Raw genomic sequence first — 62896 nt, 5'->3', positions numbered from 1 at the left:
AAATGTAAAGGAAAAGCAGGATATGTAACTCTACACAACACTCACCTCATACAATTCCCAGCATGCACACCAAACACTCTCAGCATGCAGAGAGAGTCGTCCAGACAGACTGTTTTAACACTGTTAATTTGACCACCAGAGAAGAGAAAGAAAACTGTAATGAGCTGAACAATATGCCAGTGAAAAGGAGGACAGTACCAGGTGACCCAGTTGGGGTTTGTGAATATTATGATTTCCCAATTCAGCCAATTCAGTTGCAGTAATTCGGTTACAGATTTCTTGGTAATTCCACTAGCATTTTGGTAACGGAATTACGAGTTTTAATCACTTAATAATTCACCCAAAAAACATACATCAGAAAAATCACTAGAACTAATTGTTAGCTCCACCATTACTTCTGTGACCTTTCATTATCCCCCCTCCTCACAAAGACAAATGTGAAAATATCTAGAAGTTATGTGGGGTTTAAGTAACGGAATTACAAGGCACAAGGTAATATTTCTGAAACTTAAAGAAGGTTAATGATTTCTCCAAACCCAAATGTAAGTGTTGATAATAGTAGTCAGGGGTCTTTATGTCTACATGATTCTGTTTTTATGTAGTTCTGATATTGGACATTTTAAGACTTTTTCTGGCAATGTTTTCTATGATCTCTTTTACATCTGTTGACCCAGAAATCAAAGCCTTCACTGGTTCAAAAACATATCTAGAATTACATTTACCAAAAATATACACTCTTAGATTTCATTTGACACCCAATTACACATGCTCCTATGAACGGTGCATTGGTGCTCAAATCAAATCAAATTTTACTCGTCACAACACATGGTTAGAAAATGTTATTGCGACTGTAGCGAAATGCTTGTGCTTCTAGTTCCGACAGTGCAGCAATATCTAACAAGTAATATCTAACAATTTCACAACCAATACATAATAGACAATCCTTTTACATGGAAATGCCCTACTGTACTCTAGAGATACTATCCATCCCCAACTAGAAATAAAGTGGTCGGGCTGGTTGCTACTGGCCTCTCCAGCTTCAGGCTGAATCACACCCATGATGAGAGGAGGTTTACTGGACACACAGGGAGAAACTACAGTCTGAATCACACCCATGATGAGAGGAGGTTTACTGGACACACAGGAGAAACTGATCTGAATCACACCCATGATGAGAGGTTTACTGGACACACAGGGAGAAACTACAGTCTGAATCACACCATGATGAGAGGAGGTTTACTGGACACACAGGGGGCTTACAGTCTGAATCCCACCTTGATGAGACTACCTTTTAAGGCCAAAGGTTTGGATTATCTTAGGGGTTAGAGTTGGGATGAGTTAGGGTTAGGTTGGGGTTAAGGTTAGGGTTAAGGTTAGGGTTAAGGTTAATGTTAGGGTTAAGGTTAGGGTTAAGGTTAGGGTTAATGTTAGGGTTAAGGTTAGGGTTAATGTTAGGGTTAATTAGGGTTAGGTTAGTTAAGGTTGTTAGGTTAGTTAATGTTAGGTTAATATTTAGGAGTTAAGGTTAGGGTTAGGTTGAGTTTTAGGGTTAATGTTGGGGTTAAGGTTAAGTTTTAGGGTCAGTTTTAGGTTTTTGGTCAGATGGGCTGTCAATGGGATGTTGGTCAGAAAGTCCATGTAGTCTTTCCCTTCTCAAACCTGTCCTCCCTAACAGCTCATATCATGTATTCCACCACCAACACACCTGATTCACTAATCAGAGGTTTTGGATGATTAGTTGACCAGTGGAACAAAGTGGACTGGCTCTAGGTGAACTATGTGGAGAGTCTTCCAGGGACAGTACAGTACAGACGGAGAAGCTAACAACAGTGTAGTTTACTCAACTCATTCAAACTATCATGAATATTGTTAGAGAAATCTGCACAAGGGCATAAAGTTTAAGATATAGCAGAAAGGACAATATGCAAGGTAGCCAAAGTGGAATCAAAAAGTCATGACTAATCATCAATCAAATATGAAATATAAAACCCAAATATAATCTACATATAAAGACAACATATACATCTACATATGTAATAGAATAGCTCTAATCCCAGGTCATGTTTGGACTGGAACATGGAGAACTCAACGTGCTGCGCATCTCCCCAATAACCTACAGACAACTTTCCTGAGTGCAATGTCATTAATGTGACCGATATGTACAGTATAATAAGCATAGTGAAGAAGGGAAGAGATCCCACCTCTGACGCACAGCAGAGACATCGCTGCTGAGATTTCCCCCTGGAGCAAAAGTCCCTGGGAATTTAAAAACAGTCATGCGTTTCAATGAATGTCCTCCCAAACGCTTGTTGCATCGTGAACTATCCTCCCCAGTCCCTTGGGAGTTCAGCGGATGGATGATGCGCCGCTACCATTTACTTGGATGGAAAGTTGGACGAACGCTCCTCCAGCTCACGATACGAAATGGTGGAGAACTGCAGTGTGGTGATGTCGTTCACGAACGAACGGCTCTTTCTGAACAAGATCTTTTTGATGAACCTCCGGAACCGAATTGCATCAGTGAAGAAGCCATTCCACTTGGCTCTATGATTTGCAAACTGCTACTACTGTTTGTTGAGCTCAGAACAACGTTTTTCTGTAGATAAATTACAACATCATTATCTAAAGGGGTGAATCCTCACTGCAGAAATTACAAATAGTGGGGAAAGAGTTGTGATTGTATGTTTGTTTGTACAGTTATGGCTGTAATGTTATTATTTTGTGTTCTCACTAAACACCCACATTTGTATTTGTGTGGGAAATGTGTGTAGGCTATGTTTGCTGTTTGTATTTCATTGAACTTTAGGCCCATACAAAGACAAATCAAACAACATAGAATTCCAAATAACCTTAGGCAAAAATACACGAAATAAAAGTCAAGTGAAAATAGTTATAAATGTCTTTATCAATTATGAGTAGCGAAACGATGACTTTTGGACACTGATGCGCAGGACAACCCTAGCTGTCAATCAAGCAGTCGCGGTGAACGGATTATGACCATCAAGCGTTCCAAATGACGCAACAATACAGTTCCAGAACAGAGAAAGTTAATGCGAAGATATTATTCGGTTCCACACTAAAACTGAGGTTTGACACGTGTGATTTGAGGTGAGTCAAATATTTACAGAAGTTTACAATACATTAACCATCCGCTTTTTATTTCTGTTGCTATCAATCACTCCATCTGTATTTCCTCTTCTGTCTGTCTGTCGGACTATCTGAATTGTCTGTGTACTGTCTAGCCAGCATATGCCAGAAAGGTTCTTTCACATAGGCTCATATTCACAAAGTCTCATAGAAGGAGTGCTGATCAATAATCAGTTTGGTCTTTTAAATTAAACTGAATACGTTTTGATGGACAGGAGGCGACCTGATCCTAGATCAGCACTCCTATCCTGAAACACTTTGTGAACACAATCCAGGTGTACTGTGATTATGAAGTTGTGATGAGGTATTATTATATTAGTTGTGCTGATGCATGATGGGTTGTAGGCTAGAGCTTGAGGACTCAACTCTGAAGTCTGTTTCTGAATTCACTGACCTGGTGAGTAAATGTTGTGTACAATGGCACCATCTAGTGACAGAAACATAGAAACACACATTGTTGCTGAACGAAGGCATCTCTTTATTTTCCAGAAATAAAACTTGTAGACCTTTCCTGCAGCCTCTGAGGAGATGGACAGCTCTTCTTCTTCTGGACGATCTCCGTCTCCTACTGGGACTGTCTTCTTACCCCCTCCTATCATGTGGAACAGTCTGTAAGTCATTCATCACATAACCTAGCTCTGGTCCAGGGCATTATGTGTGGCTTGCTGAAGGAAGGCTCAGTGTCTGCAAGCTGTACGTAACGCCCTGGACCAGAGTGACACATGACCCACCTCTGGCCATCATGGACAGTCAACTCATCACATTCACCTACTGTAAGTCACAGTTGTGTGATTTGTGTTATTAAAGACAGTTAAATTGAGCAGAAGTTGAATTATTATTGTAATATTGTAGTAAATTGTCTGAGTTCACTTCCTAAATAATGTGTTGACATTCCTTTGCTCCCAGCTACCAGCAGGCAGAGATGGAGGTTCACTTCCTGAGAGAAGAGAAGAAGACCTGTACAGAGAAGGAAGCCCACATGCTTGAGTTGAGGGGGAAGGATCGAACGATCCGAAACCAGAAAAAGGAGATGGACAGACTTCAAGTGTGCCTCTGGGAGGAGGAAAAGAAGAGGAATGGTGGAAAGGAGAAGGACATTGAACAATTACAGTCTGAGACAGACCATCTCCGAGCCCTTTTACAAGATGAAAGGAGGAGAAGAAGAGTAGAAAGGGGTATCATGAAAGAGTGGAAGGCTGAGATCCAGAGACTGAGGGAGGCAGAGAGCCAGAGGGAAGCAGAGAGCCAGAGAGAGGCAGAGAGCCAGAGGGAAGCAGAGAGACAGAGGGAGGCAGAGAGCCTGAGAGATGCAAAGAGACAGAGGGAAGCAGAGAGACAGAGGGAGGCAGAGAGACAGTGGGAGGGAGAGAGACAGAGGGAGGCAGAGAGACAGAGGGAGGCAGAGAGACAGAGGGAGGCAGAGAGACAGTGGGAGGGAGAGAGACAGAGGGAGGCAGAGAGAGCCACAGAAACGAAGGATAACCAAAGGAAAATGCAGGAGATCCACAGACTCAAACAACTGCTGGATCTACTGATGGTGGACCTACAACTGGCCCACGTAAGACATGTCATTGTTATTATTAAAAGGCAGTGTATATTCACCCAGCTGAAAATGAATAGTGGCAGACAGTGGTACGCTAACCCAATGTTAACTTGTATTCCTTTCCTTAACCCTTACCTTAACCTCACTGAAACTATACCTAACCTTTACCTTAACCCAACCCTGGGTCCTGAACCTAACCTTCATTTATCTCAACCCCTCTGCCTTTCTTCTGCCGGTTGAATATCCACTTCCTTATTAACGTCATTACTGTTGTTGTTGTTGATAACTGTATCTGTGCAGGTTGGAAATAGTTGCATTAGTGAAGCATCATCTGTAGGAGTCATTTCTACAAGCATAAACATCAGAGGCAACATTGTTGTAACATCACACAAATTGTAACAGGAATTTCTCAAACCCCAAACTGAATGGGCAAGAAGGTTGTGTGTTTGTATTTGTACACATTTTGGACATAATTGATTCCATAAAATGTCTCCATTTTTTCAAACCATGATAATACATTAATTGACAGTGAATTGTCCAGATGAATTGATCAAAATGACCCTGCTATTGATGTTGTCCAGTGTTTGATTCAATTACCTAGCTCTAGGTTGTATTTCTGTGTATCATTCTCTGCAAATCCATTGAAAGTATGTCTTGGTCATAGATTATCACTAATTTTACCTTTTAAAATGAAGCAAGAGATTGAGAGATTGAGGCTATGGCAGAAAGTCATGGAGGATCAGCGACCAAGACTGGCCTGGAACAACAAACCTATTGAGACAGGAAGAGAGAGGGAAAGAGAGAGGAAAGAGAGAGAAAAGCAGAATTGGAAAGTCAAGAAATGAAGAAGAAAGTGGAACAGGCAGGAAAAGCGATAAGCGTTAGAACGAGAGATTGAGAGATTGAAAGAGATTGAGAAGGAAATAACATTTTAAAAGAAAGAGACGTGCGTATTGCAGAGAATGAGAAAGACAAACTGGTTAACGGGGGTAAAAGAGTTGAGAGAGAGGTTGGAGAGACTGAAAGAAGAAATGACAACAAAAGAGATTCAATACAAAATCAAATTTGAAAGAGCGAAAGAAGCGTTAGAAGACAGAATGAGAGTGAAACAGGTTAGCCAAAATGTCTAGTGTTAGACAGAGAGGTTGGGAGAATGAAAGAAGAGATTAGATTGAAAGACGAGACTCAACCAGAGAGAACATTTGATAGAGACAGAGAGAGAAAAATGATTGGAGACGAAGTGAAGAGGAGATGAAAATAGAGTGGAGAGAGATGGAGATGGAGACAGACCTCATCAATGACAAAAAAAGACGTCTGAATTGGAGGAAGTCTTCAAGAAAATCAAGGAACAGCGGATAGAATTTAGAAAATATGGAAACAGACAAATATAAATGGAAATAGAACCAAATGGACACGGAGGATAAGATGGAGGTGAGGACAACAAACAGAAAGAGGTAGAAAGAAAGAGAATGGAGAAAACACTAAAACAGAGACAACAAGAAGATGAGAAGAAGAAGGAGATGGAGAGGAGAAGAAGAAGAGACGCAAACAGAAGCACATAGAGATGTAAGAGGAAGAGAGAGAGGGAGAAAGAGAGACAGAGACAAGGATTAGAGAAAGGAAGAGAGAATGGAGAAGAGACAGAAAATTATGGAAATAGAAGAAGAGAGACAGAGGCAGATTGAAAGAGAGAACGATGAAGAAAGATGTAAACAGAAGCAAATAGGAATGGAAGAGGAAAGAAAGAAGAGGGAGAAAGAGAGACAGGAGACAGACTGAAAGGAAGAGAATGGAGAGAAGAGACAGAAAATTATGGAAAGAGAAGAAGACAGAAGAGATTGAAAGAGAGATTGAAGAAGAAAGATGTAAACAGAAGCAAATAGAGATGGAAGAGGAAGAAAGAGAGAGGGAAAAAGAGAGACAGAGGCAGATTGAAAGAGAGAACGATGAAGAAAGATGTAAACAGAAGCACATAGAGATGGAAGAGGAAGAAAGAGAGAGGGAGAAAGAGAGACAGAGACAGATTGAAAGGAAGAGAATGGAGAAGAGACAGAAAATTGTGGAAATAGAAGAAGAGAGACAGAGAGAGATTGAAAGAGAGATTGAAGAAGAAAGATGTAAACAGAAGCAAATAGAGATGGAAGAGGAAGAACGAGAAAGGGAGAAAGAGAGACAGAGAGAGATCAAAAGGAAGAGAATGGAGAAGAGACAGAAAATTATGGAAATAGAAGAAGAGAGACAGAGAGAGATTGAAAGAGAGATTGAAGAAGAAAGATGTAAACAGAAGCAAATAGAGATGGAAGAGGAAGAAAGAGAGAGGGAGAAAGAGAGACAGAGACAGATTGAAAGGAAGAGAATGGAGAAGAGACAGAAAATTATGGAAATAGAAGAAGAGAGACAGAGAGAGATTGAAAGAGAGATTGAAGAAGAAAGATGTAAACAGAAGCAAATAGAGATGGAAGAGGAAGAACGAGAAAGGGAGAAAGAGAGACAGAGAGAGACCAAAAGGAAGAGAATGGAGAAGAGACAGAAAATTATGGAAATAGAAGGAGAGAGACAGAGAGAGATTGAAAGAGAGATTGAAAAAGAAAGATGTAAACAGAAGCAAATAGAGATGGAAGAGGAAGAAAGAGAAAGGGAGAAAGAGAGACAGAGAGAGATGGGTGAGAAAGAGAGACGACAACAACAAGAGGAGAGAAAGATAATGTTTGAGAGAGATCAAGAAGAAGATATATGGAAACAGAAGCAAATTGACATGGAGAAGGAGGGAAGAGAGAGGGTGAACAAGAGACAGAGAGAGATAGAAGAGATACAGAGACGACAACAACAAGAGGAGAGACAGAAACAAAAGAGAAGGAGAAAGAAAGGGAGAAAGGCAATGAGAATCAGAGAGAGATGGAATTAAAAGATCAGCAACAGAAAGAGATGGAGAGAGAAAATATGATTATGAGAGAAAGGGAGAAAGCAGGAAGAAGAAAGGAGGGGCAGAAAAATATTTTGGGGGAAGTTGAGGGACAGAATGAACTGGAGATAGAACAGGAGAGAGAGATGGAAGAAAAGCAGGAAGTGATTAAGGAAGCAGAGGAAGAGTACAGGGAAAGAGAAGAGAGAGGAAAGGAAGTAAGCATGAAGAAACATGTAGTAGTTAATGTTAAAGCAAAAGCACGGGAAGTCTTCAATAGGCGTAAAGAGAGGAGGTTAGAAGTGTTGAAGGGGGAACGAGAACACATAGAAAGAGGACAACAAATCAGGAGGGAGAAGGAGGAAAGACGGCTGGAGATGGAAAGAAAACAGGAGAGGGCAAGACAACAAGAGGAGCAGGATAAAAAACGAGAGATTGAAATTGCTAGACAGAAAGAAATGTTCAGAATTAGAGAGGAGGAGAGGCAGAGAGAGAAGAGAGAGAGGAGCAGAGAAAGAGAGCCATTGAAGGCCATTTATCTTTAATCAGAGAGAGAGAGAAGATTTTAGAGGTAAAGAAAAAAGAGGAGATGTCGGAAGAGGAAAGAAGGGAGATGCTTGAGAACAAGAGGGGTGACTTAGAGGGCACTGAAGAGGAGGAGGAGAAGGAAGATGACAAGGAGGACATTCTCCCACCTGATAAAAGTATCCGAAGGAGAGCCGTGGGCTGGATAAACAAGAAGTGGGAGAAGAGGAACCTCAGAAAGATAGAGAGAACCTGTCAGAGAGAAGCTGAGGAGGGCGATAAGATCGTCCACATAGGTAAGACCTGTTTTCCCTCTGCTTATGACATCATCCTCTGTAGTCTCCTCTACACACATACGTTCCACACCAGTCATCATGTTGCATCATTGTTTCAATATAAAACTACTGTCCAAAATGGTCAAGCTGATGGTATCAACTTAAATGTACTGTACACAGGGGAATTTAGAATGGAAAACTCAACTGGATCTCAATGACCCTGGTCTAAAGTAGTGCATCATAGCCTTTTGAGGCCCTAAGAAACATTTTGTTCAGGTTTTTGACTACATTTCCTCCCAATCTACACTTTGCAGGGCGTAGAGAACATATTGCATTTTTTAAACAAGTTTGCTGCAATTCTACACATTTTCCCATGGGGTGGAGAGAAGAATTTGCAGTTTTAAAGCTAATTTCTTCAATTCCACACATTTTGCCATGACTTATGGCATGTAGAGATAATATCTGAATGAAATTGTCTAACAAAATTAATGGGGAGCTCACTGTGGATTCAAGGCCCCTGGGTAATTTGACCAAAAAGGTTTTTGGGGGTCAGGGGGCCCCCTAGTTGCCATGGGGCCCCTAAGCAATCGCATATGCCTAGGGCTGGCCCTGGCGCTTTACAAAGAATAGGTGCCATTTGGGACTCATGTTAAACTTTTTGGGTCAGGTGAATTCGGATGGGAATTATTTTAATTTATTAACAAATTCCATGCCATGCTCAAATGAGAAGAGTAAAGAATCATTGAGATCCAACTGGGATTTCTATTCCTCATTCCCTGTGTCCATTACATTTAAGTTGACACAGATCCACAAAGTTGAATGAGAACTCTACTTCTTCTCCCCTTCAAGTCATCCCTGGACCTATAAGGCTAACCATGACCCGGGCAGAGAGAGAGAGGGAAGAAGAGGAAGGAGCTGCTGGAGGCTGAGGAGAGAGAAGGAAGAAGTTGGAGGACTTCAATAAGCAGTGGAGAGTGCAGTCGCTGCTTAAAAAACACACTCATCAACAACTGAAGGAGGAGAGGGAGAAGATGAAGGAAAAGTACCTGGAGCAGATTAATCTGGAGGCTGATGAGCAAATCCAGAAGTTCAGCACCCAGTACATCACCCGGTGTCCAACCACCCAACACAGCCACGACTACAACCAAGGTCAGGAATTGCCGGGGTGGGCGACAGGCCAACAAGTAAGCCAAGAGCCTGTTGCATATGGAGATGGCCAGCAGGAGGGCCAAGGAGGCAACAGGCATGGGCAGAGAACCAGGAGGGGAGTTCAGAGAACCAGCAGGAGGGGCCAGAGAACCAACAGGAGGCAGACAACCAGCAGCTAGAAGCTCAGAAGAGTTGAAACATCAGAGCCAACCTCCAAGAACAGAAAAAGCCAAGCATCTGGAAGAAAATTAGGATGGGGTAAAGAATGTTTAAACATCTATTCATGTTTTACTGTTAATATACATGTCATCACTTTAAAAAGTGACATTATCCAAATGTGAGGGTTTAGTGTACATACAACACACATGTAAATATATAGATACTTACCTGTCTCTGTGATGTCTTACAGCCTTCCTGATGTGCTGTCTGCCTAGAAGCTGGAACTCGATGAAGCCACAGTTCCCACTGAGGTTACGTTGGTAATTAAAAGTGTCGCCCAATAATTCCTCCTCCTCTTTAAGTCATCAAGCCACATTTCCTCCTCAAAACATTATAGTCTCCTCCAAGCCAGCAAGTATCCTCTTTATCAGGCAACAAACCATCTAAGGTCAGTGACCCTCCTCCCCAGAACAGAGACTCCCAGCTTTATCCAAGTTAAATTCATCTCTGATCACCACCTCTACAGTCCTAGAAAATATCCCCAAATGGAAATGGTTTAAACAGAAGTCCTCCCTCTGACCAGTGGCTCCACAGACCAGAGTTTCTCATCTTTATTCAAGTTGAATGCAACTCTAGTCATTTCCACCACCTCTCCTGTTAATTAAGGGGAGGTGCTGAAAAGGAGGTCTGGGAGGAGGTCTGCAGGTAGCCTGGACCGGACCGTAGCAGCTAAGTTGCTGGCTCCATCCCGGGCAGAGCTGCTCAAGTCAGGCCAGTGATGTTTGATGATGTCATTTTTGTTTGCAAAGTTTTACTCTTTAATAAAAGCATTTTTTTTTAAAGCAATATTGTTGTTACGGTGTGGATTGTTTTGTTATTTATTAGAATTGAAACATCCAGTAGTCATGGTAGATGTTAGACTTTCAATGAGACACCTGACATTCCATCAGTTTGATACAATGTGTGACATGTTATATTAGAGAGGAGTCCTCTATACACATCTATGTTATAGACCATAGGAGAAATATCAGATTGAAATAGCCTCTCTAAGAATCTGAGGAGAGAGCAACAGTAGACACATCGTTAGCTCTCCCACCTCCAGTTCAGTACTTGGGTCATTCCACCAATTGAGTACCTTTTAGGGGAGTGTAACTTTTATTTCACCTAATTCTAACATTCTGTCATAAAGAGCACATATTCAACTTAATATAAACATGTTTTCCCATCTCCAAAAGTAACAAATACAGACTATAGCAAGTGCCTGTTAAGTGCCAAATAAAGTGACAGGGTTGACTGTAACAGGAGTTGACTATTTCATCTAGAATCAACCATAGATCCCCATGTGACAGGGGAATGGAATGCAAACTTACCAAACACATGTAAATAGTTTAAACATTTCTAGACGGTCTCTCTATAAGGTAACAGGGTTGATACATTATTATTAAGATTAGCTCACCGTTTTTATTGGTGAATCAAAATTGAATGATTCAATCATACATTGTTTTACAGGTGAAGTTCGCTTTATATTAAAGATTCATACTTTGCTCTTCAATTCCTCATATAATATATATATATATATCAATGTAATATTCTAACTCGTCTGATGATAGTGAATAAGTTTCAACCCTTGTTTTTCCAATTCGGTGTCATATTCCCTTTTGAGGTAAAATGCAGCTACAAAATGTGCCATCCTCTGGTCAGGGGTTTAAGGGACCGTCTTAAAAATGCATCGCATACAATTGCCTGTAATTGAAAAGGTCCAATACCTTCTCAACTACATGACAGAGATCTCAAACAAATTTGACACTGTAAAGGGACCTTTCTCTCAAATGCAATTAGTTACATATTTTTTACTTCTGTAAAATCTACAAAAGGTAAAATAAATCACTTTACAATAAAAACATCAACATCTTCCACCCCCATATTTATTTCATGAATACAACCAACTGTTATTGGTTCAGGAACCTCATCCCCCCCAAACAACAAGAACAAGTTTTGTATTTTCTCACTAAGAATTTTCTATAAATATAAATTCACTTTACATAAAAACAAATCTTAATATCTTCCACCCTATATGACTTTCATGAGTAAAACAACTCTTATTGGTTCAGGGACCTCATGCCTCCAATCAATAGCAATAACTTTTGTATTTTGTATTTTTTGACTTGGTGATATTCTACCAACTTAAATTGACTTTATATTAAAAATACTTTCTTAAAGCATATGCTTCCACCCCATATTATTTTAATGAATACATTTTTTATTTATATTTATTTATCCGTTATTTTACCAGGTAAGTTGACTGAGAATCTCGTTCTCATTTTCAGCAATGACCTGGGAATAGTTACAGAGAGGAGGGGGATGAATGAGCCAATTGTAAACTGGGGATTATTAGGTGACTGAGATGGTTTGAGGCCAGATGGGAATTGAGCCAAGACATTAAGGGTAAAGCACCTTTACTCTTACGATCAGTGTCATGGGCTCTTTAATGACCTCAGAGAGTCAGGACACCCGTTTAACATCCCTGCCAAAAGACAACACCCTATCACAGGGCAGTGTCCCCAATCACTGCCCTGGGGTGATAAGGATACTTTTTAGACTAGATGAAGAGTGCCTCCTACTGGCCCTCCAACACCACTTCCAGCAGCATTTGGTCTCCCTTCCAGGGACTGACCAGGACCAACCTTGCTTAGCTTCAGAAGCAAGCCAGCGGTGGTATGCAGGGTGGTATGCTGCTGGCTTATGTTGATCTGCAATAGTATTGTGAAAGACAGGACAGGGAACATCAGTCTCAATACACCATCTGACAAGTTGTTCTACACAGGAGCATGAAGAAAGGTAAAACACATATCCTGTCTCCATCCCCAATACATTAACGAGTGCTTTCAGTGTTGACAGTCCCAAAAACACAACAACTCATGTACAAAAACACTGCAACACAAACAAGTTCGCCTCTATCCCATTCAGACCGTAGAGGACAAAACTACATCTCCCATAATGCAACGCCAGCACCAGTGGGCAGCTCAGCTAACCGTCTGCAGCACAGAAAGGCATGCTAGCTGGCAACAGCAAGCACAGCACTCTGTAAACTATATTAATAACAATAAAACACTGAAAGTTACATGTTTCAATAGTCTCACACTCCCCTTATCACAATATCTACCGCATTAACATCGGGATGTTTTATTTATATCACGTTATGGACTTAAGGAGTCATCTGCAACACATACCTTTCTCTCAGTGTTTTCTCAGACTGGGGAACGGGAGCTACGGGTTGTACCAGGGTGTTAGTAGGTGATGCAAGCACCCAGATGAAATAAAATACATTTAATGAAACAAAACCTCAAGATGTTAACATCTTTCAGCTACTGTAGCTGCCTACATAACATCAACAGTAGCGCAACAATTGAAAATAGACACCAAAGTAAATTTCCTGCGATCATCAGCGATCTGACTCCCCCCTGCTGTCTGAACTTGGAATATTCCTGTTCGCGGGCTTGAGGAACTGACTAAACGGGTTGTTGTGTTCTGCCTTGTGTACTATTCTATTCATTTGAAGTTTGATGGAATAACCTTTTCAACTCTACTACATTTATATGTAGATTATATTTTAGTTTTATATTTCATATTTGATTTATGATTAGGCCTATGACTTTTGATTCAGCTCACTGGTCACCATAGCATCTCCCACCTGTAGCACACGCTCCAGCAGTATATCTCTCTCGTCACCCCCAAAACCAATTCTTTCATTGCGCCTCTCCTTCCAGTTCTCTGCTGCCAATGACTGGAAGGAACTACAAAAAGCACTGAAACTGGAGAGCACATCTCCCTCACTAGCTTTAAGCACCAACTGTCCAGAACAACTCTGAATTACTGCACCTGTACATAGCCCACCTATATTTTGGCCAAACCTTTACCTCTTTCCCTGCATATTTAATTAATTTATTTATTTTGCTCCTTTGCACCCCATTATTTTTTATTTCTACTTTGCACATTCTTCCATTGCAAATCTACCATTCCAGTGTTTTACTTGCTATATTGTATTTACTTTGCCACCATGGCCTTTTTTTTTTGCCTTTACCTCCCTTATCTCACCTCATTTGCTCACATCGTATATAGACTTGTTTATACTGTATTATTGACTGTATGTTTGTTTTTACTCCATGTGTAACTCTGTGTCATTGTATGTGTCGAACTGCTTTGCTTTATCCTGGCCAGGTGCAATTGTAAATGAGAACTTGTTCTCAACTTGCCTACCTGGTTAAATAAAGGTGAAATAAAAAATTCCCACTTTGGCTACCTTGCACCATATTGTCCTCTCTTGCTATATCTTAAACTTTATGCCCTTGTGCAGATCTTCTCTCTAAACAAAACAATAGTCATGATAGTTTGAATGAGTTGAGTAAACTACACTGTTGTTAGTGTAACAGATGTTAATCGTTCTCTCCTTGCGTTGTGTTTTGTTCAAATAAATCACCCCAGCCAGTGGTCCCAGTTGAGCATTATTATCTGTTGTCAAATAGGAAACAGCACGTTAGTTGTGAAGGGCTTAACGTGTTGATGGCTGTCAATGGTAAAATCTGTAGCATGAAAGCAACTGTGTTAGCAGTGGGCTTATGTGACCATTACATCGGTGCATGCTAGCTAACCCACTTCTATACAGCAATCATATGCAAAGCACATCCCAGCCCCTCAATCCCTAACAAGTACCATATACACACACACATGTATAAATCAGTAACGTACAGCAAACTTGTACATTGTAAAATAGAAAATAGTATCCAGAACGTGACCTACCCCTTGCATCACATTTTCATACTGGGGAGACCTGACGTTCGTGATCTGCAAGCAGGCCAATCACATCCGCCTTATTGTCATCAGAGTTGAGCGAACAATAAAGGCTTGAACATGAAATACATTTCTTTAGAAATAAGTGGAAACATAACCAACCCTGTTACATTCTCCCTGCTGAATTACAGTTGCATACTATAAAAGAAACAAAATGAGGTTTGCAATACCTTGCAATACATATGTCACCAAACATTCCAGTGCAAAGACTATTCTCTAAAGAGAATGGGGAAATCAAAGTCCCCATAGGAAAACATGCCTGTTAATTCCAGCGGCTCAGACACAAGAGGTATGTGGGTCTACAGTCAATCACGGATTACAAAAAGAAAACCAGCCCGTCACGGACCAGGATGTTTGCTCCCAGGCAGACTAAATAACTTTTGCCCGCTTTGAGGACAATACAGTGCCACTGACAGGGCCTGCAACGAAAACATGCGGACTCTCCTTCACTGCAGCCGAAGTGAGTAAAACATTTAAACGTGTTAACCCTCGCAAGGCTGCAGGCCCAGGCAGCATCCCCAGCCGGCGCCCTCAGAGCATGCGCAGACCAGCTGGCTGTGTGTTTTACGGACATATTCAATCAATCCCTATGCCAGTCTGCTGTTCCCACATGCTTCAAGAGGGCCACCATTGTCCCTGTTCCCAAGAAAGCTAAGGTAACTGAGCTAAACGACTACCGCCCCGTAGCACTCCCACTTCTGTCATCATGAAGTGCTTTGAGAACTAGTCAAGGACCATATCACCTCCACCCTACTTGACACCCTAGACCCACTCCAATTTGCTTACCACCGCCCAAATAGGTCCACAGACGATGCAATCTCAACCACACTGCACACACTGCCTAACCCATCTGGACAAGAGGAATACCTATGTGAGAATGCTGTTCATCGACTACAGCTCGGCATTTAACACCATAGTACCCTCCAAGCTCGTCATCAAGCTCGAGACCCTGGGTCTCGGCCCGCCCTGTGCAACTGGGTCCTGGACTTCCTCGGGCCGCCCCCAGGTGGTGAGGGTGACAGCAAGCATCATCACCCCGCTGATCCTCAAAACTGGGGGCCCCACAAGGGGCGTTCTGGGCCCTCTCCTGTACTCCCTGTTCTTGACTGCATGGCCACACACACCACCAACTCAATCATCAAGTTTGCGGACGACACAACAGTGGTAGGCTTGATTACCAGCAACGACAGGAGACGGCCTACAGGGAGGTAGAGGCCTCGGAGTGTGGTGTCAGGAAAATAACCTCACACTCAACTTCAACAAAACTAAGGAGATGATTGTGGACATCAGGAAACAGCAGAAGAACAACCCCCTATCCACATCGATGGAACAGTAGTGGAGAGGTAGTAAGTTTAAGTTCCTCGGCATACACATCACAGACAAACTGAATTGGTCCACCCACACAGACAGCATCGTGAAGGCGCAACAGCGCCTCTTCAACCTCAGGAGCTGAAGAAATTCGGCTTGTCACCAAAAACACTCACAAACTTCTACAGATGCTGGCCGAGAGCATCCCGGCGGGCTGTATCACAGCCTGGTACGGCAACTTCTCCGCCCCTGGCCGTGGGCTCTCCAGAGGGTAGTGAGGTCTGCTGCTTGCATCACCGGGGGACAAACTACCTGCCCTCCAGGACACCTTCACCACCCGATGTTACAGGAAGGCCATAAAGATCATCAAGGACAGCAACCACCCGAGCCACTGCCTGTTCACCCCCGCTACCATCCAGAAGGCGAGGTCAGTACAGGTGCATCAAAGCTGGGACCGAGAGACTGAAAAACAGCTTCTATCTCAAGGCCATCAGACTGTTAAACAGCAACCACTAACATTGAGTGGCTGCTGCCAACACACTGACTCAACTCCAGCCACTTTAATAATGGGAATTGATGGGAAATGATGTCAAATATATCACTAGCCACTTTAAACAATGCTACCTAATATAATGTTTACATACCCTACATTATTCATCTCATATGTATACGTATATGCTGTACTCTATATCATCTACTGCATCTTTATGTAATACATGTATCACTAGCCACTTTAACTATGCCACTTTGTTTACATACTCATCTCATATGTATATACTGTACTCGAGACCATCTACTGTATCTTGCCTATGCTGCTCTGTACCATCACTCATTCATATATCTTTATGTACATATTCTTTATCCTTTACACTTGTGTGTATAATACAGTAGTTTTTGGAATTGTTAGTTAGATTACTTGTTGGTTATTACTGCATTGTCGGAACTAGAAGCACAAGCATTTTCTACCCTCGCATTAACATCTGCTAACCATGTGTATGTGACAAATAAAATTTGATTTTGATTTGATTTTATAATGTTAGGGTTAATGTTAGGGTTAAGGTTAGGGTTAAGGTTAGGGGTTAAGGTTAGGGTTAATCTTAGGGTTAATGTTAGGGTTAAGGTTAGGGTTAAGGTTAGGGTTAAGGTTAGGGTTAAGGTTAGGGTTAAGGTTAGGGTTAAGGTTAGGGTTAGGTTAGGGTTAAGGTTAGGTTAAGGTTAGGGTTAATGTTAGGGTTAAGGTTAGGGTTAAGGTTAGGGTCAGTTTTAGGTTTTGGTCAGATGGGCTGTCAATGTGATGTTGGTCAGAAAGTCCATGTAGTCTTTCCCTTCTCAAACCTGTCCTCCCCTAACCAGCTCATATCATGTATTCCACCACCAGCACACCTGATTCACTAATCAGAGGTTTGGGTGATTAGTTGACCAGTGGAACAAAGTGGACTGGCTCTAGGTGAACTATGTGGAGAGTCTTTGGGACAGTACAGTACAGACGGAGAAGCTAACAACAGTGTAGTTTACTCAACTCATTCAAACTATCATGAATATTGTTTAGAGAGAAGATCTGCACAAGGGCATAAAGTTTAAGATATAGCAAGAAAGGACAATATGCAAGGTAGCCAAAGTGGAATCAAAAGTCATAGGCCTAATCATCAATCAAATATGAATTATAAAACCCAAATATAATCTACATATAAAGACAACATGTCATCTACATGTGTTATAGAATAGCTCCTTCTCACATCCCAGGTCATGTTTGGACTGGAACGGGAGAACTCAACAGGCTATGCGCATCTCCCCAATAGCCTACAGACAACTTTCCTGAGTGCAATGTCATTAATGTGACCGATATGTACAGTATAATAAGCATAGTGAAGAAGGAAAAAGATCCCACCTCTGACGCACAGCAGAGACATCGCTGCTGAGATTTGCCCTGGAGCAAGAGTCCCTCAAGAATTTAAAAACAGTCATTGCGTTTCAATGAATGTCCTCCCCAAACGCTTGTTGCATCGTGAACTATCCTCCCAGTCCCTTGGGAGTTCAGCGGATGGATGATGCGCCGCTGCCATTTACTTGGATGAGAAGTTGGACGAACGCTCCTCCAGCTCACGATACGAAATGGTGGAGAACTGCAGTGTGGTGATGTGTCGTTCACGAACGAACGGCTCTTTCTGAACTGATCTTTTTGTTGAACCTCGGGAACCGAATTGCATCGGTGAAAGAGCCATTCACCCGGCTCTATGATTTGCAAACTGCTACTACTGTTTGTTGAGCTCAGAACAACGTTTTTCTGTAGATAAATTACAACATCATTATCTAAAGGGGTGAATCCTCACTGCAGAAATTACAAATAGTGGGGAAAGAGTTGTGATTGTATGTTTGTTTGTACAGTTATGGCTGTAATGTTATTATTTTGTGTTCTCACTAAACACCCACATTTGTATTTGTGTGGGAAATGTGTGTAGGCTGTTTGCTGTTTGTATTTCATTGAACTTTAGGCCCATACAAAGACAAATCACACAACATAGAATTCCAAATAACCTTAGGCAAAAATACACGAAATAAAAGTCAAGTGAAAATAGTTATAAATGTCTTTATCAACTATGAGTAGCGAAACGATATGACTTTTGGACACTGATGCGCAGGAGAACCCCTAGCTGTCAATCAAGCAGTCGCGGTGAACGGATTATGACCATCAAGCGTTCCAAATGACGCAAACAATACAGTTCCAGAACAGAAAGTTAATGCCGAAGATATTATTCGGTTCCACACTAAAACTGAGGTTTGACACATGTGATTTGAGGTGAGTCAAATATTTACAGAAGTTTACAATACATTAACCATCCGCTTTTTTATTTCTGTTGCTATCAATCACTCCATCTGTATTTCCTCTGCTGTCTGTCTGTCGGACTATCTGAATTGTCTGTGTACTGTCTAGCCAGCATATGCCAGAAAGGTTCTTTCACATAGGCTCATATTCACAAAGTCTCATAGAAGGAGTGCTGATCAATAATCAGTTTGGTCTTTTAAATGAAACTGAATACGTTTTGATGGACAGGGAGGCGACCTGATCCTAGATCAGCACTCCTATCCTGAAACACTTTGTGAACACAATCCAGGTGTACTGTGATTATGAAGTTGTGATGAGGTATTATTATATTAGTTGTGCTGATGCATGATGGGTTGTAGGCTAGAGCTTGAGGACTCAACTCTGAAGACTGTTTCACTGACCTGGTGAGTAAATGTTGTGTACAATGGCACCATCTAGTGACAGAAACATAGAAACACACATTGTTGCTGAATGAAGGCATCTCTTTATTTTCCAGAAAGAAAACTTGTAGACCTTTCCTGCAGTCTCTGAGGAGATGGACAGCTCTTCTTCTTCTGGACGATCTCCGTCTCCTACTGGGACTGTCTTCTTACCCCCTCCTATCATGTGGAACAGTCTGTAAGTCATTCATCACATAACCTAGCTCTGGTCCAGGGCATTATGTGCGGCTTGCTGAAGGAGGGCTCAGTGTCTGCAAGCTGTACGTAATGCCCTGGACCAGAGTGACACATGACCCACCTCTGGCCATCATGGACAGTCAACTCATCACATTCACCTACTGTAAGTCACAGTTGTGTATTTTGTGTTATTAAAGACAGTTAAATTGAGCAGAAGTTGAATTATTATTGTAATATTGTAGTAAATTGTCTGAGTTCACTTCCTAAATAATGTGTTGACATTCCTTTGCTCCCAGCTACCAGCAGGCAGAGATGGAGGTTCACTTCCTGAGAGAAGAGAAGAAGACCTGTACAGAGAAGGAAGCCCACATGCTTGAGTTGAGGGGGAAGGATCGAACGATCCGAAACCAGAAAAAGGAGATGGACAGACTTCAAGTGTGCCTCTGGGAGGAGGAAAAGAAGAAGAGGAATGGTGGAACGGAGAAGGACAAGATCATTGAACAATTACAGTCTGAGACAGACCATCTCCGAGCCCTTTTACAAGATGAAAGGAGGAGAAGAAGAGTAGAAAGGGGTATCATGAAAGAGTGGAAGGCTGAGATCCTGAGACTGAGGGAGGCAGAGAGCCAGAGGAGGCAGAGAGCCAGAGAGAGGCAGAGAGCCAGAGGGAAGCAGAGAGCCAGAGGGAAGCAGAGAGCCAGAGGGAAGCAGAGAGACAGAGGGAAGCAGAGAGACAGAGGGAGGCAGAGACAGAGAGAGGCAAAGAGACAGAGGGAAGCAGAGAGACAGAGGGAAGCAGAGAGACAGAGGGAAGCAGAGAGACAGAGGGAAGCAGAGAGACAGAGAGAAGCAGAGAGACAGTGGGAGGGAGAGAGACAGAGGGAGGCAGAGAGAGCCACAGAAACGAAGGATAACCAAAGGAAAATGCAGGAGATCCACAGACTCAAACAACTGCTGGATCTACTGATGGTGGACCAACAACTGGCCCACGTAAGACATGTCATTGTTATTATTAAAAGGCAGTGTATATTCACCCAGCTGAAAATGAATAGTGGCAGACAGTGGTACGCTAACCCAATGTTAACTTGTATTCCTTTCCTTAACCCTTACCTTAACCTCACTGAAACTATACCTAACCTTTACCTTAACCCCACCCTGGGTCCTGAACCTAACCTTCATTTATCTCAACCCCTCTGCCTTTCTTCTGCCGGTTGAATATCCACTTCCTTATTAACGTCATTACTGTTGTTGTTGTTGATAACTGTATCTGTGCAGGTTGGAAATAGTTGTATTAGTGAAGCATCATTTGTAGGAGTCATTTCTACAAGCATAAACATCAGAGGCAACATTGTTGTAACATCACACAAATTGTAACAGGAATTTCTCAAACCCCAAACTGAATGGGCAAGAAGGTTGTGTGTTTGTATTTGTACACATTTTGGACATAAATGATTCCATAAAATGTTTCCATTTTTTTCAAACCATGATAATACATTAATTGACAATGAATTGTCCAGATGAATTGATCAAAATGACCCTGCTATTGATGTTGTCCAGTGTTTGATTCAATTGCCAAGCTCTAGGTTGTATTTCTGTGTATCATTCTCTGCAAATCCCTTGAAAGTATGTCTTGGTCATAGATTATCACTAATTTTACCTTTTAAAATGAAGCAAGAGATTGAGAGATTGAGGCTATGGCAGAAAGTCATGGAGGATCAGCGACCAAGACTGGCCTGGAACAACAAACCTATTGAGACAGGAAGAGAGAGGGAAAGAGAGAGGGAAAGAGAGAGAAAAGCAGAATTGGAAAGTCAAGAAATGAAGAAGAAAGTGGAACAGGCAGAAGAAACGATAAAAGCGTTAGAACGAGAGATTGAGAGATTGAAAGAGATTGAGAAGGAAATCACATTTGAAAGAGAAAGAGACATGCGTATTGCAGAGAATGAGAAAGACAAACTGGTTAACGAAAAGGTAAAAGAGTTAGAGAGAGAGGTTGAGAGACTGAAAGAAGAAATGACAACAAAAGAGATTCAATACAAAATCAAATTTGAAAGAGCGAAAGAAGCATTTAGAAGACAGAATGAGAGAGTGAAACAGGTTAACCAAAATGTACTAGTGTTAGACAGAGAGGTTGTGAGAATGAAAGAAGAGATGAGATTGAAAGACGAGACTGAACCAGAGAGAACATTTGATATAGACAGAGAGAGAGAAAATGATTGGAGACGAAGTGAAGAGGAGATGAAAAATAGAGTGGAGAGAGAGATGGAGATGGAGACAGACCTCATCAATGACAAAAATACGTCTGAATTGGAGGAAGTCTTCAAGAAAATCAAGGAACAGCGGATAGAATTAGAAAATATGGAAACAGACAAATATAAATGGAAACAGAACCAAATGGACACGGAGGATAAGATGGAGGGTGAGGACAACAAACAGAAAGAGGTAGAAAGAAAGAGACTGGAGAAAACACTAAAACAGAGACAACAAGAAGATGAGAAGAAGAAGGAGATGGAGAGAGTAGAAGAAGAGAGACGCAAAACAGAAGCACATAGAGATGGAAGAGGAAGAAAGAGAGAGGGAGAAAGAGAGACAGAGACAGATTGAAAGGAAGAGAATGGAGAAGAGACAGAAAAGTATGGAAAGAGAAGAAGAGAGACAGAGAGAGATTGAAAGAGAGATTGAAGAAGAAAGATGTAAACAGAAGCAAATAGAGATGGAAGAGGAAGAACGAAAGGGAGAAAGAGAGACAGAGAGAGACCAAAAGGAAGAGAATGGAGAAGAGAGAAAATTATGGAAATAGAAGAAGAGAGACAGAGAGAGATTGAAAGAGAGATTGAAGAAGAAAGATGTAAACAGAAGCAAATAGAGATGGAAGAGGAAGAACGAAAAGGGAGAAAGAGACAGAGAGAGACCAAAAGGAAGAGAATGGAGAAGAGACAGAAAATTATGGAAATAGAAGAAGAGAGACAGAGAGAGATTGAAAGAGAGATTGAAGAAGAAAGATGTAAACAGAAGCAAATAGAGATGGAAGAGGAAGAAAGAGAGAGGGAAAAAGAGAGACAGAGGCAGATTGAAAGAGAGAACGATGAAGAAAGATGTAAACAGAAGCACATAGAGATGGAAGAGGAAGAAAGAGAGAGGGAGAAAGAGAGACAGAGACAGATTGAAAGGAAGAGAATGGAGAAGAGACAGAAAATTATGGAAAGAGAAGAAGAGAGACAGAGAGAGATTGAAAGAGAGATTGAAGAAGAAAGATGTAAACAGAAGCACATAGAGATGGAAGAGGAAGAAAGAGAGACGGAAAAAGAGAGACAGAGGCAGATTGAAAGAGAGAACGATGAAGAAAGATGTAAACAGAAGCACATAGAGATGGAAGAGGAAGAACGAGAGAGGGAGAAAGAGAAACAGAGAGAGATCAAAGGAAGAGAATGGAGAAGAGACAGAACATTATGGAAATAGAAGAAGAGAGACAGAGAGAGATTGAAAGAGAGATTGAAGAAGAAAGATGTAAACAGAAGCAAATAGAGATGGAAGAGGAAGAAAGAGAAAGGAGAAAGAGAGACAGAGAGAGATGGGTGAGAAAGAGAGACGACAACAACAAGAGGAGAGAAAGATAATGTTTGAGAGAGATCAAGAAGAAGATATATGGAAACAGAAGCAAATTGACATGGAGAAGGAGGGAAGAGAGAGGGTGAACAAGAGACAGAGAGAGATAGAAGAGATACAGAGACGACAACAACAAGAGGAGAGACAGAAACAAAAGAGAAGGAGAAAGAAAGGGAGAAAGGCAATGAGAATCAGAGAGAGATGGAATTAAAAGATCAGCAACAGAAAGAGATGGAGAGAGAAAATATGATTATGAGAGAAAGGAGAAAGCAGGAAGAAGAAAGGAGGGGCAGAAAAATATTTTGGGGGAAGTTGAGGGACAGAATGAACTGGAGATAGAACAGGAGAGAGATGGAAGAAAAGCAGGAAGTGATTAAGGAAGCAGAGGAAGAGTACAGGGAAAGAGAAGAGAGAGAAAGGAAGTAAGCATGAAGAAACATGTAGTAGTTAATGTTAAAGCAAAAGCACGGGAAGTCTTCAATAGGCGTAAAGAGAGGAGGTTAGAAGTGTTGAAGGGGGAACGAGAACACATAGAAAGAGGACAACAAATCAGGAGGGAGAAGGAGGAAAGACGGCTGGAGATGGAAAGAAAACAGGAGAGGGCAAGACAACAAGAGGAGCAGGATAAAAAACGAGAGATTGAAATTGCTAGACAGAAAGAAATGTTCAGAATTAGAGAGGAGGAGAAGCAGAGAGAGAAGAGAGAGGAGCAGAGAAAGAGAGCCATTGAAGGCCATTTATCTTTAATCAGAGAGAGAGAGAAGATTTTAGAGGTAAAGAAAAAAGAGGAGATGTCGGAAGAGGAAAGAAGGGAGATGCTTGAGAACAAGAGGGGTGACTTAGAGGACACTGAAGAGGAGGAGGAGAAGGAAGATGACAAGGAGGACATTCTCCCACCTGATAAAAGTATCCGAAGGAAAGCCGTGGGCTGGATAAACAAGAAGTGGGAGAAGAGGAACCTCAAAAAGATAGAGAGAACCTGTCAGAGAGAAGCTGAGGAGGGCGATAAGATCGTCCACATAGGTAAGACCTGTTTTCCCTTTGCTTATGACATCATCCTCTGTAGTCTCCTCTACACACATATGTTCCACACCAGTCATCATGTTGCATCATTGTTTCAATATAAAACTACTGTCCAAAATGGTCAAGCTGATCTGGTATCAACTTAAATGTACTGTACACAGGGAATTTAGAATGGAAAACTTAACTGGATCTCAATGACCCGGGTCTAAAGTAGTGCATCATAGCCTTTTGAGGCCCTAAGAAACATTTTGTTCAGGTTTTTGACTACATTTCCTCTCAATCTACACTTTGCAACGGGACGTCGAGAACATATTGCATTTTTTAAGCCAGTTTGCTGCAATTCTACACATTTTCCCATGGGGTGGAGAGAAGAACTAGCCGTTTTAAAGCTAATTTCCTTCAATTCTACACATTTTGCCATGACTTATGGCATGTTAAGATAATATCTGAATGAAATTGACTAACAAAATTAATGGGGGCTCACTGTAGTTCAAGGCCGCTGGGTAATTTGACCAAAAACGTTTTTTGGGGGTCAGGGGCCCCTAGTTGCCATGGGGCCCTAAGCAATCGCATATGCCTAGGGCCGGCCCTGGCACTTTACAAAGAATAGGTGCCATTTGGGACTCATGTTAAACTTTGGGTCAGGTCAATTCGGGATGGGAATTATTTTAATTTATTAACAAATTCCATGCCATGCTCAAATGAGAAGAGTTAAGAATCATTGAGATCCAACTGGGTTTTCTATTCCTCATTCCCTGTGTCCATTACATTTAAGTTGACACCAGATCCACCAAGTTGAATGAGAACTCTACTTCTTCTCCTTCCAGTCATCCCTGGACCCATAAGGCTAACCATGACCCGGGCAGAGAGAGAGAGGGAGAAGAGGAAGGAGCTGCTGGAGGCTGAGGAGAGAAGGAAGAAGTTGGAGGACTTCAATAAGCAGTGGAGAGTGCAGTCGCTGCTTAAAAAACACACTCATCAACAACTGAAGGAGGAGAGGGAGAAGATGAAGGAAAAGTACCTGGAGCAGATTAATCTGGAGGCTGATGAGCAAATCCAGAAGTTCAGCACCCAGTACATCACCCGGTGTCCAACCACCCAACACAGCCACGACTACAACCAAGGTCAGGAATTGCCGGGGTGGGCGACAGGCCAACAAGTAAGCCAAGAGCCTGTTGCATCTGGAGATGGCCAGCAGGAGGGGCCAAGGAGGCAACAGGCATGGGCAGAGAACCAGGAGGGGAGTTCAGAGAACCAGCAGGAGGGCCAGAGAACCAACAGGAGGGGCCAGACAGCCAGAGGCGAGACAGCTCCAGAAGAGGTTGAAACATCAGAGCCAACCTCCAAGAACAAGAAAAAGCCAAGCATCTGGAAGAAAATTAGGATGGGGTAAAGAATGTTTAAACATCTATTCATGTTTTACACTGTTAATTTACATGTCATCACTTTAAAAAGTGACATTATCCAAATGTGAGGGTTTAATGTACATGCAACACACATGTAAATATATAGATACTTACCTGTCTCTGTGATGTCTTACAGCCTTCCTGATGTGCTGTCTGCCTAGAGCTGGAACTCAATGAAGCCACAGTTCCACTGAGGTTACGTTGGTAATTAAAAGTGTCGCCCAATTATTCCTCCTCCTCTTTAAGTCATCAAGCCACATTTCCTCCTCAAAACATTATAGTCTCCTCAAGCCAGCAATTATCCTCTTTATCAGGCAACAAACCATCTAAGGTCAGTGACCCTCCTCCCCAGAACAGAGACTCCCAGCTTTATCCAAGTTAAATTCATCTCTGATCACCACCTCTACAGTCCTAGAAAATATCCCCAAATGGAAATGGTTTAAACAGAAGTCCTCCCCTCTGACCAGTGGCTCCACAGACCAGAGTTTCTCACCTTTATTCAAGTTGAATGCAACTCTGATCATTTCCACCACCTCTCCTGTTAATTAAGGGGAGGTGCTGAAAAGGAGGTCTGGGAGGAGGTCTGCAGGTAGCCTGGACCGGACCGGTAGCAGCTAAGTTGCTGGCTCCATCCCCGGGCAGAGCTGCTCAAGTCAGGCCAGTGATGTTTGATGATGTCATTTTTGTTTGCAAAGTTTTACTCTTTAATAAAAGCATTTATTAAAAAGCAATATTGTTGTTACGGTGTGGATTGTTTTGTTATTTATTAGAATTGAAACATCCAGTAGTCATGGTAGATGTTAGACTTTCAATGAGACACCTAACATTCCATCAGTTTGATACAATGTGTGACATGTTATATTAGAGAGGAGTCCTCTATACACATCTATGTTATAGACCATAGGAGAAATATCAGATTGAAATAGCTTCTCTAAGAATCTGAGGAGAGAGCAACAGTAGACACATCGTTAGCTCTCACACCTCCAGTTCAGTACTTGGGTCATTCCACCAATTGAGTACCTTTTGGGGAGTGTAACTTTTATTTCACCTAATTCTAACATTCTGTCATAAAGAGCACATGTTCAACTTAATATAAAACATGTTTCCCCATCTCAAGAGTAACAAATACAGACTATAGCAAGTGCCTGTTAAGTGCCAAATAAAGTAACAGAGTTGACTATTTCATCTAGAATCAACCATAGATCCCCATGTGACAGGGGAATGGAATGCAAGCTTACCAAACACATGTAAATAGTTTAAACATTTCTAGACGGTCTCTCTATAGGTAACAGGGTTGATACATTATTATTAAAAGATTAGCTCACCGTTTTTATTGGTGAATCAAAATTGAATGATTCAATCATACATTGTTTTACAGTGGTGAAGTTCGCTTTATTTAAAGATTCATACTTTGCTCTTCAATTCCTCATAATATATATATATATATATATATATCAATGTAATATTCTAACTCGTCTGATGATAGTGAATAAGTTTCAAACCTTGTTTTTCCAATTCGGTGTCATATTTCCTTTGTTGGAGGTGAAATGTAGCTACAAAATGTGCCATCCTCTGGTCAGAGGGTTAAGGGACCGCCTTAAAACTGCATCGCATACAATTGCCTGTAATTGAAAAAGGTCAATACCTTCTCAACAACATGACAGAGATCTCAAACAAATTTGACACTGTAAAGAGACCTTTTCTCTCGAATGCAATTAGTTACATATTTTTTACTTCTGTAAAATCTACAAAAGGTAAAATAAATCACTTTACAATAAAAACATCAACATCTTCCACCCCATATTTATTTCATGAATACAACCAACTGTTATTGGTTCAGGAACCTCATCCCTCCAATCAACAACAACAAGTTTTGTATTTTCTCACTAAAATTTTCTATAAATATAAATTCACTTTACATAAAAAAAATCTTAATATCTTCCACCCCATATGACTTTCATGAGTAAAACTAACTCTTATTGGTTCAGGGACCTCATGCCTCCAATCAATAGCAATAACTTTTGTATTTTTGTATTTTTTGACTTTGGTGATATTCTACCAACTTAAATTGACTTTATATTAAAAATACTTTCTTAAAACGTCAATAGCTTCCACCCCATATTATTTTAATGAATACATTTTTTATTTATATTTATTTATCCGTTATTTTACCAGGTAAGTTGACTGAGAACACGTTCTCATTTTCAGCAATGACCTGGGGAATAGTTACAGGGGAGAGGAGGGGGATGAATGAGCCAATTGTAAACTGGGGATTATTAGGTGACTGAGATGGTTTGAGGGCCAGATTGGGAATTGAGCCAGGACCTTAAGGGTAAACACCTTTACTCTTACGATCAGTGTCATGGGATCTTTAATGACCTCAGAGAGTCAGGACACCCGTTTAACATCCCTGCCAAAAGACAACACCCTACACAGGGTAGTGTCCCCAATCACTGCTCTGGGGTATTGGGATATTTTTTTGACCAGATGAAAGAGTGCCTCCTACTGGCCCTCCAACACCACTTCCAGCAGCATTTGGTCTCCCTTCCAGGGACTGACCAGGACCAACCCTGCTTCGCTTCAGAAGCAAGCCAGCGGTGGTATGCAGAGTGGTATGCTGCTGGCTTATGTTGATCTGCAATAGTATTGTGAAAAGACAGGACAGGAACACATCAGTCTCCAATGCACCATCTGACAAGTTGTTCTACACAGGAGCATGAAGAAAGGTAAAACCCATATCTTGTCTCACATCCCCAATACATTGCTAGGTGCTTTCAGTGTTGACAGTCCCAAAATACAACAACTCATGTACAAACACACTGCAACACAAACAAGTTAAAACGTGAAATCGCCTCTATCCCATTCAGACCATAGAGCACAAAACTACATCTCCCATAATGCAGCACCAGTGGGCAGCTCAGCTAACCGTCTGCATCACAGAAAGGCATGCTAGCTAGCAACAGCAGCACTTTTAGCACTCTGTAAACTATATTAATAACAATAAAACACTGAAAGTTACATGTTTCAATAGTCTCACACTCCTTATCACAATATCTACAGCATTAACATCGGGATCATCACCTATTGTTCCGGCGCCGACAGAGATGGCCGCCTCGCCGCGTTCTAGGAAACTATGCAGTTTTTTGTTTTTTACGCGTTATTTCTTACATTAGTACCCCAGGTCATCTTAGGTTTCATTACATACAGTCGAGAAGAACTACTGAATATAAGATCAGCGTCAACTCACCATCAGTACGACCAAGAATATGACTTTCGCGAGCGAATCCTGTGTTCTGCCTTTCACCCAGGACAACGGAATGGATCCCAGCCGGCGACCCAAAACAACAACATTGTAAAAGAGGGAAACGAGGCGGTCTTCTGGTCAGACTCCGGAGACGGGCACATCGTGCACCACTCCCTAGCATTCTTCTCGCCAATGTCCAGTCTCTTGACAACAAGGTTGATGAAATCCGAGCAAGGGTAGCATTCCAGAGGGATATCAGAGACTGTAACGTTCTTTGCTTTACGGAAACATGGCTCACTGGAGAGACGCTATCGGAGTCGGTGCAGTCAGCGGGTTTCTCCACGCATCGCGCCGACAGAAACAAACATCTTTCTGGTAAGAAGAGGGGAGGGGGCGTATGCCTTATGGCTAATGAGACGTGGTGTGATCACAGAAACATACAGGAACTCAAATCCTTCTGTTCACCTGATTTAGAATTCCAAATGTAGACCGCATTATCTACCAAGAGAATTCTCTTCGATTATAATCACAGCCGTATATATTCCCCCCCAAGCAGACACATCGATGGCTCTGAACGAACTTTATTTGACTCTTTGCAAACTGGAATCCATACATCCCGAGGCTGCATTCATTGTAGCTGGGGATTTTAACAAGGCTAATCTGAAAACAAGACTCCCTAAATTGTATCAGCATATCGATTGCGCAACCAGGGCTGGCAAAACCTTGGATCATTGTTATTCTAACTTCCGCAACGCATATAAGGCACTGCCCCGCCCTCATTTCGGAAAAGCTGACCACGACTCCATTTTGCTGATCCCTGCATACAGACAGAAACTAAAACAAGAAGCTCCCATGCTGAGGTCTGTCCAACGCTGGTCCGACCAAGCTGATTCCACACTCCAAGACTGCTTCCATCACGTGGACTGGGATGTTTCGTATTGCGTCAGACAACAAAATTGATGAATACGCTGATTCGGTGTGCGAGTTCATTAGAACGTGCGTTGAAGATGTCGTTCCCATAGCAACGATTAAAACATTCCCAAACCAGAAACCGTGGATTGATGGCAGCATTCAAACTGAACGTGCGAACCACTGCTTTTAATCAGGGCAAGGTGACTGGTAACATGACCGAATACAAACAGTGCAGCTATTCCTCCGCAAGGCTATCAAACAAGCTAAGCGTCAGTATAAAGACAAAGTAGAATCTCAATTCAACGGCTCAGACACAAGAGGTTTGTGGCAGGGTCTACAGTCAATCACGGACTACAAAAAGAAAACCAGCCCAGTCACGGACCAGGATGTCTTGCTCCCAGCCAGAGCTGCCAGTCTGCATGGAACAGCCAGAGCTGCCAGTCTGCATGGAGCAGCCAGAGCTGCCAGTCTGCAAGGAGCTGCCAGTCTGCAAGGAGCTGCGAGTCTGCAAGGAGCTGACAGAGCTGCCAGTCTGCATGGAACAGCCAGAGCTGCCAGTCTGCAAGAAGCCACCAGAGCTGCCAGTCTGCATGGAGCAGCCAGAGCAGCCAGTCTGCATGGAGCAGTCAGAGCCGCCAGTCAGCATGGAGCAGCCAGATCCGTCAGTCAGCATGGAGCAGCCAGATCCGTCAGTCAGCATGGAGCAGCCAGAGCTGCCAGTCAGCATGGAGCAGCCAGAGCCGTCAGTCTGCGAGGATCCGCCAGTCAGCCAGACTCTTCCAGATCTGCCAGTCAGCCAGACTCTTCCAGATCTGCCAGTCAACCAGACTCTTCCAGATCCGCCAGTCTGCCAGACTCTTCCAGATCCGCCTGTCCGCCAGGATCTGCCAGAACCGTCAGTCAGCCAGACTCTTCCAAATCCGCCAGTCTGCCAGACTCTTCCAGATCCGCCAGTCAGCCAGACTCTTCCAGATCCGCCAGTCAGCCAGACTCTTCCAGATCCGCCAGACTCTTCCAGATCCGCCAGTCTGCCAGACACTTCCAGATCCACCAGTCTGCCAGGACAGGCGGGAGACTCCGGCAGCACAGGAGAGGAGGAAGGCTCTGGCAGATCCTGGCTGACTGGCGGATCTGGAAGAGTCTGGCAGACTGGTGGATCTGGAAGAGTCTGGCAGACTGGCGGATCTGGAAGAGTCTGGCAGACTGGCGGATCTGGAAGAGTCTGGCTGACTGGCGGGCTGCCCCTCAGTCCAGTGTAATTAAGGGTTGCCGTGGCTAGGAGGTCGCGGAAGCGGACAAGGTGGGGGACTAAGACTACCACGCTGCTGCCGGAGTCTCCCGCCTGTCCGGCGCTGCTGCCGGAGTCCGAAGAGCCCCTCTGTCCCGATTTGCCCCTCTGTCCCGAGCTGCCCCTCTGTCCAGAGCTGCCTCTCTGTCCAGAGCTGCCCCTCTGTCCAGTGTTATTAAGGGTTGCCGTGGCTAGGAGGTCGCGGAAGCGGACAAGGTGGGGACTAAGACCACGGTGAAGTGGGGGCCTCGTCCAGCACCAGAGCCGACACCGCGGACAGATGCACACCCAGACCCTCCCCGATAGGTTCAGGTTTTGCGGCCGGAGTCCGCACCTTGGGGGGGGGGGGGGTACTGTCACACCCTGACCATAGTTTACTTAGTATGTTTCTATGTTTTGGTTGGTCAGGGTGTGATCTGAGTGGGCATTCTATGTTGGATGTCTTGTTTATCTATTTCTATGTCTGGCCTGATATGGTTCTCAATCAGAGGCAGGTGTTAGTAATTGTCTCTGATTGGGAACCATATTTAGGTAGCCGGGGTTTCACTGTGTGTTTGTGGGTGATTGTTCCTGTCTCTGTGTCTACACCAGACAGGACTGTTTAGGTTTTCGTTCATTCATTATTTTGTTAGTTATTTCATGTCTAGTTCCGTTTTATTAAAGAACATGAATAACCACCACGCTGCATTTTGGTCCGCTTCTCCTTCACCAGACGAGAACCGTTACACATATGTATACGTACAGTGCCTTGCGAAAGTATTCGGCCCCCTTGAACTTTGCGACCTTTTGCCACATTTCAGTTTTCAAACATAAAGATATAAAACTGTATTTTTTTTGTGAAGAATCAACAACAAGTGGGACACAATCATGAAGTGGAACGGCATTTATTGGATAGTTCAAACTTTTTTAACAAATCAAAAACTGAAAAATTGGGCATGCAAAATTATTCAGCCCCCTTAAGTTAATACTTTGTAGCGCCACCTTTTGCTGCGATTACAGCTGTAAGTCGCTTGGGGTATGTCTCTATCAGTTTTGCACATCGAGAGATTGACATTTTTCCCATTCCTCCTTGCAAAACAGCTCGAGCTCAGTGAGGTTGGATGGAGAGCATTTGTGAACAGCAGTTTTCAGTTCTTTCCACAGATTCTCGATTGGATTCAGGTCTGGACTTTGACTTGGCCATTCTAACACCTGGATATGTTTATTTTTGAACCATTCCATTGTAGATTTTGCTTTATGTTTTGGATCATTGTCTTGTTGGAAGACAAATCTCTGTCCCAGTCTCAAGTCTTTTGCAGACTCCATCAGGTTTTCTTCCAGAATGGTCCTGTATTTGGCTCCATCCATCTTCCCATCAATTTTAACCATCTTCCCTGTCCCTGCTGAAGAAAAGCAGACCCAAACCATGATGCTGCCACCACCATGTTTGACAGTGGGGATGGTGTGGTCAGGGTGATAATATAAATAATAATAATATATCCCATTTAGCAGACGCTTTTGTCCAAGGCGACTTACAAGTCGGCTGGGGCCACTACTTTACATATGGGTGGTCCCAGCGGGAATCGACCCACGACGCTTGGCGTTGCAAGCGCCATGCTCTACCGACTGAGCCACACAGGACCCCACAGTGTGATGAGCTGTGTTGCTTTTCCGCCAAACATAACGTTTTGCATTGTTGCCAAGAAGTTGAATTTTGGTTTCATCTGACCAGAGCACCTTCTTCCACATGTTTGGTGTGTCTCCCAGGTGGCTTGTGGCAAACTTTAAACGACATTTTTTATGGATATCTTTAAGAAATGGCTTTCTTCTTGCCACTCTTCCATAAAGGCCAGATTTGTGCAATATACGACTGATTGTTGTCCTATGGACAGAGTCTCCCACCTCAGCTGTAGATCTCTGCAGTTCATCCAGAGTGATCATGGGCCTCTTGGCTGCATCTCTGATCAGTCTTCTCCTTGTATGAGCTGAAAGTTTAGAGGGACGGCCAGGTCTTGGTAGATTTGCAGTGGTCTGATACTCCTTCCATTTCAATATTATCGCTTGCACAGTGCTCCTTGGGATGTTTAAAGCTTGGGAAATCTTTTTGTATCCAAATCCGGCTTTAAACTTCTTCACAACAGTATCTCGGACCTGCCTGGTGTGTTCCTTGTTCTTCATGATGCTCTCTGCGCTTTTAACGGACCTCTGAGACTATCATAGTGCAGGTGCATTTATACGGAGACTTGATTACGCACAGGTGGATTGTATTTATCATCATTAGTCATTTGGGTCAACATTGGATCATTCAGAGATCCTCACTGAACTTCTGGAGAGAGTTTGCTGCACTGAAAGTAAAGGGGCTGAATAATTTTGCACGCCCAATTTTTCAGTTTTTGATTTGTTAAAAAAGTTTGAAATATCCAATAAATGTCGTTCCACTTCATGATTGTGTCCCACTTGTTGTTGATTCTTCACAAAAAAATACAGTTTTATATCTTTATGTTTGAAGCCTGAAATGTGGCAAAAGGTCGCAAAGTTCAAGGGGGCCGAATACTTTCGCAAGGCACTGTATATACTGTACTCTATATCATCTACTGCATCCTTATGTAATACATGTATCACTAGCCACTTTAACTATGCCACTTTGTTTACATACTCATCTCATATGTATATACTGTACTCGATACCATCTACTGTATCTTGCCTATGCTGCTCTGTACCATCACTCATTCATATATCTTTATGTACATATTCTTTATCCCCTTACACTTGTGTATAAGACAGTAGTTTTGGAATTGTTAGTTAGATTACTTGTTGGTTATTACTGCATTGTCGGAACTAGAAGCACAAGCATTTCGCTACACTCGCATTAACATCTGCTAACCATGTGAATGTGACAAATAAAATTTGATTTGATTTGATCTTCTTTAAGAAATACACCATGCTCAACCATACGATCTACAAGACAGTCTTCTTTAAAAGTACACCATGCTCAACCATACGATCTACAAGACACTCTTCATTAAAAGTACACCATGCTCAACCATACGATCTACAAGACACTCTTCTTTAAGAAGTACACCATGCTCAACCATACGATCTACAAGACACTCTTCTTTAAGAAATACACCATGCTCAACCATACGATCTACAAGACACTCTTCTTTAAGAAATACACCATGCTAAACCATACGATCTACAAGACCCTCTTCTTTAAGAAGTACACCATGCTAAACCATACGATCTACAAGACACTCTTCTTTAAGAAATACACCATGCTAAACCATACGATCTATCTACAAGACACTCTTCTTTAAGAAATACACCATTCTAAACCATACGATCTACAAGACGCTCTTCTTTAAGAAATACACCATGCTAAACCATACGATCTACAAGACACTCTTCTTTAAGAAATACACCATGCTCAACCATACGATCTACAAGACACTCTTCTTTAAGAAATACACCATGCTCAACCATACGATCTACAAGACACTCTTCTTTAAGAAATACACCATGCTCAACCATACGATCTACAAGACACTCTTCTTTAAGAAATACACCATGCTCAACCATACGATCTACAAGACCCTCTTCTTTAAGAAATACACCATGCTAAACCATACGATCTACAAGACCCTCTTCTTTAAGAAATACACCATGCTCAACCATACGATCTACAAGACCCTCTTCTTTAAGAAATACACCATGCTCAACCATACGATCTACAAGACCAAGAAAAATAAATGTAAAGGAAAAAGCAGGATCTTAACTCTACACAACACTCACTCATACAATTCCCAGCATGCACCAAACACTCTCAGCATGCAGAGAGAGATTGTCCAGACAGACTGTTTTAACACTGTTAATTTGACCACCAGAGAAGAGAAAGAAAAGTGTTATGAGCTGAACAATATGCCAGTGAAAAGGAGGACAGTACCAGGTGACCCAGTTGGGGTTTGTGAATATTATGATTTCCCAATTCAGCCAATTCAGTTGCAGTAATTCGGTTACAGATTTCTTGGTAATTCCACTAGCATTTTGGTAACGGAATTACGAGTTTTAATCACTTAATAATTCACCCAAAAAACATACATCAGAAAAATCACTAGAACTAATTGTTAGCTCCACCATTACTTCTGTGACCTTTCATTATCCCCCCTCCTCACAAAGACAAATGTGAAAATATCTAGAAGTTATGTGGGGTTTAAGTAACGGAATTACAAGGCACAAGGTAATATTTCTGAAACTTAAAGAAGGTTAATGATTTCTCCAAACCCAAATGTAAGTGTTGATAATAGTAGTCAGGGGTCTTTATGTCTACATGATTCTGTTTTTATGTAGTTCTGATATTGGACATTTTAAGACTTTTTCTGGCAATGTTTTCTATGATCTCTTTTATATCTGTTGACCCAGAAATCAAAGCCTTCACTGGTTCAAAAACATATCTAGAATTACATTTACCAAAAATATACACTCTTAGATTTCATTTGACACCCAATTACACATGCTCCTATGAACGATGCATTGGTGCTCAAATCAAATCAAATTTTACTCGTCACAACACATGGTTAGAAAATGTTATTGCGACTGTAGCGAAATGCTTGTGCTTCTAGTTCCGACAGTGCAGCAATATCTAACAAGTAATATCTAACAATTTCACAACCAATACATAATAGACAATCCTTTTACATGGAAATGCCCTACTGTACCTCTAGAGATACTATCCATCCCCGACTAGAAATAAAGTGGTCGGGCTGGTTGCTACTGGCCTCTCCAGCTTCAGGCTGAATCACACCCATGATGAGAGGAGGTTTACTGGACACACAGGGAGAAACTACAGTCTGAATCCCACCCATGATGAGACTACCTTTAAGGCATAAGGGTTTGGTTAATGTTAGGGTTAAGGTTAGGGTTAGGGTTAAGTTTAGGGTTAAGGTTAGGGTTAAGGTTAGGGTTAAGGTTAGGGTTAAGGTTAGGGTTAAGGTTAGGGTTAAGGTTAGGGTTAAGGTTAGGGTTAAGGTTAGGGTTAAGGTTAGGGTTAAGGTTAGGGTTAAGGTTAGGGTTAAGGTTAGGGTTAGGGTTAAGGTTAGGGTTATGGTTAGGGTCAGTTTTAGGTTTTGGTCAGACGGGCTGTCAATGGGATGTTGGTCAGAAAAGTCCATGTAGTCTTTCCCTTCTCAAACCTGTCCTCCCCTGACCAGCTCATATCATGTATTCCACCACCAGCACACCTGATTCACTAATCAGAGGTTTGGATGATTAGTTGACCAGTGGAACAAAGTGGACTGGATCTAGGTGAACTATGTGGAGAGTCTTCCAGGGACAGTACAGTACAGACGGAGAAGCTAACAACAGTGTAGTTTACTCAACTCATTCAAACTATCATGAATATTGTTTAGAGAGAAGATCTGCACAAGGGCATAAAGTTTAAGATATAGCAAGAAAGGACAATATGCAAGGTAGCCAAAGTGGAATCAAAAGTCATAGGCCTAATCATCAATCAAATATGAAATATAAAACCCAAATATAATCTACATATAAAGACAACATGTCATCTACATGTGTTATAGAATAGCTCCCTTCTCACATCCCAGGTCATGTTTGGACTGGAACGAGAGAACTCAACGGGCTATGCGCATCTCCCCAATAGCCTACAGACAACTTTCCTGAGTGCAATGTCATTAATGTGACCGATATGTACAGTATAATAACATAGTGAAGAAGGAAGAGATCCCACCTCTGACGCACAGCAGAGACATCGCTGCTGAGATTTCCCTGGAGCAAGAGTCCCTCAAGAATTTAAAAACAGTCATTGCGTTTCAATGAATGTCCTCCCCAAACGCTTGTTGCATCGTGAACTATCCTCCCAGTCCCTTGGGAGTTCAGCGGATGGATGATGCGCCGCTGCCATTTACTTGGATGAGAAGTTGGACGAACGCTCCTCCAGCTCACGATACGAAATGGTGGAGAACTGCAGTGTGGTGATGTGTCGTTCACGAACGAACGGCTCTTTCTGAACGGATCTTTTTGTTGAACCTCGGGAACCGAATTGCATCGGTGAAAGAGCCATTCACCCGGCTCTATGATTTGCAAACTGCTACTACTGTTTGTTGAGCTCAGAACAACGTTTTTCTGTAGATAAATTACAACATCATTATCTAAAGGGGTGAATCCTCACTGCAGAAATTACAAATAGTGGGGAAAGAGTTGTGATTGTATGTTTGTTTGTACAGTTATGGCTGTAATGTTATTATTTTGTGTTCTCACTAAACACCCACATTTGTATTTGTGTGGGAAATGTGTGTAGGCTATGTTTGCTGTTTGTATTTCATTGAACTTTAGGCCCATACAAAGACAAATCACACATCATAGAATTCCAAATAACCTTAGGCAAAAATACACGAAATAAAAGTCAAGTGAAAATAGTTATAAATGTCTTTATCAATTATGAGTAGCGAAACGATATGACTTTTGGACACTGATGCGCAGGAGAACCCCTAGCTGTCAATCAAGCAGGCGCGGTGAACGGATTATGACCATCAAGCGTTCCAAATGACGCAACAATACAGTTCTAGAACAGAGAAAGTTAATGCGAAGATAGTATTCGGTTCCACACTAAAACTGCGCTTTGACACGTGTGATTTGAGGTGAGTCAAATATTTACAGAAGTTTACAATACATTAACCATCCGCTAGCCTACTTAGCCAATAATTCTGTCATGGTAAGATAACACACGTGAAGGTGAACGTTAATGTATTTTAAATATTTTTTATTTCTGACATTATATAGCTAGCCTTATAAAATGCAATGATTTATTATAGCTTTGTTATTTCTGTTGCTATCAATCACTCCATCTGTATCTACTCTTCTGTCTGTCGGACTATCTGAATTGTCTGTGTACTGTCGAGCCAGAAAGGTTCTTTCACATAGGTTCATATTCACAAAGTCTCATAGAAGGAGTGCTGATCAATAATCAGTTTGGTCTTTTAAATTAAACTGAATACGTTTTGATGGACAGGAGGCGACCTGATCCTAGATCAGCACTCCTATCCTGAAACACTTTGTGAACACAATCCAGGTGTACTGTGATTATGAAGTTGTGATGAGGTATTATTATATTAGTTGTGCTGATGCATGATGGGTTGTAGGCTAGAGCTTGAGGACTCAACTCTGAAGACTGTTTCACTGACCTGGTGAGTAAATGTTGTGTACAATGGCACCATCTAGTGACAGAAATATAGAAACACACATTGTTGCTGAACGAAGGCATCTCTTTATTTTCCAGAAATAAAACTTGTAGACCTTTCCTGCAGCCTCTGAGGAGATGGACAGCTCTTCTTCTTCTGGACGATCTCCGTCTCCTACTGGGACTGTCTTCTTACCCCCTCCTATCATGTGGAACAGTCTGTAAGTCATTCATCACATAACCTAGCTGTGGTCCAGGGCATTATGTGTGGCTTGCTGAAGGAAGGCTCAGTGTCTGCAAGCTGTACGTAACGCCCTGGACCAGAGTGACACATGACCCACCTCTGGCCATCATGGACAGTCAACTCATCACATTCACCTACTGTAAGTCACAGTTGTGTGATTTGTGTTATTAAAGACAGTTAAATTGAGCAGAAGTTGAATTATTATTGTAATATTGTAGTAAATTGTCTGAGTTCACTTCCTAAATAATGTGTTGACATTCCTTTGCTCCCAGCTACCAGCAGGCAGAGATGGAGGTTCACTTCCAGAGAGAAGAGAAGAAGACCTGTACAGAGAAGGAAGCCCACATGCTTGAGTTGAGGGGAAGGATCGAACGATCCGAAACCAGAAAAAGGAGATGGACAGACTTCAAGTGTGCCTCTGGGAGGAGGAAAAGAAGAGGAATGGTGGAAAGGAGAAGGACATTGAACAATTACAGTCTGAGACAGACCATCTCCGAGCCCTTTTACAAGATGAAAGGAGGAGAAGAAGAGTAGAAAGGGGTATCATGAAAGAGTGGAAGGCTGAGATCCTGAGACTGAGGGAGGCAGAGAGCCAGAGGGAGGCAGAGAGCCAGAGGGAAGCAGAGAGACAGAGGAGGCAGAGAGCCTGAGAGATGCAAAGAGACAGAGGGAAGCAGAGAGACAGAGGGAGGCAGAGAGACAGTGGGAGGGAGAGAGACAGAGGGAGGCAGAGAGACAGAGGGAGGCAGAGAGACAGAGGGAGGCAGAGAGACAGTGGGAGGGAGAGAGACAGAGGGAGGCAGAGAGCCACAGAAACGAAGGATAACCAAAGGAAAATGCAGGAGATCCACAGACTCAAACAACTGCTGGATCTACTGATGGTGGACCTACAACTGGCCCACGTAAGACATGTCATTGTTATTATTAAAAGGCAGTGTATATTCACCCAGCTGAAAATGAATAGTGGCAGACAGCGGTACGCTAACCCAATGTTAACTTGTATTCCTTTCCTTAACCCTTACCTTAACCTCACTGAAACTATACCTAACCTTTACCTTAACCCAACCCTGAGTCCTGAACCTAACCTTCATTTATCTCAACCCCTCTGCCTTTCTTCTGCCGGTTGAATATCCACTTCCTTATTAACGTCATTACTGTTGTTGTTGTTGATAACTGTATCTGTGCAGGTTGGAAATAGTTGCATTAGTGAAGCATCATTTGTAGGAGTCATTTCTACAAGCATAAACATCAGAGGCAACATTGTTGTAACATCACACAAATTGTAACAGGAATTTCTCAAACACCTAACTGAATGGGCAAGAAGGTTGTGTGTTTGTATTTGTACACATTTTGGACATAATTAATTCCATAAAATGTCTCCATTTTTTCAAACCATGATAATACATTAATTGACAATGAATTGTCCAGATGAATTGATCAAAATGACCCTGCTATTGATGTTGTCCAGTGTTTGATTCAATTACCAAGCTCTAGGTTGTATTTCTGTGTATCATTCTCTGCAAATCCATTGAAAGTATGTCTTGGTAATAGATTATCACTAATTTTACCTTTTAAAATGAAGCAAGAGATTGAGAGATTGAGGCTATGGCAGAAAGTCATGGAGGATCAGCGACCAAGACTGGCCTGGAACAACAAACCTATTGAGACAGGAAGAGAGGGGAAAGAGAGAGGAAAGAGAGAGAAAAGCAGAATTGGAAAGTCAAGAAATGAAGAAGAAAGTGGAACAGGCAGAAGAAACGATAAAAGCGTTAGAACGAGAGATTGAGAGATTGAAAGAGATTGAGAAGGAAATAACATTTGAAAGAGAAAGAGACGTGCGTATTGCAGAGAATGAGAAAGACAAACTGGTTAACGAAAAGGTAAAAGAGTTAGAGAGAGAGGTTGAGAGACTGAAAGAAGAAATGACAACAAAAGAGATTCAATACAAAATCAAATTTGAAAGAGCGAAAGAAGCGTTTAGAAGACAGAATGAGAGAGTGAAACAGGTTAACCAAAATGTCCTAGTGTTAGACAGAGAGGTTGTGAGAATGAAAGAAGAGATTAGATTGAAAGACGAGACTCAACCAGAGAGAACATTTGATAGAGACAGAGAGAGAAAAATGATTGGAGACGAAGTGAAGAGGAGATGAAAAATAGAGTGGAGAGAGAGATGGAGATGGAGACAGACCTCATCAATGACAAAAAGACGTCTGAATTGGAGGAAGTCTTCAAGAAAATCAAGGAACAGCGGATAGAATTAGAAAATATGAAAACAGACAAATATAAATGGAAACAGAACCAAATGGACACGGAGGATAAGATGGAGGGTGAGGACAACAAACAGAAAGAGGTAGAAAGAAAGAGAATGGAGAAAACACTAAAACAGAGACAACAAGAAGATGAGAAGAAGAAGGAGATAGAGAGAGAAGAAGAGAGACGCAAACAGAAGCACATAGAGATGGAAGAGGAAGAAAGAGAGAGGGAAAAAGAGAGACAGAGGCAGATTGAAAGAGAGAACGATGAAGAAAGATGTATACAGAAGCAAATAGAGATGGAAGAGGAAGAAAGAGAGAGGGAAAAAGAGAGACAGAGGCAGATTGAAAGAGAGAACGATGAAGAAAGATGTAAACAGAAACAAATAGAGATGGAAGAGGAAGAAAGAGAGAGGGAGAAAGAGAGACAGAGACAGATTGAAAGGAAGAGAATGGAGAAGAGACAGAAAATTATGGAAAGAGAAGAAGAGAGACAGAGAGAGATTGAAAGAGAGATTGAAGAAGAAAGATGTAAACAGAAGCAAATAGAGATGGAAGAGGAAGAACGAGAAAGGGAGAAAGAGAGACAGAGAGAGACCAAAAGGAAGAGAATGGAGAAGAGACAGAAAATTATGGAAATAGAAGGAGAGAGACAGAGAGAGATTGAAAGAGAGATTGAAGAAGAAAGATGTAAACAGAAGCAAATAGAGATGGAAGAGGAAGAAACGAAAAAGGGAGAAAGAGAGACAGAGAGAGATCAAAAGGAAGAGAATGGAGAAGAGACAGAAAATTATGGAAATAGAAGAAGAGAGACAGAGAGAGATTGAAAGAGAGATTGAAGAAGAAAGATGTAAACAGAAGCAAATAGAGATGGAAGAGGAAGAACAAGAGAGGGAAAAAGAGAGACAGAGGCAGATTGAAAGAGAGAACGATGAAGAAAGATGTAAACAGAAGCAAATAGAGATGGAAGAGGAAGAAAGAGAGAGGGAGAAAGAGAGACAGAGACAGATTGAAAGGAAGAGAATGGAGAAGAGACAGAAAATTATGGAAAGAGAAGAAGAGAGACAGAGAGAGATTGAAAGAGAGATTGAAGAAGAAAGATGTAAACAGAAGCAAATAGAGATGGAAGAGGAAGAACGAGAAAGGGAGAAAGAGAGACAGAGAGAGACCAAAAGGAAGAGAATGGAGAAGAGACAGAAAATTATGGAAATAGAAGGAGAGAGACAGAGAGAGATTGAAAGAGAGATTGAAGAAGAAAGATGTAAACAGAAGCAAATAGAGATGGAAGAGGAAGAAAGAGAAAGGGAGAAAGAGAGACAGAGAGAGATGGATGAGAAAGAGAGACGACAACAACAAGAGGAGAGAAAGATAATGTTTGAGAGAGATCAAGAAGAAGATATATGGAAACAGAAGCAAATTGACATGGAGGAGGGAAGAGAGAGGGTGAACAAGAGACAGAGAGAGATAGAAGAGATACAGAGACGACAACAACAAGAGGAGAGACAGAAACAAAAAGAGAAGGAGAAAGAAAGGGAGAAAGGCAATGAGAATCAGAGAGATGGAATTAAAAGATCAGCAACAGAAAGAGATGGAGAGAGAAAATATGATTATGAGAGAAAGGAGAAAGCAGGAAGAAGAAAGGAGGGGCAGAAAAATATTTTGGGGGAAGTTGAGGGACAGAATGAACTGGAGATAGAACAGGAGAGAGATGGAAGAAAAGCAGGAAGTGATTAAGGAAGCAGAGGAAGAGTACAGGGAAAGAGAAGAGAGAGGAAAGGAAGTAAGCATGAAGAAACATGTAGTAGTTAATGTTAAAGCAAAAGCACGGGAAGTCTTCAATAGGCGTAAAGAGAGGAGGTTAGAAGTGTTGAAGGGGGAACGAGAACACATAGAAAGAGGACAACAAATCAGGAGGGAGAAGGAGGAAAGACGGCTGGAGATGGAAAGAAAACAGGAGAGGGCAAGACAACAAGAGGAGCAGGATAAAAAACGAGAGATTGAAATTGCTAGACAGAAAGAAATGTTCAGAATTAGAGAGGAGGAGAAGCAGAGAGAGAAGAGAGAGAGAGCAGAGAAAGAGAGCCATTGAAGGCCATTTATCTTTAATCAGAGAGAGAGAAGATTTTAGAGGTAAAGAAAAAGAGGAGATGTCGGAAGAGGAAAGAAGGGAGATGCTTGAGAACAAGAGGGGTGACTTAGAGGACACTGAAGAGGAGGAGGAGAAGGAAGATGACAAGGAGGACATTCTCCCACCTGATAAAAGTATCCGAAAGGAGAGCCGTGGGCTGGATAAACAAGAAGGGGAGAAGAGGAACCTCAAAAAGATAGAGAGAACCTGTCAGAGAGAAGCTGAGGAGGGCGATAAGATCGTCCACATAGGTAAGACCTGTTTTCCCTCTGCTTATGACATCATACTCTGTAGTCTCCTCTACACACATACGTTCCACACCAGTCATCATGTTGCATCATTGTTTCAATATAAAACTACTGTCCAAAATGGTCAAGCTGATCTGGTATCAACTTAAATGTACTGTACACAGGGAATTTAGAATGGAAAACTCAACTGGATCTCAATGACCCTGGTCTAAAGTAGTGCATCATAGCCTTTTGAGGCCCTAAGAAACATTTTGTTCAGGTTTTTGACTACATTTCCTCCCAATCTACACTTTGCAACGGGACGTCGAGAACATATTGCATTTTTTAAAGTTTGCTGCAATTCTACACATTTTGCCATGACTTATGGCATGTTAAGATAATATCTGAATGAAATTGACTAACAAAATTAATGGGGGCTCACTGTAGTTCAAGGCCCCTGGGTAATTTGACCAAAAAAGGTTTTTGGGGGGTCAGGGGGCCCCTAGTTGCCATGGGGCCCTAAGCAATCGCATATGCCTAGGGCTGGCCCTGGCACTTTACAAAGAATAGGTGCCATTTGGGACTCATATTAAACTTTGGGTCAGGTGAATTCGGGATGGGAATTATTTTAATTTATTAACAAATTCCATGCCATGCTCAAATGAGAAGAGTAAAGAATCATTGAGATCCAACTGGGTTTTCTATTCCTCATTCCCTGTGTCCATTACATTTAAGTTGACACCAGATCCACGAAGTTGAATGAGAACTCTACTTCTTCTCCCCTTCAAGTCATCCCTGGACCTATAAGGCTAACCATGACCCGGGCAGAGAGAGAGAGGAAAGAGGAAGGAGCTGCTGGAGGCTGAGGAGAGAAGGAAGAAGTTGGAGGACTTCAATAAGCAGTGGAGAGTGCAGTCGCTGCTTAAAAAACACACTCATCAACAACTGAAGGAGGAGAGGGAGAAGATGAAGGAAAAGTACCTGGAGCAGATTAATCTGGAGGCTGATGAGCAAATCCAGAAGTTCAGCACCCAGTACATCACCCGGTGTCCAACCACCCAACACAGCCACGACTACAACCAAGGTCAGGAATTGCCGGGGTGGGCGACAGGCCAACAAGTAAGCCAAGAGCCTGTTGCATCTGGAGATGGCCAGCAGGAGGGGCCAAGGAGGCAACAGGCATGGGCAGAGAACCAGGAGGGAGTTCAGAGAACCAGCAGGAGGGGCCAGAGAACCAACAGGAGGCGCCAGACAGCCAGCAGCGAAGCTCAGAAGAGGTTGAAACATCAGAGCCAACCTCCAAGAACAAGAAAAAGCCAAGCATCTGGAAGAAAATTAGGATGGGGTAAAGAATGTTTAAACATCTATTCATGTTTTACACTGTTAATATACATGTCATCACTTTAAAAAGTGACATTATCCAAATGTGAGGGTTTAGTGTACATGCAACACACATGTAAATATATAGATACTTACCTGTCTCTGTGATGTCTTACAGCCTTCCTGATGTGCTGTCTGCCTAGAGCTGGAACTCAATGAAGCCACAGTTCCACTGAGGTTACGTTGGTAATTAAAAGTGTCGCCCAATAATTCCTCCTCCTCTTTAAGTCATCAAGCCACATTTCCTCCTCAAAACATTATAGTCTCCTCAAGCCAGCAAGTATCCTCTTTATCAGGCAACAAACCATCTAAGGTCAGTGACCCTCCTCCCCAGAACAGAGACTCCCAGCTTTATCCAAGTTAAATTCATCTCTGATCACCACCTCTACAGTCCTAGAAAATATCCCCAAATGGAAATGGTTTAAACAGAAGTCCTCCCCTCAGACCAGTGGCTCCACAGACCAGAGTTTCTCATCTTTATTCAAGTTGAATGCAACTCTGATCATTTCCACCACCTCTCCTGTTAATTAAGGGAGGTGCTGAAAAGGAGGTCTGGGAGGAGGTCTGCAGGTAGCCTGGACCGGACCGGTAGCAGCTAAGTTGCTGGCTCCATCCCGGGCAGAGCTGCTCAAGTCAGGCCAGTGATGTTTGATGATGTCATTTTTGTTTGCAAAGTTTTACTCTTTAATAAAAGCATTTTTTTAAAGCAATATTGTTGTTACGGTGTGGATTGTTTTGTTATTTATTAGAATTGAAACATCCAGTAGTCATGGTAGATGTTAGACTTTCAATGAGACACCTGACATTCCATCAGTTTGATACAATGTGTGACATGTTATATTAGAGAGGAGTCCTCTATACACATCTATGTTAGACCATAGGAGAAATATCAGATTGAAATAGCTTCTCTAAGAATCTGAGGAGAAAGCAACAGTAGACACATCGTTAGCTCTCCACCTCCAGTTCAGTACTTGGGTCATTCCACCAATTGAGTACCTTTTTGGGGTGTGTAACTTTTATTTCACCTAATTCTAACATTCTGTCATAAAGAGCACATGTTCAACTTAATATAAAACATGTTTCCCCATCTCTTTGTATTTTTGTATTGTTTGACTTTGGTGATATTCTACCAACTTAAATTGACTTTATATTAAAAATACTTTCTTAAAACGTCAATAGCTTCCACCCCATATTATTTTAATGAATACATTTTTTATTTATATTTATTTATCCGTTATTTTACCAGGTAAGTTGACTGAGAATATGTTCTCATTTTCAGCAATGACCTGGGGAATAGTTACAGGGGAGAGGAGGGGGATGAATGAGCCAATGGTAAACTGGGGATTAGCCAGGACCTTAAGGGTAAACACCTTTACTCTTACGATCAGTGTCATGGGATCTTTAATGACCTCAGAGAGTCAGGACACCCGTTTAACATCCCAGCCAAAAGACAACACCCTATACAGGGTAGTGTCCCCAATCACTGCCTTGGGGTATTGGGATATTTTTTAGACCAGATGAAAGAGTGCCTCCTACTGGCCCTCCAACACCACTTCCAGCAGCATTTGGTCTCCCTTCCAGGGACTGACCAGGACCAACCCTGCTTCGCTTCAGAAGCAAGCCAGCGGTGGTATGCAGGGTGGTATGCTGCTGGCTTATGTTGATCTGCAATAGTATTGTGAAAAGACAGGACAGGAACACATCAGTCTCCAATGCACCATCTGACAAGTTGTTCTACACAGGAGCATGAAGAAAGGTAAAACACATATCCTGTCTCACATCCCCAATACATTGTGAGGTGCTTTCAGTGTTGACCGTCCCAAAATACAACAACTCATGTACAAAAACACTGCAACACAAACAAGTTCGTCTCTTTCCCATTCAGACCGTAGAGGACAAAACTACATCTCCCATAATGCAACGCCAGCACCAGTGGGCAGCTCAGCTAACCGTCTGCAGCATAGAAAGGCATGCTAGCTGGCAACAGCAGCACTTTTAGCACTCTGTAAACTATATTAATAACAATAAAACACTGAAAGTTACATGTTTCAATAGTCTCACACTCCCCTATCACAATATCTACAGCATTAACATCGGGATGTTTTATTTATATCACGTTATGGACTTAAGGAGTAATCTGCAACACATACCTTTCTCTCAGTGTTTTCTCAGACTGAGGAGAACGGGAGCTACGGGTTGTACCAGGGTGTTAGTGTGACAGGTTAAAGGAAATATTCATAGCCTGTTATACTTTAAAAAGTATTAGTAAATTCATAGTATGTGAGGATCTTAAAACATCTAAGGTTAAAAAGATGCATTCAGTATTAGTTGATAGAGATTGATAACATTCATATAATTGTGTTAAAGTTAAAATCTGTCAAAGGGTACAAATTGTGAGAGTAATGTGTAAACGTTATATTGATTACTTTATTTTGTAGTGCCTAAAAGTGTTAATCTGTGATCTACGAAATGCTCTTAATCTATGAGCCGGAGATCGATTGCTCTGGTCTCCACCCATATTCCTTGTGGAAAATCTGGGGTTTTTCTCATTACACTCAACGTTGAATTGAGAATACAACACCGTATCACTCTCGTGATTATTTCTCCCCTGTTTTCAGGTACTTTATTGATGATAAAAATAGTAATTTAAATGTTATAACTCGCTAACATGTCAAGAGTGTTTAAGGTGTGTCTTAGTAACGTCTTGAGGAAGTTAGAGTTAAGTTTGAAGAGAGTAATATTAGCCCTGCTCGGTTGAAATGAAGAATAGCATCGTACTGAGAGTAGCTGTCATCTTATGTCGATTGTGAATGAACATGTGCGTTGTTAATAAGATATTTTGCTGTGTTATTTGTATAATGGGTTTTCTGTTGTTTTGTAATGTGTTACTTTTGTGAAATTATGACACTAAACGTTGAATTGAGAATACAACACCGTATCACTCTCGTGATTATTTCTCCCCTGTTTTCAGGGGCGTAACATTAGTAGGTGACGCAAGCACCCAGATGAAATAAAATACATTTAATGAAACAAAACCTTAAGATGTTAACATCATTCAGCTACTGTAGCTGCCTACCTAACATCAACAGTAGAGCAACAATTGAAAATAGACACCAAAAGTACATTTCCTGGCGATCATAGCGATCCTGACTCCCCCCCCCCCCCCTGCTGTTTCCAAAACTAAAATCTGTAACAGAGTGTGTTATGGGTGTAAAATGGCACAGTGATGCCATCTGTTGGTAAATGTTCATTACTGCAACTGTGTTTTACCGGGGTGCTTGAGATACCCGGATGTGTTGTGATGTACCGAGCAAGACTGGTTACTCGCATCAATGCCTCTGTCTCGTCATTTAACATTCAAACAGAGTGCACAACATTTGGTAGACTTACCTAATTGTTTATGGATATGACTTTATTTAGGACGTGTGCACTAGATAGTGTGTGTTTTCCTAATGAACGTGATTCAGTAAGGCACAAATGTTCTTCATCCTCTTTTTGACGGTAGCCAGCTTGTCCCAAGTATATATCTAACTAGCTGGCTAATTCACAACTCACCCCCCCCCCAAATGTACTTAGTTTTAATAGCTACAAATCGATGTCTTTGCAAGTTCTCCCACTACCAGTACTCCTTCTGTGAATCAACTTATTTTACGATAAGAAACATATGTCATCAATACCTTGTTTACTGTAAAATGTTCTGTTTTTTTGTTTACGGGAAGAAGCAACACGAATCATCATTCAAATCGAATTTCCCGTTTTATTATGAAATTGTTGAGCTGGAATCTCTTTTTTTCCACCTTTATTTAACCAGGTAGGCTAGTTGAGAACAAGTTCTCATTTGCAACTGCGACCTGGCCAAGATAAAGCATAGCAGTGTGAACAGACAACACAGAGTTACACATGGAGTAAACAATTAACAAGTCAATAACACAGTAGAAAAAAAGGGGAGTCTATATACATTGTGTGCAAAAGGCATGAGGAGGTTGGCGAATAATTACAATTTTGCAGATTAACACTGGAGTGATAAATGATCAGATGGTCATGTACAGGTAGAGATACTGGTGTGCAAAAGAGCAGAAAAGTAAATAAAAACAGTATGGGGATGAGGTAGGTGAGAATGGGTGGGCTATTTACCAATAGACTATGTACAGCTGCAGCGATCGGTTAGCTGCTCAGATAGCACATGTTTGAAGTTGGTGAGGGAGATAAAAGTCTCCAACTTCAGGGATTTTTGTAATTCGTTCCAGTAACAGGCAGCAGAGTACTGGAACGAAAGGCGGCCAAATGAGGTGTTGGCTTTAGGGATGATCAGTGAGATACACCTGCTGGAGCGTGTGCTACGGATGGGTGTTGCCATCGTGACCAGTGAACTGAGATAAGGCGGAGCTTTACCTAGCATGGACTTGTAGATGACCTGGAGCCAGTGGGTCTAGCGACGAATATGTAGCGAGGGCCAGCCGACTAGAGCATACAAGTCGCAGTGGTGGGTGGTATAAGGTGCTTTAGTGACAAAACGGATGGCACTGTGATAAACTGCATCCAGTTTGCTGAGTAGAGTATTGGAAGCAATTTTGTAGATGACATCGCCGAAGTCGAGGATCAGTAGGATAGTCAGTTTTACTAGGGTATGTTTGGCGGCGTGAGTGAAAGAGGCTTTGTTGCGGGATAGAAAGCCGACTCTTGATTTGATTTTCGATTGGAGATGTTTGATATGAGTCTGGAAGGAGAGTTTACAGTCTAGCCAGACACCTAGGTACTTATAGATGTCCACATATTCAAGGTCGGAACCATCCAGGGTGGTGATGCTCGTCGGGCATGCGGGTGCAGGCAGCGATCGGTTGAAAAGCATGCATTTGGTTTTACTAGCGTTTAAGAGCAGTTGGAGGCCACGGAAGGAGTGTTGTATGGCATTGAAGCTCGTTTGGAGGTTAGATAGCACAGTGTCCAGGACGGGCAGGAAGTATATAGAATGGTGTCGTCTGCGTAGAGGTGGATCAGGGAATCGCCCGCAGCAATAGCAACATCATTGATATATGCAGAGAAAAGAGTCGGCCCGAGAATTGAACCCTGTGGCACCCCCATAGAGACTGCCAGAGGACCGGACAGCATACCCTCCGATTTGGCACACTGAACTCTGTCTGCAAAGTAATTGGTGAACCAGGCAAGGCAGTCATCCGAAAACCGAGGCTACTGAGTCTGCCGATAAGAATATGGTGATTGACAGAGTCGAAAGCCTTGGCAAGGTCGATGAAGACGGCTGCACAGTACTGTCTTTTATCGATGGCGGTTATGATATCGTTTAGTACCTTGAGTGTGGCTGAGGTGCACCCGTGACCGGCGCGGAAACCAGATTGCACAGCGGAGAAGGTACGGTGGGATTCGAGATGGTCAGTGACCTGTTTGTTGACTTGGCTTTTGAAGACCTTAGATAGGCAGGGCAGGATGGATATAGGTCTGTAACAGTTTGGGTCCAGGGTGTCTCCCCTTGAAGAGGGGGATGACTGCGGCAGCTTTCAATCCTTGGGGATCTCAGACGATATGAAAGAGAGGTTGAACAGGCTGGTAATAGGGGTTGCGACAATGGCGGCGGATAGTTTCAGAAATAGAAGGTCCAGATTGTCAAGCCCAGCTGATTTGTACGGGTCCAGGTTTTGCAGCTATTTCAGAACATCTGCTATCTGGATTTGGGTAAATTAGAACCTGGAAGGGTTTGGGCGAGGAGCTGCGGGGGACGGAGCTGTTGGCCGAGGTTGGAGTAGCCAGGCGGAAGGCATGGCCAGCCGTTGAGAAATGCTTGTTGAAGTTTTCGATAATCATGGATTTATCGGTGGTGACCGTGTTACCTAGCCTCAGTGCAGTGGGCAGCTGGGAGGAGGTGCTCTTGTTCTCCATGGACTTCACAGTATCCCAGAACTTTTTGGAGTTGGAGCTACAGGATGCAAACTTCTGCCTGAAGAAGCTGGCCTTAGCTTTCCTGACTGACTGCGTGTATTGGTTCCTGACTTCCCTGAACAGTTGCATATCGCAGGGACTATTCGATGCTATTGCAGTCCGCCACAGGATGTTTTTGTGCTGGTCGAGGGCAGTCAGGTCTGGAGTGAACCAAGGGCTGAGAGTAGCAAGGAGATAGCAAGGGCTTGAGAGTTAGCCTTTGGGGGACGTCACGATGGGGTGAGTCTGTTTATTCCTCTTCATGCGGTGACATCGATAGACCGGTCGTGGGTCCGGGTATTGTAGCCCAGGAGTATGCTACGGTGGTAGCACAGGGGCTCTGGCCGGTCTAGCTTCAAGCTAAGTGCGTGTAAACGCTAGCCAGCAGTAATCATCCGGGGGTTGCGGTTTAGCTAGATAGCTAGTTGTGAAGATCCAGCTGAAAGATGTTCCGTTTGCGGTGGGAATCCGGGGATAAAAAATAGGTCCGTTATGCTCTGGTTAGAGTCGCGTTGTTCGAACTGGCGAGAGCTTTCCGAGCTAAAGGTTAGCTGATGACCGGTTAGCTGAAGACCGCTAGCATAGCTGGTAGTTAGCTGTCTAGCTTCAGTTGAGGGGTTCCGGTTCCGAAGTAAATATAAATACTTTAGGAAAAAATAGCTACATTGGGTGAGGCGGGTTGCAGGAGAGTATTTGGAAGCTGAGGTTTAGCAAAATGTTTTAAAATGTTTTAAAAGATATGAGAAGAAAAAAAATATGTAAAAACAAAAAAGACGATATATACAAGGGACACGACACGTCTTACTGCTACGCCATCTTGGACGCCATCAGTTTGTTGTCAAAGATACAGATAACGACTGCAATTATTACAAAGTTGAGGCTATGTGCTGCAATACTGTCCAGAGGAAGGGAGTAAAAATCAATTTTCCAGTTTCCAACAGAAAGGTATGTAGTTACATAATGAGAAGATGCATTTGGAGTAATTAAGGCATGGCGAAGCACACATCGTTGGCTGTGAAATCAGTAATGGGCTGGATCCATGACTACCCATGCAATCAATCACCAAATCAATGACCACTGACGTATTACACATACCAGCAATGAAAACTAAACTACAGCTGGGCTTAACACAACTAGCATGAAGCAGCTAGTTAAGGTTAGTTTACCAATGTGTCCAGCTGTATTACATCCAAGGCTATGCTGCACAATCAATAGAAGACAATCATTTGTGACGCTGGGTCATTTCAAGGTAATTTATCAAGCTGTAACTCTTAAATTATGGTAGATGTCTGTAAAACATGTTATATTAAATCGGCATGGCGGATTTCAAGTTATAACAATCGATAATCTGCATTTTTATACGGCGATTATAATGCAATCCACGAGGAGACTGCGTGGCAGGCAGACCACCTGTTACGCAAGTGCAGCATCAAAATGACCTTGTGGCTGCTAGGAGCAAAGGTACATTTCTAGCTATAAAAAACCCGACATGGCTGCTGTTTAAATGAACCGTAGAGTACTATTAAAAACAAATCAAAAATCAAATTTTATTGGTCACATACACATGGTTTGCTGTTACAAGAGGATTCCTTTATTGTTTCAGAAATTATCTAAAAGATGATATTAATTTTTTAAATTTAGTTTGAAGCCCGGATTCCTCGACTCTGTCATGGAGAAGATTTGAACTCCTGGTCAGGAATATGAGCAACATCGAAATAAATATGTCCCTAATGTTTGACAAAATGGCAATAGAAAAACATCTAGATTATAATCGTGAAAGAGACCCCCCCCGAATGCTTTAACCATCAAGGGCGACGTTGCCAATCAGGCAAATGGTTGTTGTGGTTAGGAGACTTCCATCGCAATGGAAACAGGTAATTATGTGACCGAGCTATCAGTGACTACATGACTACAGTTTATCTTTCCTAAATTTTACTCACTAATAAGACACTTCATTGACTTACCCCTGCCTTGTTTACGTCTCGCACGCAGACATATTTCCTGGCTAAATCGGCAAACACCAGCCCAAGAGACAACTGATATTTTGGCTGAGGCAATAAAAGAGACTAAAAGGTATAAGATTGAATGTAAATAATAATGTCTAAATACAATAATCCAGTTTCATCACTACTATATTGTGGGGGAATTTACAGTAATTACTTTAAATGCGACAGGTCATCAATGTTGTGTGTGTGTGTGTGACCAGGCCCCCTGTAATACGAAGTCCATTAAATTCCTTGAAACAAGTCTAAATGCCGAGGACCACACTAACGGGGCCCACTGCCTCACAGTTGAAGACCACACTGACGGGGCCCACTGCCTCACATTTGAAGACCACACTGACCGGGCCCACTGCCTCACAGTTGAAGACCACACTGACGGGGCCCACTGCATCACAGTTGAAGACCACACTGACGGGCCCACTGCCTCACAGTTGAAGACCACACTGACGGGGCCCACTGCATCACAGTTGAAGACCACACTGACGGGGCCCACTGCATCACAGTTGAAGACCACACTGACGGGGCCCACTGCGTCACAGTTGAAGACCACACTGACGGGGCCCACTGCCTCACAGTTGAAGACCACACTGACGGGGCCCACTGCGTCACAGTTGAAGACCACACTGACGGGGCCCACTGCGTCACAGTTGAAGACCACACTGACGGGGCCCACTCGTCACAGTTGAAGACCACACTGACGGGGCCCACTCGTCACAGTTGAAGACCACACTGATGGGGCCCACTGCGTCACAGTTGAAGACCACACTGACGGGGCCCACTGCGTCACAGTTGAAGACCACACTGACGGGGCCCACTGCGTCACAGTTGAAGACCACACTGACGGGGCCCACTGCATCACAGTTGAAGACCACACTGACGGGGCCCACTGCGTCACAGTTGAAGACCACACTGACGGGGCCCACTGCATCACAGTTGAAGACCACACTGACGGGGCCCACTGCATCACAGTTGAAGACCACACTGGACGGGGCCCACTGCATCACAGTTGAAGACCACACTGACGAGGCCCACTGCATCACAGTTGAAGACCACACTGACGGGGCCCACTGCGTCACAGTTGAAGACCACACTGACGGGGCCCACTGCATCACAGTTGAAGACCACACTGACGGGCCCACTGCGTCACAGTTGAAGACCACACTGACGAGGCCCACTGCGTCACAGTTGAAGATCACACTGACGGGGCCCACTGCGTCACAGTTGAAGACAGTTGAAGACCACACATCCCCTTCATCTTTGTTGTTCCTCACCAGGTCAAATTAGTGTGGAATAACTCTTCAAGAGTAATGGGATGAATTAAGATTCAAAGATGTTATAATTACAACTAAATGGATCAAATAAAAAATAAAAAAATACAATAAAAATGGACTAATGTCATTCCTTTTAATTCACCAAGTCAGAGAGGAAATCCTTTGGAACCATCTGGTGTTGTTTTACAAGATGGAAAAAAAGGCAGCCAATCAGGATGGTACCGAAGCTGACGGACAAACACATTCATTTGTCACTCTTCCACAAACATGGGAGTGAAGCTGGCAACACAGGTGTTTATTAGACACTGTCTCTGTCGGGTAAAGAAGCACATTAACATAAATATGAGCAAATATTGACAATAAATGTACAAATTCATACACTTTATACGTTCACTACACTAACTTGTTATTGCTTGAAAATACTGTACTACCACATAACTATACAAATATTAATACATGAAAAGATTGAACATCATGTAGTAAAAATTATGTATTACTAATGAATGCTTTAGTCAAGGGATGCAAACTATGATGCCGCTAGGCTAACTGCCTGAGGACAAACTATGATGCCGATAGGCTAACTGCCTGAAGACAAACTATGATGCCGCTAGGTTAACTGCCTAAGGAGGGCAAACTATGATGCAGCTAGGCTAACTGCCTGAGGACAAACTATGATGCCGCTAGGCTAACTGCCTGAGGACAAACTATGATGCAGCTAGGCTAACTGCCTGAGGACAAACTATGATGCCGCTAGGCGGCCCACTTCTTGGAGGCAGGCCACTCGATTTTGTCTCTGCGTTATATTGGCATCGAACATGTCACCCTACCTTGGAGAGGGGTGACCTTGATAATTTATTGTTAAAACGAGAGGCTGCCTGGATCTTTAATTTGGCTGTCGAAGCGTTGGTATTAAATTTTTGCATCTGAGCTCCGGAGTGTGCGGCTCTCTTTTATTTTCAAGCCGCAAGGCTAACTGCCAAAGGAGGGCAAACAATGATGCCGCTAGGCTAACTGCCTAAGGAGGGCAAACTATGATGCCGCTAGGCTAACTGCCTAAGGAGGGCAAACTTTGATGCAGCTAGGCTAACTGCCTCAGGAGGACAAACTGACGCAGCTAGGCTAACTGCCTAAGGAGGACAAACTCTGATGCAGCTAGGCTAACTGCCTCAGGAGGACAAACTATGATGCAGCCATGCGCAATGCCAAACGTCAGCTGGAGTGGTGTAAAGCTCACCGCCTTTGGACTCTGGAGCAGTGGAAACATGTTCTCTGGAGTGATGCATCACGCTTCACCATCTGGCAGTCCGACGGACGAATCTGGGTTTGGAGGATGCCAGGAGAATGCTACCTGCCCAAATGCATATTGCCAACTGTAAAGTTTGGTGGAGGAGGGATAATGGTCTGGGGTTGTTATGTTTATGCTTGTTTCGTTCCATTTGCTTACATTTAAGAAATGTCTCAACCCCATAGAAAATCTTTGGAGGGAGCGGAAAGTCCGTGTTGCCCAGCAACAGCCCCAAAACATCACTGCTCTAGAGGAGATCTGCATGGAGGAATGGGCCAAAATACCAGCAACAGTGTGTGAAAACCTTGTGAAGACTTACAGAAAACGTTTGACCCCTGTCATTGCCAACAAAGGGTATATAACAAAGTATTGAGATAAACTTTTGTTATTTACATTTACATTTACATTTAAGTCATTTAGCAGACGCTCTTATCCAGAGCGACTTACAAATTGGTGAATTCACCTTCTGACATCCAGTGGAACAGCCACTTTACAATAGTGCATCTAAATCATTAAGGGGGGGGTGAGAAGGATTACTTATCCTATCCTAGGTATTCCTTGAAGAGGTGGGGTTTCAGGTGTCTCCGGAAGGTGGTGATTGACTCCGCTGTCCTGGCGTCGTGAGGGAGTTTGTTCCACCATTGGGGGCCAGAGCAGCGAACAGTTTTGACTGGGCTGAGCGGGAACTGTACTTCCTCAATGGTAGAGAGGCGAGCAGGCCAGAGGTGGATGAACGCAGTGCCCTTGCTTGGGTGTAGGGCCTGATCAGAGCCTGGAGGTACTGCGGTGCCGTTCCCCTCACAGCTCCGTAGGCAAGCACCATGGTCTTGTAGCGGATGCGAGCTTCAACTGGAAGCCAGTGGAGAGAGCGGAGGAGCGGGGTGACGTGAGAGAACTTGGGAAGGTTGAACACCAGACGGCTGCGGCGTTCTGGATGAGTTGTAGGGTTTAATGGCACAGGCAGGGAGCCCAGCCAACAGCGAGTTAAAGTAATCCAGACGGGAGATGACAAGTGCCTGGATTAGGACCTGCGCCGCTTCCTGTGTGAGGCAGGGTCGTACTCTGCGGATGTTGTAGAGCATGAACCTACAGGAACGGGCCACCGCCATGATGTTGGTTGAGAACGACAGGGTGTTGTCCAGGATCACGCCAAGGTTCTTAGCGCTCTGGGAGGAGGACACAATGGAGTTGTCAACCGTGATGGCGAGATCATGGAACGGGCAGTCCTTCCCCGGGAGGAAGAGCAGCTCCGTCTTGCTGAGGTTCAGCTTGAGGTGGTGATCCGTCATCCACACTGATATGTCTGCCAGACATGCAGAGATGCGATTCGCCACCTGGTCATCAGAAGGGGAAAGGAGAAGATTAATTGTGTGTCGTCTGCATAGCAATGATAGGAGAGACCATGTGAGGTTATGACAGAGCCAAGTGACTTGGTGTATAGCGAGAATAGGAGAGGGCCTAGAACAGAGCCCTGGGGGACACCAGTGGTGAGAGCGCGTGGCGAGGAGACAGATTCTCGCCACGCCACCTGGTAGGAGCGACCTGTCAGGTAGGACGCAATCCAAGCGTGGGCCGCGCCGGAGATGCCCAACTCGGAGAGGGTGGAGAGGAGGATCTGATGGTTCACAGTATCGAAGGCAGCCGATAGGTCTAGAAGGATGAGAGCAGAGGAGAGAGAGTTAGCTTTAGCAGTGCGGAGCGCCTCCGTGATACAGAGAAGAGCAGTCTCAGTTGAATGACTAGTCTTGAAACCTGACTGATTTGGATCAAGAAGGTCATTCTGAGAGAGATAGCGGGAGAGCTGGCCAAGGACGGCACGTTCAAGAGTTTTGGAGAGAAAAGAAAGAAGGGATACTGGTCTGTAGTTGTTGACATCGGAGGGATCGAGTGTAGGTTTTTTCAGAAGGGGTGCAACTCTCGCTCTCTTGAAGACGGAAGGGACGTAGCCAGCGGTCAGGGATGAGTTGATGAGCGAGGTGAGGTAAGGGAGAAGGTCCCCGGAAATGGTCTGGAGAAGAGAGGAGGGGATAGGGTCGAGCGGGCAGGTTGTTGGGCGGCCGGCCGTCACAAGAAGCGAGATTTCATCTGGAGAGAGAGGGGAGAAAGAGGTCAGAGCACAGGGTAGGGCAGTGTGAGCAGAACCAGCGGTGTCGTTTGACTTATCAAACGAGGATCGGATGTCGTCGACCTTCTTTTCAAAATGGTTGACGAAGTCATCTGCAGAGAGGGAGGAGGGGGGGAGGGGGAGGAGGATTCAGGAGGGAGGAGAAGGTGGCAAAGAGCTTCCTAGGGTTAGAGGCAGATGCTTGGAATTTAGAGTGGTAGAAAGTGGCTTTAGCAGCAGAGACAGAGGAGGAAAATGTAGAGAGGAGGGAGTGAAAGGATGCCAGGTCCGCAGGGAGGCGAGTTTTCCTCCATTTCCGCTCGGCTGCCCGGAGCTCTGTTCTGTGAGCTCGCAATGAGTCATCGAGCCACGGAGCGGGAGGGGAGGACCGAGCCGGCCTGGAGGATAGGGGACATAGAGAGTCAAAGGATGCAGAAAGGGAAGAGAGGAGGGTTGAGGAGGCAGAATCAGGAGAAAGGTTGGAGAAGGTATGAGCAGAGGGAAGAGATGATAGGATGGAAGAGGAAAGAGTAGCGGGGGAGAGAGAGCGAAGGTTGGGACGGCGCGATACCATCCGAGTAGGGGCAGTGTGGGAAGTGTTGGATGAGAGCGAGAGGGAAAAGGATACAAGGTAGTGGTCGGAGACTTGGAGGGGAGTTGCAGTGAGGTTAGTGGAAGAACAGCATCTAGTAAAGATGAGGTCGAGCGTATTGCCTGCCTTGTGAGTAGGGGGGAAGGTGAGAGGGTGAGGTCAAAAGAGGAGAGGAGTGGAAAGAAGGAGGCAGAGAGGAATGAGTCAAAGGTAGACGTGGGGAGGTTAAAGTCGCCCAGGACTGTGAGAGGTGAGCCGTCCTCAGGAAAGGAGCTTATCAAGGCATCAAGCTCATTGATGAACTCTCCGAGGAACCTGGAGGGCGATAAATGATAAGGATGTTAAGCTTGAAAGGGCTGGTAACTGTGACAGCATGGAATTCAAAGGAGGCGATAGATAGATGGGTAAGGGAGAGAGAGAGAATGACCACTTGGGAGAGATGAGGATCCCGGTGCCACCACCCCGCTGACCAGAAGCTCTCTGGGTGTGCGAGAACACGTGGGCGGACGAAGAGAGAGCAGTAGGAGTAGCAGTGTTATCTGTGGTGATCCATGTTTCCGTCAGTGCCAGGAAGTCGAGGGACTGGAGGGAGGCATAGGCTGAGATGAACTCTGCCTTGTTGGCCGCAGATCGGCAGTTCCAGAGGCTACCAGAGACCAGGAACTCCACGTGGGTCGTGCGCGCTGGGACCACCAGATTAGGGTGGCCGCGGCCACACGGTGTGGAGCGTTTGTATGGTCTGTGCAGAGAGGAGAGAACAGGGATAGATAGACACATAGTTAACAGGGTGCAGAAGAGGCTACGCTAATGCAAAGGAGATTGGAGTGACAAGTGGACTACACGTCTCGAATGTTCAGAAAGTTAAGCTTACGTAGCAAGAATCTTATTGACTAAAATGATTGAAATGATACAGTACTGCTGGAGTAGGCTAGCTGGTAGTGGCTGCGATGTTGACACTACACTAATCAAGTCGTTATTGACCAAATACTTTTTTCCACCATAATGTGAAAAAATTCATTAAAAATCCTGTCCTGTGTGGCTCAGTCGGTAGAGCATGGCGCTTGCAACGCCAAGCGTCGTGGGTTCGATTCCCGCTGGGGCCACCCATATGTAAAAGTAGTGGCCCCAGCCGACTTGTAAGTCGCTTTGGACAAAAGCGTCTGCTAAATGGGATATATAAAAATCCTACAATGTGATTTTCTGGATTTTTTCCCCCTCATTTTGTCTGTCATAGTTGAAGTGTTCCTATGATGAAAATTACAGGCCTCTCATCTTTTTAAGTGGGAGAACTTGCACGATTGGTGGCTGACGAAATACAACACTTCAGATGTCTTATTGAATCATTAAAATCAGTTGTTATTTCAATTCAGGAAGTAAACCAAATTCCAATTCCACATTTTCCCAACTGAAAAGCATTGAAGAACATTTGAATTTCAGTGTATTTCCTGAATTGACACCAACCCTGGTTGGTAAACAGAAAAAAATGTCAACATAAAGAAGGTATGTAGGCTACTATGGCTCTAATATGTGTAATTAATACTAATAATATACTCACGGGCTTCAAACTCACTGAGGAGCAACAGCCTCTGACTGTGAACGTTATGTTGTGACTTTCTGGACAAAAAAACACACAAAGCAGTAACATTTAGGGTGGAATAGCCAAGAGTGAAAGTCATCCGGTATTGTCCGGTAAAAACAAAATAATCACCACAGTAAAACTTGAACCTGTCACAATAATTCAGACCATTATTTAATATTACGGCACGTCAGCTGCAAGAAAATGAGCGAATTCACTTTAAAACGGGCGCTATACACTTCTAACTTGCGGTTAGAGAACTACATTTTTATTCACCCCAAGGTGGCGATAAGTGTTTGTGACGCGCGTGTACAGCAGACTGGCAGCATCAATTCAGACGACACGTGGACTTAATGACAAACACCTTCAGGTTTTAACGGGTGTCTCTTTCCATCAGCGCACTGTTTGGATGATGGAATGATTCTGTGATTGGACAAATGTGTGCGGGAAGCCAACCGGATCACCTTTTGAAGTGGTTGACCAATCAGATGAAAACATCATGACTGGTTGTATTTATGCCACATTAAAAAGGCATGATAAAGTTATATGAACAATCTTTACTAGGTCCTACAGAAATTATACTAAATTAATAGGGATTTTATATACAATTCTCTGGTTAGACCCATAAATGTTTCTCGTGCATGCGCACACACACTCGGGGTTTTCATGGCTCTAAAAAAGTTGGACCTGTTACGAAACGGACCTGGGGTTTTCCCACGCGGAACAGATATGTTTAAAATATATGAGATCTGTTCCGAACGGACCTGAGGAGAAGCTAGTTAAGCTAAATAACTTTAGCTAGCTAGGCTAATTAAGGCTGCAGAGCACGTGCTTTCAAATCCTACAGATAACAATCACTCCATTCAGAATATCAAGTAGCAGTATACCTGTTGGCACTTGGTCGTTATAGCCTAACTTTTAATGACATAATTTTAATTCCATCTTCCATTGATTAGATATCTCCTAACTTTTAGTATGTTTATTTTACATCAACAAGGAGCGACAGGAACACATCTACAGTGGCTTCAGAAAGGATTCAGACCCCTTGATTTTGTTACCTTACAGCTTAATTCTAAAATGGATTCAATAGTATTTTTCCATCATCAATCTAAACAAAATACCCCATAATGACAGAGCAAAAACACATTTTTAGAAATCTTTGCAAGATCACATTTACATAAGTATATTTGAAATCGGGAGTAAGAAGGAAATCCGCAATCTTCCAACCAGGAGTTGTGGAATTCTGCAACCCTCAGTTCAGACAACATAAAATGTCTCAGACGTTGCTGGAGAAAACCATTGACAATCTTGTACCACCATCGTGTGGCCAAACGATAGTATGAATTAGCTTGGGTGTGGGTCAGTGGGAGAATCTCAATTGCATTCATTGACTTCTCGCGTCCTTCTCGAAACCCATTGGAAGAGATCAGAGGTGCGGAAACTCTGAATTTCTCATGTACAATTGAGATATATTTAATTGACCAACTCCCACGTGAATGTATTGATATCTTTTGGGCAAACGATGTTGGTACAAGACAGTCTGATTATTCCAGCAACGTCTGGACCAATTTATTTTGTCTTAATTGAGGGTCGCATTAGTGAATTAACTAATGGTTGTGTCGCCACCTGGTGGTGGCAGTTGGTTCGTTTTCTTTATATAACAGTGATCTCTGCTGCCGTCTTCTGGACAGACGATATGTTAAAGTCGTACATTGGAGTGTGAATTGTTCCATTGCAGCAATTTGTTGGACTAGTCACTTAGACTGAAAACCTACACCCCAAAACATTTTTTTGTTGCATTTTACCCCCTTTCGATTCTGTCACATCACTGCAACTTCCAAACGGGCTCGGGAGAGGCGAAGTCATGCGTCCTCCGAAACATGATCCATCTTACCGCTCTCCTTAACACCCGCCCGCTTAACCCAGAAGCCAGCCGCCCCAATGTGTCGGAGGAAACACCGTTCAACTGGTGACCGGCTCAGCCCGCAGGCACCCGGCCTGCCACAAGCGCGATGAGCCAATTAAAGCCCCACTGACCAAACCCGGACGACGCTGGGCCAATTGTGCGCCGTCCTATGGGACTCCCGGCCACGGCCGGTTGTGTCACAGCCTGGGAATAAATGTACACGGGGCATGAGACCGCTGCGACACTCTGGAGGCTCACCTCAAAACATTTCCAACAAGGAATGAGTGATAGCGGTGTTTTGAAGTTACTGCTGAACGACGTTATTATTGGCTTTGCGCTTGTTAACCGCAAAGATGTTCCTGCAGGAGTCATGTAAATATAGTGTAATGACCTGACTAGATCATAAATGAGCAATTGTCCAGACAGAGGCTTGAGTTTGCGAATTGACGTTTTATTAAACCAACTTTACACAGGCTACTGTTTGGGCCGTAGCACACGCCAAAAGGATAACAGATAACCCACAAGCCAATCGTGACCTTCTCTTGGGAAGCCCAGACGTAAGAGAGAGAACAAAAGCTGAACCTGGTCTTAACTTCCAATGCTCCACCCCCTCCACGCCACTCCGCCAACCACCAGGATGCCCGGCATCAGAACATTCCAGGCATTCCCGTGATTGGCAGATAGCAGGTTGATTGACATGTCGGACCCCGCGAACACCGGGTACTGGTCAGTACAACACAACCACCTCCTAGCCTAACACATAACACACAGCTGTCTGTGCGGGTCGCTACACAGCCCCCCCACCACAAAGTCCCTCGTCCCCGAGGGAACAAACAAAGTCTCTGAAGCGACCCGGAGGTCTCCTCTGCCTGCGTGTCCGTGATGGTCGCAGAGTGCCCCTCTGGGAATCAGGGGATGAAGGCATGGGGGACAAGGAAGCGGGAACGGGTAATACAGTCCGTGGCTCTGGGGAACCACGCGGTGACACAGGGGGGGAGACAGGGGGAGTGGGCTGTCTGGAGCCTTGTCTGCGGCACCTGAGGGTGGGTGCCTGGAGAATGTCATTGCCAGAGAGGGGAATTGTGGGGGTTCCTGGGGTTTGGGGAAAAGAGGCCCCTCTGTATGGGGCTAACCTGTCCCGGTGCAGTGCCACCTTTCTCCCCTGGGAGGAAGCTGCACCCGGTACACAACCTCCCCTACCCTCTCCAGGACACTGCAGGGTCCCACCCAGTGACTGTCCAACTTGGGGCATCTGCCTTTTTTCCTTAGGGGGCTGTAGACCCAGACCAGCTCCCCAGCCACAAAGTGCCTTCCCCGGGTGTGCACGTCATAGTTCCTTTTCTGCCTCACACCTGCATTCACCAGCTGCTCCCTGGCGAAGGTGTGGGCTGTCTCCAGGCGGTCCTGGAGTCTCCGGGCATACTCCGGCCCCGGAGGAACATGAGGGCTATCCAGGGGCCGACCAACGCCATCTCCGCAGGGGTGCGGATCTCTCTCCCCAGCATGAGGAGGGCAGGCGTGCAGGAGGTGGAGTCTTGGACAGCGGAGCGGCATGCCATGAGGACCATAGGCAGGTGCTTGTCCCAGTCCCGCTGGTGTTTGGAAGAGACGATGGCCAGCTGCTGTCCAAGCGTTTTGTTGAAGCGCTCCACAAGGCCATCACTTTGAGGATGGAGAGGAGTAGTGCGGGTCTTGTGCATACCCAGCCTCTCACACATAGTGGCGAACACACGGACTCAAAGTTTCTGCCTTGGTCGCTGTGGATGGACTCTGCAGCTCCAAACCTGCTGAACATCCCCGCTGTCAGGGCGTCGACGATGGTCTCTGCCTCCTGGTCAGGCAGAGCATAGGCCTCGGGCCATTTTGTGAAATAGTCCATGGCCGTGAGCACCCAGCGGTTTCCACTGTCTGTGGTGGGGAACGGCCCAACTACATCCACTCCCACCCTCTCCATGGGAGCCCCCACTGGGAACTGTTGGAGCTGAGCATGAGAGCGGCCTGGGGGGCCCTTTCTCGCTGTGCAGTTGTCACAGCGGCGACAAAAGTCCTC

The 62896-nt window shown here is 43.5% G+C and overlaps 1 protein-coding gene across 1 annotated transcript; it reads left to right on the top strand.

The window, feature by feature from the left end:
• Positions 1 to 23694: 23694 nt before the first annotated feature.
• On the top strand, positions 23695 to 25252 carry LOC135530814 (cilia- and flagella-associated protein 251-like). The gene is made up of 3 exons (XM_064958989.1): positions 23695 to 23926; positions 24754 to 25191; positions 25248 to 25252. Exons 1-3 carry the CDS (start codon positions 23695 to 23697, stop codon positions 25250 to 25252), a joined length of 675 nt encoding a protein of 224 aa, XP_064815061.1.
• The last annotated feature ends 37644 nt before the right edge of the window (positions 25253 to 62896 follow it).

This window comes from Oncorhynchus masou, unplaced genomic scaffold (assembly GCF_036934945.1).
Source record: "Oncorhynchus masou masou isolate Uvic2021 unplaced genomic scaffold, UVic_Omas_1.1 unplaced_scaffold_1431, whole genome shotgun sequence".
In the NCBI taxonomy this organism is placed as follows: Eukaryota; Metazoa; Chordata; class Actinopteri; order Salmoniformes; family Salmonidae; genus Oncorhynchus; species Oncorhynchus masou.
This window is presented reverse-complemented; position numbering and strand designations above follow the sequence as displayed.

Coding starts and splice junctions, on each gene's coding strand:
- LOC135530814 (XM_064958989.1), top strand. CDS start 23,695: ATGTCGGAAGAGGAAAGAAGGGAGATGCTTGAGAACAAGAGGGGTGAC. Junction 23,927..24,753: donor CGATAAGATCGTCCACATAG/GTAAGACCTGTT, acceptor TTCTCCTTCCAG/TCATCCCTGGACCCATAAGG.